General features: G+C 41.7%; 3 protein-coding genes and 2 pseudogenes across 4 annotated transcripts; 2 read left to right on the forward strand and 3 right to left on the reverse strand.

The window, feature by feature from the left end:
- Window positions 1-19956: 19956 nt before the first annotated feature.
- DPPA5 (developmental pluripotency associated 5) lies at window positions 19957-21138 on the reverse strand. Its single transcript, XM_032340470.1, has 3 exons — window positions 20939-21138; window positions 20670-20849; window positions 19957-20199 (listed from the first exon to the last, which is right to left on the reverse strand). The coding sequence occupies exons 1-3, from the start codon at window positions 21048-21050 to the stop codon at window positions 20141-20143; spliced, it is 351 nt and encodes a 116-aa protein (XP_032196361.1). The 5' UTR covers window positions 21051-21138; the 3' UTR covers window positions 19957-20140.
- A 4577-nt stretch (window positions 21139-25715) lies between these two features.
- On the reverse strand, window positions 25716-26696 carry LOC116588841 (annotated as a pseudogene).
- An 8381-nt stretch (window positions 26697-35077) lies between these two features.
- Window positions 35078-36320, forward strand: KHDC3L (KH domain containing 3 like, subcortical maternal complex member). The gene is made up of 3 exons (XM_032341354.1): window positions 35078-35246; window positions 35403-35582; window positions 35845-36320. Exons 1-3 carry the CDS (start codon window positions 35078-35080, stop codon window positions 36318-36320), a joined length of 825 nt encoding a protein of 274 aa, XP_032197245.1.
- Window positions 36321-45603: 9283 nt separating this feature from the next.
- LOC116588844 lies at window positions 45604-45930 on the forward strand (annotated as a pseudogene).
- A 3897-nt stretch (window positions 45931-49827) lies between these two features.
- Window positions 49828-51323, reverse strand: OOEP (oocyte expressed protein). Of its 2 annotated transcripts, none has more exons than XM_032340467.1 (3): window positions 51034-51323; window positions 50637-50816; window positions 49828-50288 (listed from the first exon to the last, which is right to left on the reverse strand). In XM_032340467.1, exons 1-3 carry the CDS (start codon window positions 51221-51223, stop codon window positions 50188-50190), a joined length of 471 nt encoding a protein of 156 aa, XP_032196358.1. In that variant the 5' UTR covers window positions 51224-51323; the 3' UTR covers window positions 49828-50187. The 2 variants fall into 2 exon arrangements, with proteins under 2 accessions (XP_032196358.1, XP_032196359.1); XM_032340468.1 differs by lacking the exon at window positions 49828-50288 and adding an exon at window positions 50330-50396.
- Between the last annotated feature and the right edge of the window lie 19814 nt (window positions 51324-71137).

The following is a 71137-nucleotide window of genomic DNA, read 5'->3' on the forward strand; positions in this document are numbered from 1 at the left end:
AACAAATATAATTTGTTAACTATATATGATACACTTAATAATAGTAGGAAATATTAACAGTAGAAACTGGGGGGTATATAGTAGAGAACTCAATTATCTGCTCAAGTTTTCTATACAGCTAAGACTTGCAAAAAATAAAATCTATTAATAAAAATTAAATGGGAAATATTTATAAAAATGTCTAGAACTTGCCTCAAAACTAGGGAATATGGTAAAACAAGATTATTGATAATTGCTGAAGCTAGATAATATACTGGGTTCATTATACTGTTCCCTCTTCCTCTGTTTATGTTTAAATTTTTCATAATAGAAAGTTTAAGAAGAAAGAATGACTTAAATCTATATGCCCAGATATGGGAAAGAAAAAAAAAAGTCTGAGTGGGTTATGAAGAAGAATGGGTTAGGAAAAAGAACTTATGTATCATCTTATATCCTTCCATACTATTTATGTTTGTACGTGTATATTAAAAAAATGCAACAGGGCGCCTGAGTGGCTCAGTGGGTTAAGCCTCTGCCTTCGGCTCAGGTCATGGTCTCAGGATCATGGGATTGAGCCCCGCATCAGGCCCTCTGCTCGGCAGGGAGCCTGCTTCCTCGTCCTTCTCTGCCTGCCTTTCTGCCTGCTTGTAATCTCTGTCTGTCAAATAAATAAATAAAATATTTTTAAAAATACAACATTAATCGGATAATTTGGCATACTTCCTACAGAAGAAAAGTCCATTCAAACGACAACAATTGCATTTTTAGTTGATTCTCCAATCTCAAGATGTCTTTTAAATCTTTTACAGGCTTCCTTGTAATGAGCAGACTATAAATCCCATGAATTTCTTGCCTGTGTTTTAGCAGTCCAGCTGGTTTACCTAGTACATGCCTGGAACAGTGTGTAATGCAGACTCACTGAAGAAAAAAAACCCATTACATCTTGTTTCAGAAAAATGTTTGTTTTAAATAAAATACATCATTTTTTGAGGTAAAGGGAAAATAAATCTTCCTACCTGCCAGCCTAGCATACGGCTTCATAAATTGGGATCCAGGAAGGTGGTAATGAAATCTTGGAAGACATTCTAATAGCTGAAAAAGCCCCACAAAGGTACGTTTGCTAGAATAAAGCTGCTCAAGATAATCAAAGTGCAGGAGTTTAGGGTGTTTTTTGTTGTTGGTAATTGATGTTGTTCTTCCTGATTTTACTTTTGTCTGGAATTATAGCAGATGCTGTGGTAACTGTTCCCCGTCAGCAGAGCCAAGGTTCTAAGCAGCTGTTTGTACCAGGAAGCTCTCAAACTAGCCAGACTCGGCAGGTTCAGACATCTAATTATTACTAAAAAATATCCTAAGCAGCAAAAAAAGGATCTTTACAAAAAAAAAAAATTTTTTTTGATAAATCTGTCTATAAAGTTCTCAATCTTACACTCACCGCTATTTTATTTAGAATATTTTAACTATTTAAGAGAGAGAGCTCACAGAGGCAGAGAGAGAAGCTGACTCATTCTCCCTCTGCCTCTGTGAGTTCTCTCGCTCTCTCTCTCGAATAAATAAATAAAACCTTAAATAAAAATAAATTTAAAAAATTTAAAAAGAAACTCTCGGGGCACCTGGGTGGCTTAGTCAGTTGACCATCCAACTCTTGGTTTCGGCTCAGGTTATAACCTCAGGGTCCCGGAACTGAGTCCCAGATGCGGATCCGCATTAAGCCACTCAGCGGGGAATCTACTTGGGGTTTCGCTCCTCTCCTCCATCTGCACAGCCCCTGTCCCCTGCACATGCTCTCTCTCTCAAATAAATAAATAAATCTTTAAAAGGAACAATCAGTTTAGGACTTGATAAAGAAAAGGAAGTGTTTTTTTTTTTCTTTTTTAAGATTTTATTTATTTACTTGACAGAGAGAAGAGAGCGGGCTCACAAGCAGGGAGAGGGAGAAGCAGGCTTTCCACCAAGCAGGGAGCCAGACACAGGACTCAATCCCAGGACCCTGGGATCATGACCCGAGCCAAAGGCAGCTGCCCAACCTACTGAGCCACCCAGGCAACCCGAAAAGAAAGTGTTCTTGATGTTTTGCTACAAAGTCACCTAAACCATCTTGTACCAATTGCAGGAGAAGGCTGACTGAACACAGAACTCCCCAGACTCTGAGCACAGTTGTGAGACTTGTCCACAAGCAGTGATAGTTACTTTGCAGAAACCTGACTGGTAGATGAACTTGAAAGCTCTTCCCTTTCTTCTTTATCCTTCAAGTAGTTGATAATCTGTGGGGAATTTTAGGAAGAAGATTGCATTGAAAAAGTGTCTTAAAAAATTGTAAGACAGGGCAGCTGGTCAGCTAAGTCAGTAGAGTGTAAGATTCTTGATCTCAGGGTTGTGATTTTGAGACTCACGTTGAGGGTAGAATATACTTAAAAAAATAATAATAATTTAGTAAAAGTTTAAAAATAAAATAATTTTTAATAGATTTTTTAATTTATTCATTTGACAGAGAGACAGAGACAGCACAAGCAGGGGGAGAGGCGGGGGGAGAGGAAGATGCAGACTCCCTGCTGAGCAGGGAGCCCAATGTGGGGCTTGATCCCAGAACCCTGTAATCATGACCTGAGCAGAAGGCAGATGTTTAATCATCTGAGCCACCCAGGTGCCTCAAAATAATTTTAAAAATTGTAAGGCAGGGTGCTTGGGTGGCTCAGTGGGTTGAAGCCACTGCCTTCAGCTCAGGTCATGATCTCAGGGTCCTGGGATCGAGGCCCACATTGAGCTCTCTGCTCGGCAGGGAGCCTCCTTCCTCCTCTCTCTCTCTGCCTGCCTCTCTGCCTACTTGTGATCTCTGTCTGTCAAATAAATAAATAAAATCTAAAAAAAAAAATTGTAAGGCAAAGGCCACTTGACCCCTTAAATAGGACATTCAGAAGTAGGGTAAATAAGAATCTGCATAAGTAATATTCTAGCTCTATCTAGTGGCCAACAATGGGATTAACTCCTGAGACTAGAAATTTGGCAAATTCACAAAGATGAGAACATTATTTTTTTTTTTTTTAGATTTTATTTATTCATTTGAGAGAGAAAGCACAAGCAGGTGGAAGAGGCAGAGGGAGAGAGAGAAGCGGGCTTTCCACTGAGCAAGGAGCCCGATGTGGGACTTGATCCCAGGACCCTGGGATCATTACCCAACCTGAAGGCAGATGCTTAATTAACTGAGCCTGAGCCACTCAAGTGCCCCAGATGTGAACCTTCTTCAGAAAGGGTGGAATGTCCACATGTTAGAGGAAATGGGCAGTAGGTAAAACAGGAGTAGCCAAATGTTCAATATAGCAGTGCTCGTGCTTCAGCAATGCTCTTAAAAGATTGCCAAGAAGAGTTGACTGATTGTCCCCGTATTGTAGAATTGGTCCCCAACCAAATACAAAGAGAGAACTGGCTATTTGCAAGATAGAAGTATATTGACAGAAATGGTCCTTCACAGGAAACCCTTGCAAAGTAAAGGGTCTGGAATAGCAGAAAATCCTCCTAGCCAGGATTGCCAGATACAATACAAGATGCCCACTTTTCTTTAGATCATGATTTTTTATATAAGTATGTTTCAAATACCTAAAACTTAAAGGAGTTCTTTTCAAATGATAGGTTGCTAGATGGACATGGATAGGAGGTGGGAGAAATGGATGAGAGTGTCAAAAGCTACAAACCTCCAGTTACAAAATAAATAAGGTGGCACCTGGGTGCCTCAACTGACTTACTGTAAAGCTACAGTAATCAAGACAGGGATGGCATTGTCCAAAAATATGGACAAATAGATCAATAGATCAGAGAGTCCAGAAATAGACCCACAAGAAGTATAGTCAACTTATTTTTTTTTAAGATTTTATTTATTTATTTGACAGACAGAGATCACAAGTAGGCAGAGAGGCAGGCAAGGCGGGGGAGCAGGCTCCCTGCTGAGCAGAGAGCCCAATGCAGGGCTCGATCCCAGGACCCTGAGATCATGACCTGAGCCTAAGGCAGAGGCTTTAACCCACTGAGCCACCCAGGCACCCCTAGTCAACTTATTTTTGACAAAAAGGCAAAAGAAGGGGCACCTGTAGCTAACCCACTGAAGCTCAGTGGGTTAAAGCCTCTGCCTTAGGCTCAAGTCATGATCTCAGGGTCCTGGGATCGAGGCCCACATCAGGCTCTCTGTTCAGCAGGGAGCCTGCTTCCCCCTTTCTCTCTGCCTGCCTCTCTGCCTACTTGTGATCTCTGTCAAATGAATAAATAAAATCCTTTAAAAAAAAAAAGCAAAAGAAACACAATGAAGACCATTTTTTTTCAACAAATAGTAATGAAAGAACCAAATAACCACATACCAAAAAAAAAAAAAAAAAAAGCATCACAGAGCTAAATAAAATGCAAAACCATAAAACTCCCAGAAGATAACACAGAAAATTTAGATGACCATCAGTCTGTAATGAGTTTTTATTTATTGAAGTATAACTGACGTATAACATTATATTTGTTGCAGGTATACAACATGATTCAGTATCTGTATACATAGAAAAATAGTTGTCACAATAAGTCTAGTTAACATCTCTTATCACATATAGCACAACAAAATTTTTCTTTTTTTTTTTTGTAATGAGAACTGTTAAGATCTACTTTCTTAGCCTTCTTAACTTTCAAACATGTAATAGTATTATTATTGATTGTAGTCACCATACCATACATTACATCCCCATAGTTTATTTATTTTATAACTAGAAGTTTGTACCTTTTGATACTGTCCACCCATTTTGTTCAACCTCACTCTTCACCTTTGGTGACCAGCAATCTGTTCTCTATATCTAGGAGGTGGGTTTCTGTTTGTTTTGTTTTGTTTTTTAGATTCCACATACAAGTGAAATGTAGAGTATTTGTCTTTCTCTGAATTATTCCACTTGGCATAATACCCTCAAGGTCCATCCATGTTGTCACAAGTGGCAAGATTTCATTCTTTTTTATGGCTGAATAGTATTCCATTGAATATACTGGTGGTGACTTTTTAGATGCGATGTCAGTGATACACAATCCATGAAAGAAATAGTTGATAAGCTAGACATCATTACAATTTAAAATTCTAAAAAAAAAATTTTTTTTAAACTTCTGCTCTGTGAAAGATTCTAGAAGAAAATATTCACCAAAGACATATCTGATAGAGTTATAACCAAAATATACAAAAACTTTTAAAATTCAACAGTAAGAAAATTAACAACCTGATTTTTAAATGGGCAAAACATCTAAACAGACACATCACCAAAGAAGATACACAGATGTCAAATAAGCATGTGAAAAGATGGTTCAGATCAGTGTCATAAAGGAGTTGATAATTAAAACAACAATGAGGCACCACTACACACCTATGAAGAAGGCCAAAATCAAAAACACTAAAAACCACATATGTTAGAAGGAATGCAGACAACAGAGGTGCCTGGGTGGCTCAGTTGGTTAAGCATCTGCCTTCAGCTCAGGGGTCCTCGGATCAAGCCCCACATTGGGTTCCCTGCTTGGCAGAGTGCCTGCTTCTCCCTCTCCCTCTGCTGCTCCCCCTGCTTATGCTTGCTTTCTCTGTCAAATGAATAAATAAAATCTTAAAAAAAAAAAAAGAATGTAGACAACAGGAATTTTCACTCATTGCTGATGGGAATGTAAAGTGGTACAGCCACTTTGACAGACAACTTGACAGTTTCTTACAAACGTGAACATACTCTTACCGTATGATCCAATAATCATGCTCCTTTTTATCTTCCCAAAGAAGCTGAAAACTTATGTCCACACAAAAGCCTACACATAGAGCAGCTCTATTCTTAACTGCCAAAACTTGAAAGCAACCAAGATGTCCTTCAGTGGGTAAATGGATAAACTGTGGTATGTCCAGGCAATAGAATATTACTCAGTGCTAAAAATAAATGAGCTATCAAGTCATGAAAAGACATGGAGGAAATTTAAATGCACATTACTACATTTAAGAAGCCAACCTGAAAAGGCTACATAGTGTGTGATTCCAAATATATGACATTCTGGAAAAGGTAAAACTATGAGGCAATAGAAAGGTAAGTGGTTGCCAAGAGTAAAGGAGAGGGGGGTTAATTGGCAGAACATAGATGTTTAGGGAAGTAAACTATTCTGTATGATACTATAATGGTGGATACATGTCATTATACTTTTGTCAAAACAACACCAGAGTGAACCCTAATTTAAACTCGGAGTTTCTCAGTGATGAAAGTGTGTCAGTGTAGGTTCATCAGTTGTTATCAACTGTACCTCTCTGGTAAGGGATGTTAATAGGGAAATTCTGTGTGTGTGTGTGTGTGTGCTCACATGTACACGTGCACACGTGCATGCATGTGGTAGGGGGTTTATGGGAATTCTCTGTACTTTCTTCTCAATTTCACTGTGAATCTAAAACTGCTCTAAAAAATAAGGACTTTTTAAAAAGGGGTAATAGGTGTGGCAGCTCTCAGCACATTTCCCACCTTGAGATTATAAAAGAAGCTTGATCACTGGCAGATATTTGATAGAGATAAGTGCTCCCAAAGATAGAGATAAATAACTCCAGAGCACCACTCTGAGAGGCCTGACCTGTAACCTTTAGAATTTGGTGATGAAGAGTGCGGTACCTGACTTGTATAGTCTTGAGGCATGACGCTGGCTGGTTACTCTAGGTCCTCTGGGCAAGAAGTGTCTTCAGAAAAAAAGGGCTGCACTTTCACAGAAAGAGAAGCAAAGGCATCTGTTTCCTATAGGTTTCTTGAAGCAGAATCATCCTTGGCTGTCTTAAAGAGACCAGCAAAGTGACTCAGACTAGTAGGGTGAATATGAGGAGCACAAGATAGGCAAGAAAAAAAAAAAAAAAGAGTTGAGTTCGAGACATAAATTAAGTGCTGTTGAGTGAAACTATATAATGTACCAGCCCCCAAAATGATTAGACATGGTTTCCATCTTTGTGCTTTTGAGCCAATAGAAAATAAGTATTCAAATAATTTCAATATAACATAATGCTGGGAAGTTTAGGTTTTATACTGTGGAACTGGATGCCACTGCTATTGAAGGGTTTAAGCTGTTGAAACAGGATCAGATTTGGTGGCAATGTGGTCAGATATGATGGAGCCAAACGTGGAGGCAGACAGAACAGGTAGATCACAGCACCAAAAGCAAGCTCAAAGTGAGTGTTGAGGGCCTGACCTCAGAAAGTGGAAGAAAGCAAAAGAAGAGGCGATTCAGGCAAAATCTGACAAAGGCAAAACCTGGCTAAGCTTTAAGACTGACTAGTTTTAGGAGATGAGGACAAGAAAAAGAAAACAAAACACAGTAAAATTCGTTGGTTTTTTGGTTTTGGGTGGGGTTTGTGGTCAAACAAGAAAGGAATTTATTTCAGAAAGCACCATAAGATTCTATTCACATCAGACTAGCTGGAAAAAAAAAAAGGAAAAACTCTGAGTATATCAAATTTTTGTGATAATGTGAAGAACTTGGAACTTATATGCACTTTTGATGGAAATTAAGACTGGTGTGACCATTCTGGTGTACAACCCAGCAACATTTAGTGAAGTTAAGTGTGAGAGTATGAACTGTAGGTTACTACAGCACAGGAAACACACTACCAGCTAATTGCCTGAGACATTTCCCCACATATCCACAAGGGGGCAGGTACAAAGATGTTCGTAACAGCATTGTTTGTAGAAGTAGGAACTAAAAGCAATCTAAATGTCCATCATTAGGGTAAAAGATGAGTGGTGAGTCATCTTACCTGACAAGCAGACACCTGACAAGCAGAAGTCAAAAGCAATTAACTAAAGATATGCCCAGACGATCTTAAGGACATGGTATTGGATTTTAAAAGTAAACAAGATTAAATCTATAGCATAGTACCACTGATATAAATTTTTATATCATTTATATATTTTTATATATGTTATATATATAATATATATTATATACAACACAAAGTCATGCAATATTTTTATAAGATCTTATATGAGGCACATTTGAGTAGGAACCTGGAATCAATGTGAAGATAGAGGATCGGGGAAAAAATATTCATATATATGAAACAAGAGAAGGGTCCTTTATATGGACCTATGGTGCCCACGTGTCCTCACTGAGAAGAATCATGGCCACAGCATTTTCTGTTGAGATTCGGGGGAAAAAATTAAACAACTGACAAAGCTACCTACACATTTGCAAGGAAGAGGACAACAACTATATAAACACACAAGGAAGGAGGAAAGAAGGGAGGGACGAAGGAGAAAAGGCACAAAGGAAGGAAATGCGTGCAGAAGATTAACTTCCCTAAGTACAAGCAAACATAATTCTAGGGGAAAAGCAACGGAAATGCTTGATAATGGCTTCAAGTGACAGAAAAAAAAATACTAATATGCTTTTTTTTCTAGTACTAGAAAAACTGAAACTGAAGTTCATACACAAGAACAACTAGGAAAATAGAAAAAAACTAGGAAAACAGTGCCGTGAAGAACTGAGTGGGGACAAGCCCCACCGGAGATTAAAATGTACTACATAACTTCATAATTTAAAAAGGGTGGTATCACAACCTGAATAGACGGTAAAACAGAAGAGACAGTCCAGAAGTAGATGTGACAACATACAGACATCTAGATTGTGATAAAATCAGATCACTGGGACAAAGATGGATTTTTCCTATCCATATATTAGGACAAGTGGAGGGGCGCCTGGGTGGCTTAGATGGTTAAGCGTCTGCCTTTGGCTCAGGTCATGATCCCGGGGTCCTGGAATCAAGTCCTGCACCAGGCTCCCTGCTCAGCGGGGAGCCTGCTTCTCCCTCTGCCTCTCTCTCTCATTCTCTCTCTCTGTCTCTCATGAATAAATAAATAAAGTCTTTAAAAAAAAAAAAAAAGAAGAAGAAGAAGAAGTGGATAACCATTTGCAAAGAGAAAAAACTAGATCCATTCAAATCACAAAACAAGAATAGACTGCAAATGGATAAACGATGTAAAAATTTTAAAAGGACACCTGGGTGGCTCTGTTGGTTAAGTGACAGACTCTTATTTTTGGCTCAGAGTTGTGAGACTGAGCCCCACATGGACCTCCGTGCTCAGCAGGGAGTCTGCTTGAGATTCTCTACCCTCTCCGTCTGCCCCTCCCCACCTTGTGTGTGCTCTCTCTCTCTCTCTGGCAAATCATAAAATCTTTTTTGAAAAAAGTAACTATGGGCGCCTGGGTGGCTCAGTGGGTTAAGCCGCTGCCTTCGGCTCAGGTCATGATCTCAGAGTCCTGGGATCGAGTCCCACATCGGGCTCTCTGCTCATCGGAGAGCCTGCTTCCCTCTCTCTCTCTCTCTCTGGCTGCCTCTCCGTCTACATGTGATTTCTCTCTGTCAAATTAATAAATAAAATCTTTAAAAAAAAAAAAAAAAAAAGTAACTATGTAAGTCCTAGAGGAAAACGTGAGGGAATTCCTCTTTAAGCTGTATATAGAGAAAAACTTCCTAAAACTAAAAATTCAGATACAGAAGAAAATATTGGTAACTTACATTTCATAAAAATAGGTAAAATTGAATATCAAAAAATACCATAACATCAAAAGAAAACAGCAAATTGGGAGAAAACATCTGCAATATATATCACAAAAGGTTGACATCCCTAATATATAAAGAACTTTTAAAATTCAAGGAAAAGGACCAAAAATCTGATAGAAAATGAGCAAAGGCACAATTTATAGGAAACAAATTAAAATAGCCTTTAAACTTATGAAAAGATGTTCAACTTTACTAAAAATAAATGCAAACTAAAAATACACTGAGAGGCCGTTTCTTTTTTTCTTTTTCAGGAGCCAGTATTTATTATCAAAGTCATATTCAATGTTAACAAGATGCCACAACTACAAAAAAATTATACACACTGCAATCTCAATGCAAACAGTCAAAAGGAACCCAAGTCATTAAAAAGTAATTCAAATTATTCCAAAAAGCAAGTGAACTTTTTAAACATCTTTATACATCCAGCCAACATATTAAAAAGGTTAACAAACAAAACTACAAATTCAATGGTCTGCTATCAATGTTTTCTGTTGTTGTTGTTTTGTTTTTAAAGATTTTATTTATTTATTTGAGACCGAGATAGGGAGAGCACCGAGGGAGAGTGTGGAGAAGCAGGCTCCCCACTGAGCAGGGAGCCCAATGTGGGACTTGATCCCAGGACCCTGGGATCATGACCTGAGCCAAAGGCAGACTGACCCATCCAGGCGCCCTGGTACCGGTTTTGTAAAAAGGCAACTGCTTAAGCATTTCTATTGATCTGAACATCAATCTCGGCTGGTCAGCTTCATCCCATTCACCATCCAGCAGGCTCTCTGAGCCACCTCTGGCCACTCAAACCTAACCATACCACATCCCTTGGATTTCCATTCTCCATCTTGATGTAAGCATACAGCATATGGCCACCACATTCCTTGAATTTATTTGTTAGTGTCTTCCATGTAAAACCACAATGGGAGATTTCTCACAAAGATCTGGCAGGCCTTCCTGGCCACCCAGGAGCATGTGAGAGTCAATTTCTTATCCCAAAATTTAAAAGTATGATAATACACTCAGAATGTAAGGCTTTAGGGAAACACTCTTATATACTGCTGTGGGGAGAGGGAAACAAAGTGGCACCACATTTACAGAAGAGACTTTGACAAATATCTAATAAAACTACATATGCATTGACTCTCTAACTCAGCAATCCCACTTCCAGAAATTTACTCTGAAGATATCACATCCAGGAATACAAATACACACATGCACGTGGGTATTTACTGCAGCATTATTTATTGCTGCACTATTTCTAAGCAACATAAATGCCCAAATAGAGGAGTGGTTTAGTAAACTAAGCTATTGGCACACAATGGGATATTATGCAACTATAACCAAAAAAGTGAGGAAGCTCTTATTATTTATTAAAGTGATTTCAAGCACACACACACCCCCCCATACACATCGACAGTGACAGGATTCAGAGCAGGCAGACCCAAAATATGCCACTTGGGCATACTGATTATTTTGCATCAGAGTTACTTAATCAGCCAGTGCAAGAAGGACACTTTCACCCTCCACTGTCTTCCTGAAAGCAGAAACGGCATCTCCTAATCGTACCCTCCCTGCACCAGGAAGGAAAGACATACCCTTAGCACCAGAGACAGGGAATTCAGGAACAAGAACACTGTATAAACCAACCCTGGGACTTTTTCACTAATTTACCGCCCTCCCCCACGCACAAACTTCTTTGTCTTATCAATTATCAATTCTTCACAAATTTATTGTTTCTTTGTCTAAGTAAGATATGTAAAACCTTCGTGTTTTGGTTAGTTGAGTCTCATATTTCATGTGTGTATGTAATCAAATGTTTTTCTCCTATTAATCTGTCTTATGTCAATTTAATTAGTAGAGAAGCCAAAGAACCCAGAAGGGAAGAAGGGAGAAGTTTTCCCGCCCTATAATAATAGCAAGTGCACACCCAGAACACAGAGCCTGGTTTCTAAAGAGTACTCCCAACTAAAAGGAAGCAGGAGTCCTTACAGAAATGACTGCTTCCAGGACTAGAACACAGAAGGTACAAAATATGCCTGAAACATCTTGTGCCAGAAAGTAAGCAAATACCTGGGGGAAAAGTGAAGGGCATATAGCTAAAAGAAACATAATCATTACCAGAAGGCTCATCTGGCTAAATCTGGGATAACTAGAATTTCAAAATAAATAAAAGTAGTAATGGATTATAAACTAAGGCATGTTACCAGATACCCCTATACAAGACACACAGCCGGCTCCCTGTACCCTCACTTGCTCTGTGACATTGATCCTTGACGTCAGTGCTGCTGCCTAGTTCACAGATGGTTGTTCTACCGTAGCTTCCAAAGGGTGATGTTAGTGTCAATCACTAACCCTTAAGCACATTAAATTAGGGTAAAGGAGCCTTGGCCCCATGGGGCAAAATTGAGGACATTACTCACAGCATGTATTAAGAAAAGAAAGGGGATAATATAGAACTTTGTAGATTACTTGTGTATTCTTTTACTAATAAAGCATTCTGTTAGCCCACTCTTCATTTACCTTAGACTATTCTTCTACCCTCTTATAAACCAAAGGGATATATGTTGGGTGCACTTCATTCTTCACCCTCTCCTATCGGGTTCTGGCTTTGCACTGGATATCATCATTCCACACCTATGTATCCACTCTCCTTCCTTCTCTGCCCCACTCTGTGTCCTAGAGGGCTGATCTGCATGAACGGATATAATATAATATAATATAATATATAATATACATTTCAAAGGACTGAATATACATATATATTTGGATAAGTCATCCCCTTATGAATCAATTAAAAAAAAGACAATACAACAGAAAAGAGCAAAAGACAAGTCATTTCAAAGAAAAGAAAAATAGCTCATAAACATGAAAAGATGGGGCCCCAGGGTGGCTCAGTGGGTTAAAGCCTCTGCCTTAGGCTCAGGTCATGATCTCAGGGTCCTGGGATCGAGTCCGCATTGGGCTCTCTGCTCAGCGGGGAGCCTGCTTCCCTCTCTCTTTCTGCCTGCCTCTCTGCCTAGTTGTGATCTCTGTCAAATAAATAAATAAAATCTTTGAAAAAAATAAAATAAACATGAAAAGATGATCAACTTTATTAGTAATCAAGGAAATGCAACTAAAACACAATGAAATTTCACTTCTTATTACCATAGTGGAAAAAATGTAAAATCTAACAAGATAAAATCGTGGCACAAACTAACTCTGAGACAGGACCTGAGGAAGTGCAAATTGGTGTAACTCTTCTGAACATTTCCCAACTCATTTTAACAAGCCTCTATTACCCTGTCACTAAAACCAAATGATAGTATCTAAATATAGGTGCTAAAATTCTCAAAAAAGCTATAACCATATCAAACCAGCGTGTTATAAAAGGAATAAAGTATCACAGTTAAGAATAATCATCCTAGCAAGGCAAGGCAGGTTCAACATTCAAAAAGCAATCAATGTTGATTGAGTTCCAGTCCAAGATGGTTACAAAGAAAGATGGTGACCTCACCTCCTCCACAGATACACAGCCAATCTATACCAATTTATAAAGCAATTCCTCCTGAAGAACTAAGGGCTGATTAAATAGCTTTTGCACAACAAAAGAACCATAAAGAATGCAAGAGAGATGGTAACAAAGGGAACCCCCACCCTCCCCAACACTGAGAACTACATTGGGGAGGGTTAGTACTGAGGGACTGTGAGTGGATGTCTTCCTCCTGAGGCACAGGGCGGGGAAAGGTCTGCAGGTTAAAAGAGCATCCGTAACACAAGGAAACCAGCCCTAGAACCTTGCCAAATGTCTGGGGAGCTACTGGACATCCCTTGTGTAGACTGTGTGTATGTGGTACCTTTGGCTGGCTGGCAGGGGTTAGCACTCTGTCCTGGGCCTGCCCTGGTCGGATGGCTGGAGCTGAAATGAATGCAGGCCGGGGGGGGGGGGGCGGGGGGGTGTATCGCAGGGTGCTCCATGCAGGGGGCACCCTGGTGGGCAGCTGGAGTTGAGGCTGCCCAACTCCAGGTCACCTTGACAGTATAGACAGAAGCAGGGTCCTGGCACCATGGCCACCTGTCACCTCAGCAAGCCTTGGGCCCCCAACCCATACCAATGCCAACCATCCACTGAGGCAGCTCCAGCATGGATTGCACCAGAACATACCTAGTCAGTGCTCAGTGCAGCTCCAGCCATTCTGACGAGCTAACACAGGTACAAAGCACCCTGGAACACTCCAGGCCCATACCACTTCCCTCCAGATAACTTGCCAGGGCACTCCAGGAGGAAAATACCCCAGGCACCCAGCCCACACCTGCCTCAACTCCAGCTGCCCACCAGGGTGCCCCCTGCATGGAGCACCCTGCGATACACCCTCCCCCCCGCCCCCGCCCCCGGCCTGCATTCACTTCAGTTCCAGCCATCCGACCAGGGCAGGCCCAGGACAGAGTGCTAACCCCTGCCAGCCAGCCAAAGGTACCACATACACACAGTCTACACAAGGGATGACATGCACAAGATCATTCCTTCAAGTTTAGAAGAATTTTAGAAGTTCTGCCTAATACACAGAAACAAACACAGAAAGTCAAACAAAATGAAGAGACAGAGGAATATGTTCCAAACAAAAGCAAGACAAAATGGGGGGGGGGGGGGTATATCTAAATGAAACAGATAATCTACCTGATAAAGACTTCAAAGTAATGGAGAGAGAGAGTGAATGAATTCAGTAAGAACTTCAACAAAGAGGTAGAAAGCATAAAAAAGAACCAATCAGCATTAACGAATATAGTTACTAAAATAAAAAATGTACTAGAAGGAATCAACAGTAAATTAGAGGTTTAGTAATCTAGAAGACAGAGTAATGGAGAGCACCCGAGCTGAACGGCAAAAAGAAAAAAGAGTTTTAAAAAAAACAAGGGGTGCCTGGGTGGCTCAGTCTTTAGGCTCCCTGCTCAGTGAAAAGCCTGCTTCTCTCTCAGCCCCCTGTTTGTGTTCCTTATCTCGCAGTCTCTCTCTTTCTCTCTCTCTCTGTCAAATAAATAAAATCTTAAAAAAAAAAAGAAAAGAAAAGAAAGAGAAAGAAATGAGGAGAGGCACCAAACTGAACAGCAAAAAGAAAACAGAATTTTTTTTTTTAATGAGGAGGGGTACCTGGGTAGTTCAGTCAGTTAAGCTTCCAACTCTTGATCTCAAGGTCATTAGTTCCAGGTCCCTCAGCATGGAGCCTAATTTATTTTTTTAATTTTTTATAAAGATTTTATTTATTTATTTGACAGAGCAAGTGAGAGTAGGACACAAGCAGGGGTAGTGGGAGAGGGAGACGCAGGCCTCCCTTGGAGAAGAAAGCCAGATGTGGGGCTCAAACCCAGGACCTGGGATCATGACCTGAGCCAAAGGCAGATGCTTAACGACTGAGCCACCCAGGCACCCCATGGAGCCTAATTTTTAAAGTTTTTTAAATGAGGATAGGTTAAGGGATGCCTTGGACAACATCAAGTGAACAATCATTCGCATTATAGGGGTCCCAGAAGGAGAACAGAGAGACAAAGGAGCAGAAAACTTACTTAAAGAAACCATCAAAAACTTCCCTAACCTGGGGAAGGAAACCGACATCCAGGTTCAGGAAACAGAGCTCCAAAGAAGATGAACCCAGGGATGCCCAGGTGGCTCGGTCAGTGAAGCATCTGCCTTCAGCTCAGGACATGATCTCAGGGTCCTGGGGTCGAGCCCCACATCAGGCTCCCTGCTCATTGGCAGCCTGCTTCTCCCTCTGCCTGCCCCACCAGCCCCCCAACCTTGTGCTCACTCTCTCTCACTGACAAATAAAATCTTAAAAATTTTTGAAAAAAAAAGAATGATCCCAAAGAGGTCTACACCACAATATTTAATAATCAAAATATCAAAGGTGAAAGGTAGAAATTCTTACCTAGAACTATGAAATTAAAAGATCTGAGAGTAGGTATGAAAATCTGCATTAAATAAGCGCGACAAGTAACTTTATGCTTACCGAAGGTTTTGAAGAGGTAATGACAGATTTTAAATTCCTTAAGGTTGCTTAAGAATGACGTGTGTGTATGGTGGGTACCAATTTAGAATGACGTGTGTGTATGGTGGGGGCAGCAACGATGGATGGAGTAGGAAGAGCACTTAATTAAGGCTGACAGACCTAACAGTCTGGAAACTGGCCTCTTTTGAATTGCTGGGGAGGGGGGCGGGGTGTCACACACATTCATTTGTTGAATTGGGTCCAGGAACCCAAAATTAGAACTGAGAACCCTAACCAAAAAAAACAAAAAAAGAATTGAGAACCCTCATTCCCTCTCAACTGATCTAGAAATGGAGGTAGAGTCAGAGTAACCAAATTAATTACCAAATTAATTTATTTAAACCAATGACTCTCAAGTTTCGTGGCTTGTTAAACCACACGTTGCTAGGCCCCACACCAGATTCTGATTGAGTAGGCCTGCGGTGGACCTAAAAACGCATGTTTTTAACAAGTTCGCAGATAAAGCTGCTACTGCTCACCAGGGACCTCCTTCCTCTTGGATTTTCTCACTGACAAAGTGGGCAACAGTGATGTTCTGTGTATTAATGAAAATAAAGATATGGAAGTGCTTGTTCATTACATGCGTTACAACATATTATAATATTGTTGGAGTAAAGTCATTTATTGAGTCAATCTAGACAAGTTTTCTCCAGTGTTACAAAATCTATCACCCAGTGTGAAAAAGCCAAAAAGTCAATCCAAAGTAATCCTTTTGAAAAGTCAAGCTATGGGAGTGAGCAGGAACCATGCTGGGCAATTCATATCTTCTCACCACCCACATGTCCCCTGCTCCATGGGCCCATCCCACCCACAAAGCCACCATCCTGAACATAGGGAATGGCTCGGGGCACCAGCACTGGATTATTCCCACAGATGACCCTCGAACCCTCTGGCCCAAACTTTCCTAAAGCCTCAAGAAGAGAGGAATTATTCATCTGTTCTCCCTTTTAATTCCTTTCTTCAGACCCAAAGCCCTGCTTCACCCCACTCTAGTTCTTTGTTCTCGACCCTCACTAATGTCCCATGCCTGTGGCAGTTCAGGCTAGGAGTCCTTGAAGGCTAGACATTTCATTTTCCTTTTTCAGCAACTCAACTGAACACTACTTAACTTGTCATTTTAATGAAGTTAAATCCTAGATATCCCTAATGCAATGACAGTAACTATGCTTTCTATTAAAGTTGGGGGGAAAATCCCATGAAATTAGGTCCAGTTTTTGATGGCTGGAGTCAAATTAGGATAATCTGGTGTTTCCAAAACTGCTGCGTGATTCTAAAACACGGCTATAGGGCCTGCTAGAGCTGCCCCTCTTTGGACAAACTCTAATTCCCAAATTCCATGAGCCAGAGACAACCTCTTCTTCGATTAGTTAACCATACAATTTAATGTTTCAGATTTCATTCAGGTAAGTAACATTCCAGACGCTTAGTTTTCTGGAAAGACTTCCTGAAATCCCGAAAATGCCCCCTGGTCACATCTCTTTTTTGTTTTCTCTCTAGAGCAAGGTTCCTGGAAGGGGCAAAGCAGAGACCTTCAGTAAAGTTTCTAGATTAATGGGAGCTGTGGGGAGGCAAGGCAGAGGGAGTAGAGAGGAATCAGGATGTTAACTGAGACCCTAGCTCCAGGGGAGTCAGAACTACATTTCTGAGTGGTTCGGAGGGACTAGAGCTTTTTTTTTTTTTTTTTTTTAAAGATTTTTTATTTATTTATTTGACAGACGGAGATCACAAGCAGACAGAGAGGCAGGCAGAGAGAGAGGGGAGGAAGCAGGCTCCTGCTGAGCAGAGAGCCCGACATGGGGCTCGATCCCAGGACCCTGGGATCATGACCTGAGCCAAAGGCAGCGGCTTAACCCACTGAGCCACCCAGGCGCCCCGGGACTAGAGCTTCTTAGACAACTCACTACTGGCTTCAAAGGCCTGGGTGACTACTCCCCTCTTAGCATGGTCTATGAGGCCTTGGGAGGACCAGCCTTCCTCCCTTTCCAGCCCTGCCTTCAGTCTGCTCCCGCCCCAGCACCGGTTCCCAATTTCTCTCTATGGGGCTGCATATCTCTTCCAGTCCCCTCCATCTGGAAAAACTGACTGCTGACACCTAACTTGGCTCTCACCCAGAACTGACTTCCTTGGGGGTAATTTCCCTGACCTCTCCACCCCTCCCCCCGCACTCAGATCCAGTCTCAAGCACCCTTAGGCTCCTCCAAACACTTGGTGGTTGGGGGCCCCATTCCCCAAGACACAGGGGTTACCAGGTGTCCTGCCGTGCTTCCCTAGAAGCCCATGGTGGAGGCCTGCTTGGGCTATCTGCTCCAGGACAACCCAGGAGCTGTCTATACCCCTTCCCCACTCCATGCCTTTTCTTGTGACCATCAAAATTTATAAGCATATTTAAATGTGAAAATATGAATCATGAGGAAGGGGGTGTGATTGATAAGCCTTGGTTTTCCTAATCCGTAAAAAGGGGCAATATTTAAAGAATTAGGTGAGTCACTAAATGCAGAGCCTGGTGGAGTTCTTGGCAGGCCTGAGGCTCTCAGTCAGCATCTATGGTGAACCCCTTTGGGGCCAGAGGATTTTCTAGACTGGGTTTTGCTTTTGTTTATTGTTTTGTAAGCAATCCCGGCTTTCCTCAACTACGCCCTAGATTTACCTCCCCTCTAAATCTAGTCAGTGCTAATGTCCGCCCTTCTGTAGAGCAGAGGATATTTCCATTACAATGAAAGCTGCTTTGCTGCTCTTAATCCTATACTAACCATTGGTGGAAAACAAGCCAAAAGCTTAAAACTCAAGGGGGGAAAAAAATGGCAGCCACCCCAAGACAGTTTTTTTTAATCTTCAGATTCGAAAACCTTTCCTGTGAATTTTCTCAAAGTTCCGTGGTTTGTTTTTTTAAGGCTGAAAAATCTTCAGTCCAGGGCATATGCAGAATTTATGGCCTATGCTTAAATTTCCAAATTTTGCTACTTTGACACAGATTAACCTGGAGCTGTTTCCTACACTTGGAAGCACTGCCCTTAGGGCAGAAATTCCAGGCCTTCCGGGCAAGGAAGTTTTGTATTTCATTCTCACATCACAGAATTTGAATTCCCAACTCTCCAGTTTACATTTTTACACACGCTCATTGCCAACAGACTTAAGGGTGCACTAGCTCAGGGCAGTTTGAGGGAGCCCCAACTGTTGGTCCATAAAGCAGGCTCAAGCAAGGAGTGCTAACTCGGGAAGACTGAACCTAATAGTTTAGCAGAAAAAAAAAAAAAAAGTTTGCCACTCATCTCTGGGTGAGCTTGCGCAGAAACAGGCAATCTCATATATTGCTGCTGGGTGTAAAATTATTTCAACCCCTGTGAAAGAGGCAATTTGGTAGTATCTAGCAACATTATATATATATAATTTTCTCTCTGGAACAGCAAATTTTCCTCTATTTATGGAGCTACAGTTACATGCACACTTGCAAAACAGTGACCTTCATGGTATTCACCACAGCTATGGAAAGCCAAAGGCTGGGAACAACCCAAAAATCTTTTGGTTGGTGACCGATTAAATGGAATCATCGCCAACTGTAAGGGATGGAAAGAATCTACATTTATGATTGTAATCGTATTTTTATAAAACCTCTCAAAGAGCACCCGAGAAAATAAAGCTTTTTATTTCTGGAGAGTAGAAATAGGAGCATAAATGGATAATTACACAGATAATTTTTATAATCTTGTAAATAGACAGAAGAGAGACTTTTTTTTTTTTTTATCATTTTGGGATTCTGATCCATGAATGTACCTATTAAAAATTTGTAAGTAAATGTAAATATTAGTATTTAAGACAATGCTGTTTATTCCAATATAGCAACAAGTATTCTCCCCTTAGTCTACAGTTCTGCTATCTGCTAGTGGTCTTCTATTAAGCTTACAAGTATATAAAACTAGTACACTCAGAAGGTACTGGCATTTCTATGTTTTGGAGAATAATTTGCTTTCCATCTTACACATGTACCTATTAGTTATTTTTTTAAAAGTAATCCAAGTCAGGGATGCCTGGGTGGATCGGTCGGTTTAGTGTCTGCCTTCCGCTTACTCAGCAGGGAGCCTGATTCTCCCACTGCCTGCCCCTCTCCCTGCTCATGTGCTGACAAATATATAAATTCTTCTTCTTCTTCAAAAAAGAACAATCGAGGTCAGTTCCAGACAACATCACACTTCCCCTAAAACTGACTGGGTTTTGATTAAAGCTGCATCTCAGAACCCACTTCCTATACCTTTTAAACCCTAACCATGTGTATGTACTCTTGGACCTTTTTCTAGCTTTGATGGTTTTATTTAAGGGTGAAGCTCAAGGGCCACCTTGGCTGTGATGTTATCTCCAGTACTTCAATCATCAAGGAGCTACTTATTTAAAATTTTATTCTTTAATTAGCAAACCTGGGGGGAAAGCCACATTAGGACTGAGACAAAAACGGAGACCCAAAAATCAGCTGGTTTTTCCTTGTCAGACTGGAGCAGAATTTCAACCAGACCACATGCATTCCACCTCTGGAGGCAGAGTTTACTCTTTAAATCCTGAGTCCAGGTACGCGGGTTGCAAACTGGCTTCACTTCATCCAAGGACCTAGCTCTAGGGCTTTCATGGCATCCTCAAGTTTGAGCATCCCTGCACCAGAAAGAACAAGTGTGCGTGAGAGGGGAGGGTAAGGGCCTGGACAGTTCTCAGCCTCTTTCAAGGTTCCTTTCTGGGACTTCTCAGCCTGGCATTCGGCACCTGGGATTCTTGGGAACATCAGAAGGTGGGGCCGCTGAGCCTACTCCAGTATCCCCCCAATAAGCTAGGGGGAGTGTTGGGAGGGAGGGTAAGAACTGGGATCAGGTCTCGGGGAACACTTCCCTATGAGGCCAGGCCGCCTCTCATCCTGGTCTTCCTCCAGGGTCTCTAGAACCAACAGACGGAATTTCATCATCTCAGGGGAAGCCCAGACAGGGAGGGACGCCCCTGCTGAAGCCTGAGGTCCGGGTGGTGGTTGCGGGGCACTGGGGGATGGGGAGGAGGAGAGAAGGGCTACAGGAGAGGAAGTAAAACTACCCACACGTCCCCAGGCCAAAGCACCTAGTCGAGAGGCCTCTCACCTCGTTCCTGTCGCTGGCGGTGCCATTCAGCCATGGACTGGAGCATCCACCTGGCCCTGAGCTTGTGCAAGTAAGAGCCATAAACCACGACCTCCGTGAGGTCCGAGGATTCCAGAACCTTTAGCTCGAGCATGACTTTGCTCACTTGCTCGAAGTACGGGATTCGAGATCCCGCTGGGCCTGTATGGAGAAGAAAAAGAGCGCTCAGGCCCACGGAGACCAAGACGCCGGGTCAGGGCACCCAGGTCAGGACTGCTGGGCTCACTCACCAAACAGAGCCTCCAAGAGCTGCGTCTGGACCTGCAACACCTCGGGATCTTTCAGGTCTTCGGGGGCTTTCACCCACGGTGGAATATCTTTTCGTTCTGGTAGAGACCCCATCTGCAGCGCCTCAAAACTAAACTACGTACGCTCCAACCTGGGCTAGGCCTGAGTCGGCGGGGGGCCTCCGCGCCGGAGCGCACCCGGGCGGGCCCCGCCCACGAGAAGCTCCGCCCACGAGAATCCCCGCCCCTGCCTGGCGGCCAGTCTCCCACTCAACACGCTAGGCTGGCCCGCCTGCGCATTGGTGTTGCACGTGACCATCGCAGTCACTTTATCCTCTTCGCGGCACGGGTGGGCCCAGCTGTCTCCGAATTTATAAGGGTTTCCACCCGTGTTGACTCGTTTCTTCCACACCGGGATCTCTTGGCGCTGGGAGTACGTGGGGGCAAGGGCAACGTCAGCTCTTCACCTGGAAACAAGTGATTGGGCCTGAACCCCGGACAGACGAAAATCCAAGTCTTGACGGTGGGAGGACCACCGGGGAGCTGCCAAATCAAGTTCCTGCCTCCCACGTTCCAAAGGAAGGTCCCACTTCCCCTGTGCCAAACCCCGAAGCTTCACGTCACTGAGACCCCTACAACTTCCGGCGACTCAGGAGTAATTCCTGCCATTTAACAAAGAAGAAAAGGAAATTAAGAAATTACTTATCGGCAACGCACGGGATGGGGTCGCTAAAGTGCTCTTACTGGTCACCCTCCTTGAAGCCGCAAAGTCTGGAACTTTTCAATCTCTAATTTCAGAACTCATGAATGCCCCACCTGGACCCTTGGGCCCAAACTGTATAGGCCAGACTAATTCTTTCTTTCTTTTCTTTCTGTATTTATTTATTTGAAAGCCAGCAAGCATGGGTAGGGGCAGAGGGAGAAAGAGAATCCTCAAGCAGACTCCCTGAGGAGCATGGAGCTGATGCCCCGAGATCATGACCTGAGCAGAAATAGCTGCTTAACTTACTGAGCACCCAGGCACCCCTGTATAGGCCAGACTTCTGATTCTAAATAGTATTATTCATTTAAAAAACATGTTGCTTGAAGTGATGCACTAGATTCATGCAATGAGTGTGTGATTTCAGTGTTTTATAGCTTCATAGATGTGGAAATTAAGCTGACTTTTCCCAAGACCATGTTCTGGTAACCTCCAATCCCATCAGCTGACTATTATGACTATCTCTTGGGGCAGGCTTCTTCACATTCAGCGGAAAAACCATGGGTTTATGAGGCACCTGGGTGACACAATGAGTTGAGCATCCACCTCTTGATTTCAGCTCAGGTCATGATCTCAGGGTTATCAGTGCAAGCCCTGCATTGGATTGCATGAGTGTGGAGCCTACTTAAAAAAAACAAAAACAAAAACAAAAAACAATGACTGTATGTGAATCTACAATTATCCCAAAATAAAAAAGTTTCATTTAAAAAATGAAATCAGAATTGAAAATTTACAAAATCTGTCTGAATTTCGGTTGCCATCTTGGGACCCCTTTCTAGCAGCTATACACCACTGTGTTCTGTTGGCAAGAAAGCTGGATAGTTAAAAGACTTAAAGAGAACATTGTGGTACAAAATGGTCAACATTATGTTCTCACATAAAGACCTTTTCCTGCTTAATGCCATTCACATTAAAGTCTACTAGATATTATTTAAACACTATCACTCCAGCTTAGTTTCTTTCTTATTGTCTAATTCATTTGTTTTTCTTTTCTTGGAGAATGTTTGTGTCCTTTTGCATTGAGTGTCTCTATAAGTTGCAAATAATTGGATATTTTAATACACTCAGGTTTTATTTTGGCTGAAAACTTTTAAATCACCTGAGTGTGTTATTAGGCTAGGCTTTTCCACCATCTAAGCACTCCCTGCACCCCAACATTTGTCACTAGCTATAAAAGTAAATACTTTCTTGACTAAAGAAGGCAGGATGGGTGTGATGCAGGGGCTGGGAAGGTGACAGATATCTTCCAAAAAGCTGAGATTAGAGTTTTCTCGGAATTACCATTCCAGAGCACCTGGTGGCTCCTTTTACCTTGAAAAGAATTAATTTCAATTATTTACTTTTCAGACCTATAACATACTTATGGACACTGGAGCCAGATGCATCCGTATTGACAATTATTACTCGTATTATTTAAAGTGGGATGTGTGGATGATGATAAAAAGCTTTCTTTAGAGTGGACTTTGGTGTTTTTGAATCTCGACCATAAGAGGAGATACAAAGCAGGAGCAAAAAGACCTAAAATAGAACAAAAGATGCAATTAGAAATACTCCTTTTTGGGGTGCCCGTGTGGGTCTGTGGGTTAAGCCTCTGCCTTCAGCTCAGGTCATGATCTCGGGCACCTGGGATTGACCCCCACAGGTCATGATCTCAGGCTCCTGGGATGGAGCCCCACATCAGGTTCCCTGCTCAGCAGGGATCCTGCTCCCCTCTCCCCCGCCCCTACTCTCTCTGCCTACTTGAGATCTCTCTCTCTCTCTCTGTCAAATAAGTGAATAAAATCTTTTTAAAAAAAGTAATACTCTTTGTTGTTGTTTTTTAGTTAGTGTAGGCAAATTTTATTTCTATGGTAGTAGCATTTATTTGAGGTATGGAAAAATAACACTATTTCAAAGTCAAGGTAATGAAGCAGAAATAAATTTTTTCTCGTATGTCCATACTCAAATAGCACATATGATTTCAAGACATTCTTAAATTAACAAGGAACAAATGCAGAATCCAAGTAGTATCTGTCAACAGAAGAGTTGTATTAAAGCTACATTATCAGCCATAGAAATCAGAAAATTCAAAGTGATCCCTTGCAGTGATTCTCTACTTTACTGTGTATCAGAATCACCTGGATTATGGAAAAAGCACCTTCAGGGGACTAAAGGCAAATCACCAGGTTAAGCAAGCCCTTGGTCTCAGAATAAATACCAAAGGGGCTCAAGATACAAACGTGGTTCCTCAGAGTGGGGCAAAGACAAATTACAACATGATATGAGATCAGACCTTTACTTACTGTGTTACTTCTCTGCGCCTCAGTGCAGGAATAATAATGCTACTCTCAAAATTGTTCTATAAATTAGATCAGATAGTGTGTGATAAGTGCTTCCCTAATTCATTCATCAGCTACTATCATTATTTCATCATTATCATCATCATCATCATCATCATTATCAACATTATCTGATACAGAGGGCATGCTTCACCAGTCCCCATTCTGACCCCCACATAGTCGTTAATATATTTTTTTAAATAACCACTTGGTCACCTAGGTGGCCCAGTTGGTTAAGTGGCTGCCTTTGGCTGGGGTCATGATCCTGGGGGCCTGGGATCGAGCCCCATGTTGGGCTCCCTGCTCAGTGGGGAGCCTGCTTCTCCCTCTCCTCTGCTCTTGCTCTCTCTTGCTATCTCTGTCTCTGTCTCTCTCAAATAAAAAAATAAAATCTTTTAAAAAATAAATGAATCAAAATAAAAAATAACCACTCATTGGTTTCAAGTTCATGGACTGCTAGTACCATTTTTATATTGGTATCATTTTTACTAGCTTCAACCATTCACTTAATATAAGTGAATATTTGTGTATATATATATATACATATATATATGTATAAGTGAATATAAGATAATACAAGATTTCAGTCCGTGGTTGAAATGACAATTTTTCTATCTCAACTAAGTTGATGGGGGCGCCTGGGTGGCTCAGTGGGTGAAGCCACTGCCTTCGGCTCAGGTCATGATCTCAGGGTCCAGTGATTGTGCCCCGCATCAGGCTCTCTGCTCAGCAGGAAACCTACTTCCCCCTATCTCTCTATCTGTCTCTCTGACTACTTGTGATTGCTCTGTCAAATAAATAAAATCTTAAAAAAAAAAACTGATGATGAATTCAAAGAAAAAAGGGAACTAAATCTTAAAAAGTATGTGCTCTAGAAGCATCTAAAGCATCAATAACTAGATGAGTGAACTGTTTTTCAAAGTGACCCCTTTTAGACAATCTCTGATGTTCCTTGTATCATTTTCTCAGTCTCAGGTTATTTATAGATGGAAACATGGCAATAAAATACCTATAATCTCCATCACTTCCTATGTTCAATATACTATACAGTAATGTTACATGGTTGAAGCTTTTGGCCATTCATGTAACTACCTTAATATCTTAAATATCTGAGGTTTTTATATTCTGAAACTATAAACCTAAGCTCTAGAGGTACACAGGCTAGGAAAGGGTTTCTCAACCTCAGCAAAACTGACATTTTGTGTTGGACAATTCGTTTCTGTGGGGGCTGTCCTGTGCATGGCAGGATATAGGCAGGCATCTCTGGCCTCTACCCTACTACATACCAGTAGCAACCTTTTCTACTTTCCCATTTTGAAAACCAAGTGTCTCCAGATGTTGCCAAATGTCTTCTGGGGGTCAGAAATACCCCTCCTCCATAAAGAACTACCAAGCTAGAATTTTATATAGATATAATTGTAAACTGAGTACACAGATTATATAAGATTCTATGCAATTTTCCTAATTCAAAGAGTACAGCACAATAGTTTCTGCTGTACTATTTATGCTAGGGCACATAGTATTTATGTAATGTAGTATTTAAGTATACAGTTACCCACACATAGCTATCTTTTTCCTATTGAAAACACTGACATTAAACAGGAAAAAAAGACATAGCTAATCCTGCAACCATCTTATATTACCCAATATTAGAGAAAAACCTACGGTTTACAAACATTTTTTAAACAGAGACTGAGGTAAATCACTGCCAGTGTCTTTCCTTCTGAATTTGAAGTCTCTCTCTCCCTACTTGTAAGTTATTTTTCAACCTGCAGCTTCTCTGATTCAAATTTCAAGAACTATAACCTATCTTTTTCCAGTTGTAAGCTTCTCTCTCAAGTTTTAATTCTCTGGTTCTATGTCTTATGATTGAAGTATGGACTTTTGTCCCTGGCCAAGTTCATTTTCCAAAGAGGAGTTGTCAGAGTTGACGAACTGTAGCCTCAACTTCTCTCTTTCAATCTGCAGCCACTCCCTCCGATCCCGAAGGGTTCCTTCTCCACCTGCAGACTTTCAGCCCCGATATCCAGGCGTCGTCGTTTTTCCAACTGCAATTTCTGTTTCTCTGTGTTTACCAGCAAATGGGGACCTCATGCAGACCTCAATGGTGTTAAGTTCAGAGTAAAAAAACTCATCATATGGGGGAATCAGGAAGTTCATTTTCCCTCCTGGTATCTGATACAACTGATGACAACACTTCCTCCTCAATCTCAAAATCAGGGCTCTGGGGGTCTCTCTCTTCCTCTTGCACCTTAACCTCAATTAAGGATCCACCTGCAGCCCTGAAATCTGCCACATTTTGCCAGTCAAAATCTGTATCACTTTGGAATCCAATCTTTTCATCCATCTCTTCAGTGAGAGAGTCCTCTAAATCAGGTGCGGGAAGAAGACACCCTGAACCAGCCAGCTGATGTGCATGTTCACCTCATCCCCTTTCTCTTCATAGGTGCCCACCAGTCAAGGTCAGGTACCTTTTTTCCACTTCCCTCCTCATCCCTTATTCTTCTCCTACAGCACTAACACACTGTGCAATCTCCTCTCAAGCCAGCCGGTTCATCATGTCAATTGTTATACTAAGTTGCTTGGAAAAAAGGACTTCTTTTCTTTTTGAAATTTCTTTAAAAAGGGTCTGAGTTTCTTGAACATTAAAATTGCTTTTCCTTTTCTTTTTCAACTGCTTCATTTTCCTAACTTAAATGCAGAGTTTTTACAGTAAAGGAAGAGGTGAAAAGCTGAGAAATCCTACAAAGAGCAAAAAGTCAAAGGCAATCCCTTGTTGGCACTTTTTCTATATTAGAGTTTTAGGATGCCTGGGTGACTAGGTCAGTTAGGCATCTACCTTCAGCTCAGGTCATGATCTCATGGTTCTGGGATCAAGCCGTGCATCAGGCTCCTTGCTCAGAAGGAGCCTGCTTCTCCGTCTGCTTGCTGCTCCCCTTGCTTGTGCTCTCTCTCTCTCTGACAAATAAATAAAATCTTTTTGAAAAAATAAAAAAGAATTCAGAGTTTTCCACTCATCTAGTAGCACAGCCAGGTTGGATCATTCCTATGTTACAGCACACTTCAAAGAATTACGGAAGTGAAAACTTGGCTTTTTCTTTCCTCTAACATTTGCTCTGCCACTATGAGGACCTGGGAGATGGTAGCCCACTTGCTCCAAAGGTCATACGTTCAATACATAACACTGTGAGTAATCCTTGTGAAGAAGATGTATTATCTTCACCAATGACATATTACACCTGGGCAATTTTTTTCAAGGGCCAACACTAGAGAATGAAGTTCCCTTGACTCCGGTCGTACCTCTGTCAGATTGCCTCTAAGAGGGGTCAGAAATACCAAGAAAAGAACATAACTCCTGAAAATCAAGTTTGGGTAAGTTATTTAAGACCTGAAATTACCTTTTATCCTTTAGGCACCTTTATAGCACCTAGAGTGTGCTCCTGATATAGGCGTATACACCTGACTTTGACATCCCATTTTCTTCAACTTTCCCCAACTGTACACAAGAGCAAGGACTCAGTAGGGGCTGTACAAGTTTGATCATTCTTCTTGTATTTTTTTAAATTGATAAAGAATGTTTCGCTTGTATTTTAAGATGTAAACCAATGTAAATGTTATTTTTCATCATTAGTCACCACATAGTTTCACTTATTAAATATTTTCTTATTTAATAAGTGAAAGTATGTTTCATTTAATTCATTCATTAATTAGTAAATTCATTAATTATTCATTGATAAATAAATTAAATTCATTCTTTAATAATTTCATTCATTCATTAAATTATTCATTTAATGCTATCCACTTAATCACTTATCGGTACATTTTTGTGTATAATTAAACTTTTTCTAAGTTCTCTGCTCTTTCCCACAGCTGGAAATTTCTAGTTTGTTTTTTGTTTTTCCCACCAAAGTCACCACACAATTCAAGGTTCTGGCATTCTAAATATGAGGCCATTGTAGAAAGAACTATTGCTTTACAATGTGTTTTTAAACTTGGAGGCTTAAGTTTGTCTCACTTAGAATCTTTCTGCTTCTTTTCACTATACCTGGTATCATCTGGAAATACCTAGTCATTGCAGTTTCTTCTCTAGGACAATCACTGGTAATTGCACAGAAACTCTATTATCATCCTCTAGTTTCCACAGACTCACATCAAAACATACTTTTCCCATTAAAAACTACATATTCACATGACCACATGCGCGCATTTCTTCCCTGTGTGTGTGTGTGTGTGTGTGTGTGTTTGTGTGTGTCTGTCTGTCTCTCTCTCTCAGGAGAAGTCAAGCCTTTGACAGAACTGGGTACTTGGTAAGGACTAAATCCTAGCTCTCCCTAAATTTCCCTTATGCCCAAGTCCTCCCTTCCAAACTAAAAACCACCAGCCATACAGAAGAAATTAAAGCTATTCCTTCCCTCATCAAAAAGTCAGTAAGTACCTACAGTTTGACAGACCCTTTGCTAGATGCTGAATACACTCCTGAAAGACAATCTCTGTCCCCCAAAAGGAGAAGAAAAACAAAAGAAGCAGTTGTAATATTGTGTCACAAGTACTAGGATGGGGTAAGCATGAGGTATAGTTAGAGAACAAAAGAAAGTCATCAAGTCCTGTCAAGGAGTCTGTGAGTCGATGTTCACCAAAGAAACAGAACCAAACACACACACACATACACACACACATAAAGAGACTTATTTCAAAAAATTGGCTTATGGGATTGTGTAGCTGGCAAGTCCGAAATTTGTAGGGCAGGCTGGTAGGGATAAGAGTTTTGAGTGGTGATATTTACAGAATATTGTGAATACATTTGATGCCACTGAACTGTACGTGTTACAAATGGTTGAAAGACCAGGGCAGGAGCTGATGTGACCGAATTCCTTCTTCCCTAGAGAAACCTGCAGAAGTTTGTGATTCTCCACCCCCTTTAGGCTGGCCCTCTGGTAAGAGTTGGGAAAAGAACTTAAGGAGGAAGTGTGTTCTTCCAACCTCAAACAATAAGAGATACTAATCTATTAGAATAAAAATATTCAAGCCCAAGGGCTGGGGAAACAAAATGGAGAGGCGGATGGCACACTCTTGTGGCAGAAGCATTAAGATGAGGCAAGCTAGGTCCAAATGAGTCCCTCCATGCCCGCATCTCAGGGACCACCTGGGATTCTGCTCCTGGTCTGCGGTCTGCTCAACTCCAACTACAGGGGCAATATAGACTTGGGCATGTTGTTGGGGTTAGAGTGAGTGCTGGCAGCACCTCTTCCTGAGGGCCCACTATAGCACCTAGAAGGAAAGGAGAAAGGCACCCCAATTCTCTGCCATGTGTCCAGTAATCACCTAATGGGGCATAGAGTGTAGGATCCAAGGCAGCTGCCCAGAATCTGGAATCTATCACAGAAACCTAGCCAGGCCAATTTGGCCCTTTCTGGTGCAAGCTCAGAGGCTGGGGTGGGAGGTATTCAGGATGGCATGGGTCAATTCTTGCCTCACTCTCTCCCTTCACCTCACTACCTGTGGGAGCCATTCCTTCCCTTGTTCCCACTCTGTGCCATGAGCTGGCTGTTGAGGGCCTGCCATGTTAATGATCATGCATAGGTTGGCCTGTGGGGTGGTGGTAGGGGGCAGGGAAGCGGATGAGACTCCACTGGGGTTCTCAAGAAAAAGTTCTACTCATATCTCCCTCCGTGAGTGCTGGGTATAGACAAACATACATGCTCAGAGCTTCCAGTTAGTTTTTTACCAGACAAACAAAAACAGCATAGGGCAGATAAAAAAGAAAAGAAAAAGAATAGCAGTCCAGAAGGCTGACTTTTAGAAAGAAGTAAGAGGAAACACAAGGAAAATAATGTTTAATAAAATAATTGAATTAGATTAAGATCAGAATGGCCTAAACTTCTCAAAAGCATCACTGGAAGTTAACACACAATGAAGGAAAGCATGAAATTTTGAGGTAAGAATTATTTCATTCAAAAATTCTAAGACCTGGAGCACCTGGGTGGCTCAGTGGGTTAAAGCCTCTACCTTCGGCTCAGGTATGATCTCAGGGTCCTGGGATCAAACCCCACATCGGGCTCTCTGCTCAGTTGGGAGCTCTGCTCAGCGGGGAGCCTGCTTCTTGCACCCCCCCACCCCCCGCCCAGCCGCCTGCCTACTTGTGATCTCTGTCTGTCAAATAAATAAAATCTTTCAAAAAAATTTTAAAAAGTATTCTAAAACCTAATGTCCAATTTACTGTGTGGATAGAATAAAAATACTTTACAACATTCAAGGCCTCAAAATATTCATTCTTCCTCAGAAAACAATAGATTTGCTCTATCAAAACGAAAGGAAGTCTCTCTCTCTCTCTCTCTCTCTCTCTCTGAAGAGAAGTAAAATAGAGAAACCACTGCCTCAAATACCATGAACTTGGTGAGAGAACCTCTGGGTTCTCAGGCTGAATGTAGCCCAGGGTAAGGCCAGTGTAAACTACCACCAAGAGTTCAATTCTTTACCCCTTACCTGAAGTCCCTCATTACCTTCCCCAACCCCATTCACTCCCCAGACACAGAAACACTCCTAAGCATTTGTCTAAGGCAGGTAGTAAAGAGCAACGAAAAGGGTTATTAATCTTTTTACTACTGAAAATTCCTTTTTAAAGCTAATTTTTTAACCCAAACGAGACTCCAAAACTGAGGGGGCAATGAACAATAATGAAATAATGTGTATGTCATATTTGTAATTTTAAAGTCCGGTAGAATGAGGCGATCTGTCAAAACAATCAGACAGCCTCTAAAATCATAGAAACATTATAGCTAGAAAACAGACATCTATCAAGTTTCTAAGTGAAATTCTAAACTCTAAACCACCTTTCCCTGGTTCCATGGAAGAAAACATTTTATTTCAAAATTTCACTTAAAGCTTATTCTGTTGTTGTTGTTGTTGCTCTTAAGTTCCACCTGAAAAAATATGTTTCTCATTTTAATAAACTCAGCACATTAGGCATCAGCATCTATGGCCACAACTGCCTTCAGTGCTTCCTCTCATGTTTCAGTCTCCTCCCCAGCTTGAAAGTCTCTATTTCTTCGTCCAGCCTGGGCTAATTGTGCCCACAACTCTGCCTCCCCAATTATCTGCTTCCTTTCTGGAACTCAGCTACCTCATCCTCAGCTGGCAGCTAATCGGAAACCAGGTGGGAGAGATAAGTATAGTAAAAACCAGGAGGATCCTTTTGGAGATGATTATCTATCACCTTAGTAATTTTTGCCTGGATGCTCTTGCTACTGCTGTAAAATCTACTAAACGAACACAACAACAAAACCAAACATGCATACACACAAAAGGAAGTCTTGGGATTCAGAGAGCCGAAGATCCAAAACCAGGAAAGGCTGTAGTAATCCACAGGAGGGTGGGCCTGAACGCAGCTAACTTACATTGGAGCAGTTAAGACTGATTTAGCGGGGCACCTGGGTGGCTCAGTCAGCTGAGAATCTGCCTTCAGCTCAGGCCGTGATCCCGGGGGTTCTGGGATTAAGCCCCTCATCAAGCCCCAATCAGCAAGAAGCCTGTTTTCTCCCAACTCCCCCCGCTTGTGTTCCCTCTCTCACTGTGTCTGTCTCTCTGTCAAATAAATAAATAAAATCTTAAAAAAAAAAAAAAAGACTGTAGGAGCAATATTGTCATGGTGAAATGGTAAAGTGCCTCCTGTGCTTGAAAATACAGAGAAGAAAGTTACACAGTTGGGAGTATGAAGAAAAATAAAAATAAAATAAAGGAGTATGAAGAAAAATCAGCCTTTTAAAAGAAAAAGAGGGATGCCTGGGTGGCTCAGTCGGTTAAACTGCTGCCTTTGGCTCAGGTCATGATCCCACGGCCCTGGGATCAAGTCCCTGACGGCCCCCTGGGCTCCTTGCTCGGTGGGGAGCCTGTCTCCCCCTCTCTCTCTACCCCTCCCCACTGCTTCTGCTCATGCAGCGCTATCAAATAAATAAATAAAAGCTTAAAAAAAAAAAAGAAGCATTTGAACAAAAAAGTGGTTAATGACATCAGGTAAAACAAAACTTTATGCAAGAAATTGTAGTAAACTATTGCAGCTACAGATATTATTTACAAGGTCATAATAGTATAAACGTGAACACCCATCTAACAAAACCATATTACTGAACTGGGAGGCTCCCAGGTCTGATATATATAGGTAATCTAGGAGAAAAGGGTGAAAGGTACTGGTACTATTTATTAATTTATTTATTTGGAATGCTGGGGGTGATTTTTATGCACAGAAAGACTGTTTACAGATTTCTTAGGAAATTAATATTTTATTTCCTAAAATTGTAAAAACCAAACCTGTAGACCTTTCTTAAGCTTTCAAGCTTTACTTCCAAAACTTACTATCCTGGGGTGCTTGGGTGGCTCAGTGGGTTTAAGTTTCTGCCTTCGGCTCAGGTCATGATCCCAGAGTCCTGGGATCAAGCCCCACATCTGGCTGTCTGCTCAGTGGGGAGCCAGCTTCCTTCTCTCTCTCTGTCTGCCAGCCTCTCTGCCTATTTGTGATCTCTGTCAAATAAATAAATAAAACCTTAAAAAAAACACAACTTACTATTTTATTCATAAGCCTAGAATGTTTCTTCCCTTCTTTCTTTTTTTTCTTTTTTGAAGATTTTACCTTTTTGAGAGAGAGAGAGAGAAAGCAAGCATGAGCTGGAAGGGGGGAGAAGGAGAAGCAGACTCCCTGCTGAGCAAGGAGCTCCAGGAGGGGCCTCCATACCAAGACCCTGAGATCATGACCTGAGCTGAAGGCAGATGCTTAACAACTGAGCCAACCAGGCTTCCGAAGCCTAGAAATTTTATTTTTTAAGATTTATATATTTATTGCGGGGGAGAGGCAGAGGAAGAAGCAGACTCCACACTGAGCAGGAGCCCCATACAGACTCAATCTCATGACCCTGAGATCACTAGTTAAATGGAAACCAAAAATTCTGAGCTTAAATGATAGCACCACCCAGGGATCCCTCCTTTGTTTTTTAACCACTTTGAAGAATAAAGCACAATAAACGATTTACATTAAAGTTTATACAATTGGCCAGTTTTGATATCTAAACCACATCTGGTGAAACCATCACTGTAAAGATAATGCACATTTCCATCATCCCCAAATGCCTCTTTCCAATCCCTTCTTCCCTCCATTATCAGCCCCCAGGCAATTACTTCCTACTTTCTAGAATAGATTAGTCTGCACATTCTAGGATTTTATATGAATGACAGATCTCTTTTAAACAAAATTACTGACATTATGGATTTTTAAAAGATTTTATTCATTTATTTGATATAGAGAGATCACAAGTAGTCAGAGAGGCAGGCAGAGAGAGAGGGGTAAGCAGGCTCCCCACTGAGCAGAGAGCCGGCAGAGGCTCTATCCCAGGACCCCAAGATCATGAGCTGAGCCGAAGGCAGAGGCTCAACCCACTGAGCCACCCAGGTGCCCCAATACTACGGTTTTAATTCTCTTAAATATTTTTATACCCAATTCTAAAACTTCAGTGAAGTAAAAGATCTCCACACACATACACATAAATGACAATCACATGCATAGAACTGTAAGTATCCTCTTAGGGCAGCTAAGAAACCATGTATTATCCTCTATCATCAAAGAGATTTCAGACTAGAGATTTTCATGGAAATACCTCTTGGATTGGGTTCTTGTTGGCAACACTGAGGGGACCTTAAAATTCAATTTGTAGTTGCTATATTAGTGAGTCCATAATCTCCAGAGGGGGCATTTATGAAGCCCAGATCCTTGGGTGTCAGTTATACACACACTTAATCATTCTGCCTACTCAAGAAGTTTATAACTCCACCCTGTGATCCTTTGAATGGATTTTTCACTTCTTTTGCTCTCAATTCATATTTTCCTTGGTTCTCAAGACTTTGGATATTGTCAGACACCGACAAATTTCTCACTCTCTTCTTTGGCCTGCAGAACTCCCATAGAGGATACAAGGATGAGCTTGAGTTCTGGGGTTCTCTCACTGCTGGGTCTGGACATAACACCCCAAACTACTGATTCAAGAGCAATATAGCTTTATCTTCCTGAGTAGCAGTCAATGGGTAATGCTTTAAGCTGGTCTAAAAAACCAAGACACAGAAATATTGTGTTACTTAGAATTAGAAAGACAGGAGAATTAGAAAAAACTTTCAGTGTGGGCACCTGGGTGGATCAGTCAGTTAAGCATCTGCCTTCAGCTCAAGTCATGACTCAGGGGGAGCTCCTTTCTCAGTGGAGAACCTGCTTTTCCCTCTCCCTCTGTTGTTCCCCCTGCTTGTGCTCTCTCTCTCTGTAAGATAAATATACAAAACCTTTTTTAAAAAGGTCTCAATGGATTCAAAAAAGTTTCAATGGATGCCCCTATAGTGTCCAAACCGCATAGGCCATTTGCTACTGGGTGAGCTCAGTTGTCTGTGATAGGTTAAGAAAGAGGCTGGAAATGTGATGGCTTCTAGGGAGGGAACTCAGTGGTCAGGGTTCAGGAGGAAGTAGGATTTGCTTTTGCCCTTGAATACCTTTCTTACTCCTTAAGCTTTTACTTTTTCCATGTTTTTCATTAGGTTTTCCATGAAAAAGTCATGTCAACCCCTCAGGAATGCTGGTCCCATTAGAACTGTTGGGAAACACGTGTGTCTCCGCACATACCAGTTTGCTTGTCTTAAAGATACTGTCCTGATCCTGGATCTTCCCTACCTCTACGCGGCTGTATACACATACACACACACACACACCACCCCCCCACCCACCCACCCCACCCCACCCCACCCCACCCCCGCGGGAGACCAGCTTTAGGGACATAGCTCCCACCTGGCGCCCCACCTCCGGCTCCCAGCGCCTGGGGAAAAATGCGGGTCCCGAAAATAGCCCCTCCTAGACCACCCAGGTGCTCGACTCAGCAGCGGAGGTTTGGAGGCGAGGGCTGGAATCCAATGAAAAGGGGAGGGGCTTGCTAAAAGCCCTTGAAATCAGGCCCTGGCCGCGCGGCAACTGCGGCCGCTGGTCCCAACCTCCGCCTTCGGGTTGGCAGCCGCTCAGCTGCTACCAGCCAGGCCGGCTGCAGCATGGCCACTCCCAGACGGTTTCCGACGCTCGTGCAGCTGGAGCAGCGAGAAGGGGCGCTGTTCACGGTGCTCGGTAACCTCACCAAGCGGCCCTACTGGTTCCACTTGGAGTATCTGAAGAGTCCGAAGGCAGTTCGCCTCGAGGCGTGGCTGGTGGAAGCGATCTTCGGTGAGTGGGTCCCCGAGGGGTGGCCAATGCGCTCTTTCCCTCTCCTTTCCCCAGGGCAAGCTCTCCACTGACTTTAGCCACAATCCAGAGCTGCCTCCCCCCGCCGCCTTCTCTTCCCAAATCCCACCGCTCACAGCCTCTTTGCTTCCTGCGCAGGCCGGGGAGGAGAGCACATCCCGCACGTCGAGGGTGTGTCGCAGACTCTGCTTCACGTTAATCAGTGGGATCCCGAGGGCGAGGCTGAGATCTTGATATTTGGTCGGCCTTATTACCAGAAAGATGTATCCAAGATGATCATGAATTTGGCTGACTATCACCGCCAACTCCGGGCACAATGTACGGAACCGGATAAATAGGGGCACCCTGAGCAGGCCATGGGTTCCTTGGGGAGGATCCTGATGCTTCCTGGATGAAACCGGGCAGCGGTCTCATCCTCTCAGTCCGTCCAGGAGAGCGATTCCTTCTTGCAAAGGGATCTAGAAGGTCAAATTGACCTGGTACTCTCAAGTTCCGGACCCCAACCCCCAGCCCATACGGATGAATCCTTTTGTGGAAAGAGTATGGGGACATAGGTAAGGTCTCCACACTGTTCTTCCAGGCTCAGAGAAGGTCCCTGTCCAGGACGCAGCGACCCAGCGGTCCCCCGACACTGCCCGAGAAGCAGCGACCCAGAGCTCCCCGAAGGCTGCCCAGGAGGCGGCGACGCAGCGGTCCCCCGGCGCAGCCCGCGAGGCGGCGACGCAGCGGTCCCCGAGCGCAGCCCGCGAGGCGGCGACGCAGCGGTCCCCCGGCGCAGCCCGCGAGGCGGCGACGCAGCGGTCCCCCGGCGCAGCCCGCGAGGCGGCGACGCAGCGGTCCCCCGGCGCAGCCCGCGAGGCGGCGACGCAGCGGTCCCCCGGCGCAGCCCGCGAGGCGGCGACGCAGCGGTCCCCCGGCGCAGCCCGCGAGGCGGCGACGCAGCGGTCCCCCGGCGCAGCCCGCGAGGCGGCCACCCAGCGGTCCCCCGGCGCAGCCCGCGAGGCGGCCACCCAGCGGTCCCCGGACGCTACCCAGGGACCGGTTACCAGCTCATGAAAGCACTTCGGGCCCGGGAGCGGGAGCCAGGCAAGGATAGAGTGGAAGACCTCACTGCTGCTAAGTCCTGCTTCTTCTTGCAGAAGCTGGGGGAAGAATGGTGTGGGTAGTTTGCAAACACTCATCTAAAGAGTTCTAATAAAGAATCGAATTTCCCTAATAAAGAATTGAATTTCTCTAGCGCCTATTAATTGTCAGGTAAAAGGGGAGGGAGAGGCCTTTCCTCCAGCAGCCAGTATTTGCCCTAGGCTGCTCTTCACCTGGACGCAGGTGAGACCTTTTGGTTTTCCATCCGCAGGAGGCAGCGCTCTTTCCGGCCATCGGCTGGTCCTTCCCTCGTGCTCTTTTTTTTTTTTTTTTTTTAATTTATTTATTTGACAGAGAGATCACAAGTAGGCAGAGAGGCAGGCAGAGAGAGAGGAGGAAGCAGGCTCCCCGCCGAGCAGAGAGCCCAATGTGGGGCTCGATCCCTGGACCCTGAGATCATGACCCGAGCCGAAGGAGCGGCTTAACCCACTGAGCCACCCAGGCGCCCCCCCTCGTGCTCTTTAACCTCAAGAATCTGGTTTTGCCGGTTAAGAGGCTTTTCCACACCATGGAGTCCGTCCTCACTGGAAAATTTAAAAGCCTGTGGTGTTTCTGTTCTGATATGGGATGAGAAAACTTGGTTCCAATCCGATCCACGTGGCTGGATGTTTCGTGGCACTGGAAGCAGCCAGCGACTTCCCAGTTTGTACACGTGGGGGCCAGGAAGGGGGAAATTGGGTCAAAGAGCCAGGACTGCCCTGCTGTTGCACTCAAGTCTTGCGAGGGCCATCCGACCTTCAGCGAGGTTTGCTGCAAGTTAGACACTTCCCTTAGTAACCACAGTAGCAGGGAGTCCTGAAGCAGGATGATAGTCACCTCTTTGCCATGGTTTTTTTAATTGAAATATATTTGACATATAACATTGTGTAAATTTAAAGTGTACATGTTAATTTGATAGATTTACATATTATAATATGATTGCCTTTGTGGTGATAATGATCATCTCTATGATTTTGGCTTGCAGCTCTATCCTGGCAGCTGGGACTCCAGTGCGAGGCTAGCAGAAGGAAGCAAGCTGTTAACAGCTGGGTGCTAGGATAAAACCCAACACCAGAAATCTTTGTGTTATAAACTTTTCATGTAAAAAGTTCAAGGAAACTGGGGCACCTGGATGGCTCAGTTGGTTAATGGTGTGCCTTAGGCTGAGGTTATGTTCTTCAAGACCTTGGATCAAGCCTGGGCTCCCTGCCTTTCGGGGGGGGGGGGGGGGTGTTAGGGAGTGATCTGCTTTTCCCTCCCCCTCTGCCCCCTCATCTTGCATGCTCTCTCTTGCCCTTTCTCAAATAAAATCTTTTTCAAAAATTCAAGGAAATCTAACTTTAAAGACCAAGGGAGTGGAGGGGTGTATCTATCATATACCCTTTAGTCACCACTTATAGATGACCACCCCAAATTTTAAAAAGCACTTATAAGAGAAATAAAATGCAAAGCTGAATTTATAATAGTTTTTCAACTATTTTTAGAAGAAGCAAAAAAAAAAAGCCTAGGTGGAGTGAACTTCAAACATTTAAAACTCAAAAACAATGCAGACTGTTTTCGTTGAAGCCACATCAGAATAGTATAAAGACTTGAGGTTGACGCTTTTCCCCCTCTAAGTAGTACCCATATGATCACAACGTCAGATTTTCTCCTTTACAAGAAAGATTACCAGCAGCAGATACAAGCTACAGGAGTCTATGACTATTCTGAAACACACAGAAATGACCTATACATACACACAGACTAGTCTGAGATGGTTTTGTGAAAGAAGAAAATGGTAAGATGCAGTAACATCCTTGGTGGGAGATCAGAGCCAAGAAAAGAAGGGAGGTTGAACTTGAAATAAAAGCATTTAGATGTGATGACACATACATAATATTCTTTATGCATATCAAATGTTGGATTTTTTAAAAATCTATTATTTAATCCAGAAGGGGAATATCAGAGTAAATAAAAAACAAACGTTCAAATAAAAAAAAAAGACAACCAGGGTCCCTGGGTGGCTCAGTGGGTTAAAGCCTCTGCCTTCGGCTCAGGTCATGATCCCAAGGTCATGGGATCGAGAGCCCCACACTGGGCTCTCTGCTCAGCAGGGAGCCTGCTTTCTCCTCTCTCTCTCTGCCTGCCTCTCTGCCTACTTGTGATCTCTGTCAAATAAATAAAATCTTCAAAAAAAAAAAAAAAAGACAACCAATTAGACTCCTCTCAAAGCAGGGCATGAAGCAGTGCCACCTGAGTTTTCACCAAGCGCAGGGTCCCCAGAGCAACCCATCTGCTCTTTTCAACCTATTCTCTTACAGGAAATCATTTTTAACAGTTTCACATGTACTTTTACATAATTGCACATACTTTTATTTTTTCTTTCAGCAGCCTGATTTTCCTCAGTAAGTGTACACTTTAACCCTTCCCTTACTACTGGTTGATGAGTTTGTTTCCCAAATTTCTCAATTACAAACTGTTGCACTGAATTCCTACTTGTGTCTTGAGATCTAAGTTGAAATTTTATTTTATTTTATTTTTTAATTTATTTATTGGGGCGCCTGGGTGGCTCAGTGGGTTAAAGCCTCTGCCTTCGGCTCAGGTCATGATCCCAGAGTCCTGGGATTGAGCCGCATCGGGCTCTCTGCTCAGCAGGGAACCTGCTTCCTCCTCTCTCTCTGCCTGTCTCTCTGCCTACTTGTGATCTCTGTCTGTCAAATAAATAAATAAAATCTTTAAAAATATATTTATTCATTTGAGAGGTGAATGAGAATGAGCGAGCATGAGAGGCCGCAGGGTCAGAGGGAGAATCACACTCCCCACTGAGCAAGGAGCTCCATGCAGGACTTGATCTGGTACTCCAGGATCATGACCTGAGCTGAAGGCAGTTGCTTAACCAATTGAGCTACCCAGGTGCCCCGCTGTGTTGAAATATATTTTTTAAGATTTTATTTGAGGGGCGCCTGAGTGGCTCAGTGGGTTAAGCTGCTGCCTTCGGCTCAGGTCATGATCTCAGGGTCCTGGGATTGAGTCCCACATCAGGCTCTCTGCTCAGTAGGGAGCCTGGTTCCCTCTCTCTCTCCCTGCCTGCCTCTCTGCCTACTTGTGATCTCTCTCTGTCAAATAAATAAATAAAATCTTTAAAAAACAATTTTATTTGATAGTGAGAGAGAGAGTGAGAGCACAAGTTGGGGGGATGGAGGCAGAGAAAGAGAGAAGGAGAGGAGAAGCAGACTCCCAGCCCCATGTGAGACTTGATACCACTACCCTGAGATCATGACCTGAGCCAAAGGCAGTCACTTAACCGACTGAGTCACCCAGGCGCCCCTATGTTGGACTATTTCTATAGAAATCTTCCTAGAAATGGAATTGCTGGGTTAAAGAATGATCACCTTTAAAACTGTGGCTCATTCGGTTAAGTGTCTGATCTCAGACCTGGTCTTGATCTTGATCTTATTTATTTATAAATAAAATTAAATTGTTATATTGCCAAACTGCCCTACAAAATGGCCATATGGATTTATTTTCCCATTATAAGATATGAAAGTTATTTTCACTATACTTACTCAAATTCAATGTTAACAATCTATTTTATGTCCACATCGGTCACTTTTCTATTTTTTTCAATACCTATCTCACTCTTTAAACTATATAGCTTTATAGAATGTTTTAATATTTGAAAGGCCAAGCTTACTCTCACTGTTCAATTGGCAGTCTTGGTCATTTGTTTTCCAGATGAAGCTAGTTATTTATTTCTTAATTTCAGTTGATATATAGTGCAATGTTGGTTTTAGACAAATTCAGTGATTTATTACTTATATACAACATCCGGTGCTCATCACAAGTGCCCTCCTTAATACCCACCATCCATCCAGCCACTCCTCCATCCCCACCACCTCTCTGCATCAACCTTCAACCCTTAGTTTGTTCTCTATCATTAAGAGTCTCTTATGGTTTGCTTCCCTCTCTCTCTTTTTCCAACCCCCACATATGTTCATTCAGTTTTCCTTCTTAAATTCCACATGTCAGTGAGATAATATGTCAGTCAGCCTCTGTACTGCTGTTGTCTGCTTAGCATAACACACTCTAATTCCTTTCATGTTTCTGCAAACGGCAAGATTCCAATCTGTTTGATGGTTGTGTAATACTCCATTCTGTATATATATCCCATCTTCTTTATCCATTCATCTGTCAATGGACATTTGGGCCCTTTCCATATTTTGGCTATTGTTGGTAATGTTGCTATAAACACTGGGGTGCATACATTCCTTCAAATCTGTATTTTTGTATCCTCTGGGTAAATACCTAGTAGTGCAATTGCAGGATCATGGGGTAATTCTATTTTTAACTTTTTGGGGAACCTCCATACTGTTTTTCAGGGTGGCTACATTAGTTTGCATTCCCACCAACAGTGGAAGAGGGTTTGCCTTTCTCTGCATCCTCACCAACACCTGTTGTTTGTGTGTTGTTAATTTAGCCATTCTCACAGGTATGAGGCGGTATCTCATTGTGGTTTTGATTTGCATTTCCTTGATCATGAATGATGTTGAGCATCTTTTCATGTGTCTGTTAGCCATCTGGATATTTTCTTTGGAAAGCTGCCTATTCATGTCTTCTGTCCATTTCTTGACTAGATTATGTGTTTTTCAGGTATTGATTTTGAGAATGTCTTTATAAATTTTAGATACTAACCCTTTATCAGAAATGTCATTTGCAAATATCTTCTCCAATTTCATAGGCTGCCTTTTAGTTTTATTGACTGTTTCCTTCTCTGTGAAGCTTTTTATCCTGAAGTCCCAACAGTTCATATTTGCTTTTTATCTCCTTAGCCTCTGGCAACATGTTTAGTAAGAAGTTGCTATGGCCAAGGTCAAAGAGTTTGCTGCCTGTATTCTCCTCTGGGATTTTGATGGTTTCCTGTCTCACATTTAGGCCTTTCATTCATTTCAAATTTATTTTTGTGTATGGTATAAGACAGTGGGGTCCAGTTTCATCTGCATTTTGCTGTCCAGTTTTCCCAACACCATTTGTTGAAGAGACTGTCTTTTTTCCACCGGATGTTCTTTCCTACACATGAAATAACTTAATAAAAAACGTAGAAAATTGGTTGAGGGTAAAGGTGTGTACTTCTAAAACACTGGGTTTGTTTTATTAAGGTACACTAGAGTGTTCATCTCATTCTTTAAACTATATGTACATTATATTTGCATAAAAGAGTGTTTTTTAGGTGGTGAATTAGATGGGAAAACACTTTTTGAAAACGAGACCCAAGGCAGTCAGTGAAAAGGCTGTCAAGGAACAAAAACAAAACTGCGGAAGTCTGGAAACAATGGCATTTGTTTGTACATTTTGCAGGTAAACCTATTAAAGGCTAGTAAAGAGATCAGTCTACAATTTTTGAATAGGTTGACTAGAGGTATCGAAGAAAAGAGTTCATTTTTGATAGAATCTGTAGAAAACTTTTGAGGCTAGCTGTGGGTCACACACATGGTAGCTTATCTCAGGATCTTTCTGTAGCTCTGCTTTAGTTAAGCCGGCTTGGCACTACTTATCAGAATCTCTCAATTTCCCACCTTTTTAAGCAAAGATTTTATTTCTTTATTTATTTGACAGAGAAAGAGAGAGAGAGAGAGATATCACAAGCAGGCAGTCAGAGAAGAGAGGGGGAAGCAGACTCCCTGAGGGAGCGTGATATGGGCTTGACCCAGAACCCTGGGATCATGACCTGAGCCAAAGGCAGAGGCTTAACCCTCTGAGCCACCCAAGCACCCCTCAATTTCCCACTTTGGATCAAAACGAGGCTTTTTTAAACATCACTAAGAGTGGGAAAAACAAAACATGTGCCTCCTGACTTATCTAGTATTTTTGCTAAAAATGCATAATCTAGAGCTCACATGAAGAAACATCAAAACAAAAGCAGGATTTATAAGTGAAAGAGAAAACTGAAGATTGTCTGAGAGCAGTGAACCCTGCTCATACATTTTGGAGGCAGGATAAACTGGCTGACAGCAAATAGTTTAGCCTGGACAGTGTCTTTGAGTGAACTCACTAAAGGTATAAAAGAATACAATTTCAGTTGTTTATGGATTCTCTGGAAAACCTTGAGAATTTACCTGTGGAGTATATGTAACAGGCTGTCTCTGTTATGTCTGCCTATATACTTCCATTAGTAACTTAAACTTAGTTAATACATAGCTGCACTATTTACCTCATCAGAATTTTTCACTAGACAGCCAGGAAAAACCTTATTTATAGCCTTCCCAGGTCCTTCTGAAGCACCTATATAATCAGGCTTTAAAGAAGAACTCTAATGTTACAGTATCCCCCCCTAAAATAGTGGTTGTGACTCTACATTGTAACTATATTCATTTTTTAATTTTTTTTAAAAGATTTTTATTTATTTGAGAGCGAACATGTGATTGAGAGTGAGGGGGCAGGGGCAGAGAGAGAGAGAGAGAGAGAAGGAGAAGCAGACTCCCCACTGAGTAGGGAGTCTGATGTGGGACTCAATTCCAGGACCCTGAGATCATGACCTGAGCCAAAGGCAGACACTTGACTAATTGAGCCACCAGGTGCTCCTACATTAGGTTTTTAGATTAATCTAAGAACTGACCACATCTATCAACACTTGGACTTTGCTATCTGAGAAGGTTGTGTCTCTACGTATTCAGTTGTTATTCCTTCCTCCTTCCTTCCGACTCTTCCTTCAAGTGCCACTGATTTTAGGCTTTGTCTTTTTTGTTTTGCTTTGTTTAGTCATAGATATGCCAGTTAAAGGAATAAAGTTTCTAATTTTCTCAGAAATAAACTTTTCATTAATCTGAAGTAGAATAAATTAGGATTTTTTATAACTCCTAAGGTAACACTAAAAAATATTTTTTAAAAAAGTTATTTAAATGGCATAAAAAGTGTACTTATACAACACAAGATGGAGGGAAAAAAAACAAAGACATAGGAAACAAATACCAAAATGGCAGACATAAGCCAATCACATTGATAATTACATTAAATTGAAGTGGACTAAATCCTCCAATCAAAATTCAGAGATATTCCAACTAGAGAAGCCAGGCTCAAAAGGCTACATTTTATATTATTCTATTTATACCAAACATTCAAAGAAGGCAATTTTGTAGAAACAGAAAGCAGACTGGTTTGTTTGAGGTTAGAGACAGTGATAACTGACTACAAATGGGCACAAGGGAATTTTCTGGAGTGAAGGAAATGTTCAAAAACTGCTCTGTGGTGATAATGGTACAACTTATAAATTTACTAAAGAAAACTGAGTTGTTTACTCACAATTTTATAGTATGTAAATTGTGACCAATTAAGTAACTAAATTTTAAAAAATTGAGTGCAATAAATTCTCCAAATTCTCCAAAATGAAAATTTTGTCAGTTGACAAAGATGTAATTAGAAGTCTTATACATTGCTAAAAGGAATGTAAATTGGTTCGATCACCTTGGCAATTTGAACTTGTGCACATCCTATAATCCAGCAACTCCAAACCTAGATCTATAGTAAATAGAAATGCATAGATGCATGCACCAAGTCATGTACAAGAATTTTCAGAGTAGCACTTTCATTCTAAGTCCAAAAAGGAAACAACCAAAATGTACACTGACAGAATAGAAAACTAAATTATGGTTTACTCAAACAATACTCATAGCATAGATAATCTTACAGAAATTCCATTTATATTTAATCAAAATTATAGTTATCCTTGGGGAGGGTGCAAATGGAGGTTTCTGGAGTACTGGTAGTTTCTTCTCTGTGTGCTAGCTAAATGAATGTGTTCCCTTTATTTCATTTGATGGATCTTTTCACACTTTGAATGTATGTGTTTTTGTATGAATGCTATGCATCAATAAAATGTTTACTGAAATAATAGAAAAAATAAAATATTAGAAAAACATTTGGAGTAATGGAAAGCTACTTGAAGTTAACATATAGGCAGTGAAATTTTTGAGTAACTAATACTTTATATATTAGCTTATTTGTTTTTAAATATTGAGCATGTAAGTACATTTTTCATCAGAAAAGTCAATAATGGGACGCCTGGGTGGCTCAAGTGATTAAATGTCTGCTTTCAGCTCAGGCCATGATCCCAGAGCCCTGGGATGGAACCCCCCTGCATGAATCTGGCTCCTTGCTCAGTGGGGAGCCTGCTTCTCTTTCCGCCTGCTCTCTCTGTCTGAAAAAATAAAATCCAAGAAAGAAAAGAAAAGAAAGAAAAAAGAAAAAGAAAGAAAGAAAGAAAAGAAAAGGGAAGGGAAAGGAGAAGAAAAATTAGTAAATCTGAGATGATGTTCTGAACAAAAGATTCACAACAGCCATGTTCCAGTTTTGAAAAAGAACGGGAACTTTATTACAGAAACCTAATAGAAACAGGAGAGGAAAGGAATCTACACAGAGATGAAGGTCATAGTAGACAATAAGTGAAAATAAGGCAAAGTTACATCAGATCAAGTACTTTGAACATCCAGCCTCATCAGCCAGGGAACGCAATGGAAAAAGCCAGGTTGGAGTCCTGATAGAGAGGCCAGAGTCAAGGATCCTCCCCTTGGGTGAGACTTCCAACTGACCATCCCCATAAGGGCCATTATTATAGGGCAAATCACAGGGTTTGAAATGAAACATTTGTTCACCTACATGCAGTTTGGAGCACGGTGCATTTCTACATTATCATGTTTCTATGTTTTCAAGGAACCAGGGCTGTGTATCTGCCTCCCTTCCTGGATTCCATTCTGGGGGGCCAGCTGAGCCTGGAGCAGGAGGGGATGTGAGATAAGATTTGTAGCTCTGGGCACCTGGGTGGCTCAGTTGGTTAAGCAACTGCTTTCAGCTCAGGTCATGATCTTGGAATCCAGGGATCGAGTCCCACATCGGAGTCCCACATCAGGCTCCCTGCTCGATGTGGGGAGTCTGCTTCTGACCCTCTGACCTCTGACCCTCTCCCCTCTCATGCCTTCCCCCTCGCTCTTTCAAATAAATAAATAAAATCTTATTTAAAATTTTTTTTAAAAATAAAAGATTTGTAGCTCCTGGTATCCAGAACAGAAGGGCCAGTTCTGACATGGAGGCCAGATAATACAGTTTAAACAATCAGACTCCCAAGGTTATTCACACAGCACAAGTCCCCCAAACAACATTCCTTAGCCTGCCTGTGTATATGCATGTCCAGTTGGTCAGTTATGCGGGACAAATCACAACATTTATCCACGCAGAACAGATGGGCTTCATGGAGGCATACAAGCAGGTCCAAAAGGAGCCCCTAAAGCTGAAAAGCATGGCAGAGCTTGGCATGACCAAGCGGAGGAAGAAATAGATGGACAAAGGTAAAATTCCTGGAAACAATGGGAATGAGCAAAAGGGATGAAGGAAAAGGAGGAGAAGCAGCACGGCCTGGACAAGCAGACCCACCTTCAGGCAGCCTTTGAGAAGATGCAGGAGAAGCGGCAAGTGAAAAGGATCCTGAAGCATCCAAAACCCACAATCAGAGAGTGGAGACTTCAGCTGACCCCTGGACACTCTCATGGAGCACCCCGACATTCCCAAAATCAGCTGAAAGAAGCTGCCTCCCCATCCAGGGTATCACGGGGAAGCGGAAGGCAAAGTTGGGGTTATGTTTGTGCCTTTGGTTTTTTCTGCTGAGACAGTGCTTTCCAAAGCAGTGTTCCCTCTTTCTGGAACTGATTAAAATAAGATGGTCCTTCTGCTCTATTTTGGTTTCTGGATAGCACATAGAAGACAAAACTTTTTAGTTTGGACTGGAAATTCTTTAAAGTTTATCCAAAGATTAAGATTATTTCGGTATGTCAAAGAAAAGTGTTTTTACTCCCAAATTGCATCTACCTCCCACAGCCAGCCAGCTATCTTTCCCTGGATGAAATGGACCCCAGAGGATCAGAAGCTAATGCCAGCATGGCCTGCAACTTGCGGATCCCCATAGGGCCCTGAGTGAGCTATCCTTCCAAGTTCCCTCTAGCTTGGGGCTTATGCTGTTCTTTCCAGGGTGGAGGGAAGCTACCTGTACCTTCATGGCCTTCAGAATGCCTTCTCAGCTACCTAATTTGTGAGACAATACAGCCTGGGAGGCAGAACAACTGCAAAGGTAAGGATGGAATGTAAGCTTTGTCCCATGTCTGAGGCTGTGGTCCGCATGAGGCTTTTCCCCCAGGGTCCTTCATTCCAGATATGTCCAGAGGGTGTTCCCACGGATGAAGCACAGCAGTCTCTGTAATGGAACCCAGAAAGAGCCTACCTCATTTCCCTCAATCCTAGAGTCCAAGCAGCACTTTTATTTGTTCAGAGTTGGCATATAACATGTAGCCTGCTTGGCATTTCTGGCCTAAGACACCTCAGGGGTGATGGGACCAGGGCAGAACCCCAGCACAGACAGACATGGGTACAGTCAAAGGGGAGGACCCAGGTGCTGGTGCTGGAAAGCCATGATCTTTGAGAACCTAAAGGATGAGGAGCAAATTGCATACACCAGTGGGGAAAAGTTTCTGTAATATAATCAAAGAATAACGAAGTCAAGAGACAAAAGCCAAGTGTTGGGTTTGAGGCTGTCACATGTAAACAGAATAAAGCAAAAAACAGTTATTTAAAAAAGAAAAGTCAATAATGCTATTTTTATCTTGGATGTAGGACTAATAAATAGCTTTATTCTAGTGACTTGTTACAAAAAAAAGTCTTGTGCCTGAATAGAACAAATACTGTTCATTCTTTACAGTTAAGAGGTTTATTCCAATTCCTCTTAAAAAAATAAAAAGAAAAAGAAATAAAAACTATGAGAAATGAGTCTGAATTCGGGTATGGAGAAAAATAAGCCAGTGGGAAAGTATAAAGGGTTTGGATCCTGAAATCAATGTTTTGGTTCAAATCTCACCCATCCATCCTCACATCCCAGCTCTGTGACCTTAGCACGCTCATCATGTCCTATTTTGATGCTTGGCACAGGGCCTGGTATGTGATACAAACTGATAACTAGCTAACATTACCCTCAAATTCTGAAAAGTAGAATGACAGTGCTACTCTTTTTTTTAAAGAAGTTATGAGTGGCTCAGTTGGTTAAGCAACCTGAGCCTTTGGCTCAGGTCCTGATCTTAAGGTCCTGGGTGCAAGTCCTGCATTGGGCTCCCTGCTCAGTGGGCAGCCTGCTTCTCCTTCTGCCTGCTGCTCCCCCTGCTTGTGTGTTCACTCTCTCTCTCTGACAAATAAACACATAAAAACCCATTTTTTAAAAAGTTATGAAGGTAGTAAAAATGCTGTATCTGTTATGCCCCAATAATGGGTCCATGATTAAAGGAGCGAGACTGATACAAAGCGAAGGTCAAGCAAAGCTTTATTTCGCGCCAAGCATCAAGAATCTAACCGAACGTTCAGGGACGCACCTCTTACAAGAGAGGGCGACCCTTCCCTGTTTCACAGACTTTTAGCTTTTAAAGGCAAAGGTCATGTGGTTAGGCCTGGCCATGCACAGGTAACCAGTGAGATTGTAACACACACAGGAAATTCCACAGTGATGCTAGGTGACCAACTGAGTTACAATTTACCCTAGTAGACAGTAGAACCAGTACTAGCCTAGTAGGCTAGTAGAACCAGCCTATTACACCTTGATTGGGATTGATGCCCAAAAGGCTCCCAAAAGGTGGGACCCATATACTCCTTGGTAACCAGGGAGACAGTATGCATCCCGCCACTGATGGGATGTCTCCACCTGGCGTGACCCACCTTTGTATCTGGGCTTTGTTACCTGAAGCTGGTTTCTGGGACTTGTTTTTAAGTGAATCCCCTGTGGGAAGGGGAGCAGGGACAGTTTCTAAATAGGTCCTTACAGTATCAGCATATAGTGAAACAGAACACAGAAAAACTATACTAAATGTGAGTTTGCTAGGTCTGCCATAACAAAGTAACAGACTGGGAGGCTGAAACAACAGATATTTATTTTCTCAAAGATCTGGAGGCTGAAAATTCAAAAATCAAGGTGTCACCAGGGTTGATTTCTTTTGAGGCCTCTCTCCTTAGCTGGAAGATGGCTGCCATCCTGTTGTTTCCTCACATGGTCTTCTCTATGTACTCCCCTATCTGTGTACATATTTCTTCTATCCATAAAGACCCCAGTCATATTCAAGAAGGGCCCACCCTTAGGACTTCATTTCATTTTAATTATCTCTTTAAAGGCCTCTCCAAATACAGTCACATTCTGAGGTACTAGGGGCTAGGGTTTCAACATGTTACTTCACATAAAGGATGAAAATGTGTAGGATCACTTAGTAATTTAATTCTGGATAATTTTTAGAATTAGAATGTTTTAAGCATAACAGTAAAATAATGTTCAATGCCTTTGTAGATTCCCCACTAGAAATAACATGTAGAAATATTTTTAGCAAATTTCTGCAGGAGGAGAAAAAGCAAGAGTACCTAAACCTAAAAGTAACGGGTTGGGAGAAGGGGAAATCACACAGAAAATAATTAGTTTAACTGCACATGGTGAAAAATTTTCATATGCAAAATTTTGAGAAGGAAAGGGATGGAAAATACCAGTTATAATGGACTATTATTTGTTACAGAAGCTTGTACGTATGATAAAATCCATATCCTCAGAGTTTAAAGAATATAGGAGTGAATAAAGAAAAATGTAAAAGCATTTTATAAAAATGTGAAGCAAAGTAGGAAAACGTTCAATATCACTTATAATCAAAGCAGCACATTTTAAAAGACTTGTGCAAGGCACCTGGGTGGCTCAGTTGGTTAAGCCTCCTACTCTTGATTTCGGGTCGTTATATCAGGGTAGTGGGATCCAGCCCCACATCTGAGTAGTTCTAGTCTGCTTGCGATTCATTCTCTCTCTCTGCTCCCCCCTACTTTTGCACAGCTCTAAATAAATAAATAAGTAAAATAAATAAGTAAAATCTTTAAAATTAAAAGACTTGTTTTTGTGTGTTTAAACCCTTGTAAACAGCTAGAATCCATCATGCATAAGGATGAAGAAACTTCATGAGTTAAATCAATTCCAACTCTGTGCTGAAGCCACAGAGCTCTTGAAAATCTCTCTCCCAAGAATCCTGTTTCCTGAAAGTGAAGGCAGCAAGAGGTTGAGTTGTCTTGCACAAATTGGTCATAGCATGGTAATGGGTAAGGGAGAAACAGCCCAGTTCATGCAGGGCACCTGTGCAGGCCTCAGAAGAAAATGAGACAGCTGGCTTGGTGGCAGGATGCCTTCCAACAGCCAAGATGCCAAGGACCTTGGCTGTTCTCTGGTGAATCACAACGCTGAAAGAAGAAAAAACCGATTGCCTCAGCTTTCATGTTGCAGCACCCACCCATGTGCAGGGAGGAAGCCTCCACTCCAAGAAGAAAATGCACACTAGGTGCTATCCAGAGGCCAAGCCACCAACTTGAAAGTGAGAGCCTCAGAGGAGAAGCATTGGTATTACCTATGAGCTTATTAGAAATGCAAATTCACGGGCCTGTTCTTGAGGGCCTGACTCTGGCCATAAAATCATAAAAGGGTTAATAGATTCAAAATGATAGAGACAAAGGAAAGAACAAAAATAAAACCACTACCTATCAGCCTATTACCCACCCCACATATCAAGACATGAATGAACAGAATTAATCTTTCATATATTTGCTTAACTTTATGTGAGCAAAGATCGTTATGTCAATGGACAAAAAGGAAATTCATTTCTTTACTAGAATGGCACTACAAACTCACTTTTGCATCAAAATAAAGCAAGACACAGGAAAAAAAGAATGTTGAGATGTATGGATACGTGCTTCCCTTGAACTTTAGTAGCAGAAGCAGGACCGTTTCTCACAATGCTCCTGAAAATACTTGTGCAACAGGATGCTCTGGTGTCTGGGGCTCTGATGCACGTGCCTTCAAGAATTCCTCAAGTTGTTTCATCTTTTCAGCTGAATAAGGAAAAATGCTTACTGTTCCAGACTACTTCATCACTGAGGAGAGTATAGGGGAGGAGGGGAGGTCCTAGCAGCATCACTTCTCAGGTGGAGGTTCTGAATCTGAGGTATGGAAATAGTGGTGAAACCAGGCTGCGTCGGCAGTGACAGGCCTGAATGTGTTAGATCTCAGTTTACTTTCCCAGGGTCCCACTTGGGACTCTTCTCACAAAGGGACGCCCAGGGGCTGCACACAGAACACTAGCGTTAGGAAACTGCAAAAAGTTTTGGTAAGGTAATAAAGGAAGAAAGCCTGGTACAGCCAGGTGGTTCACCCACATGTAGGACTTTAGAGACCCTCACCTCGGGCACGAAGTTTCTGGTGCCAGGATGCCAGGCTCAGGAGCACACTCTTTACAAGATTTTGTACACGGGGCCGTCCGAAGATGGTAATTTCAACTAAGTCCCCAGAGTTAACTATGTCCACCGTCAGCAGGACTTGGCTCATCCACTCCATTTCTGGAATTACAGCTCGGTCTGGGCCTACACAGAAAAAAAGAGACTCTGAGGGGAAGCATGGTCCAAGGTGAGTAGGAGCTAAATTTGAATGTTGGCCAGAGGAGGGAACAGCTGGAAGGTGGGCATCGTGGCGTCCAAGCTGCTCTGCCAATCCGGCAGAGACTGCTGAGAGTGGCTCTGCGGGGTCCCTCTCCTCTTGGACTGGAGGGGTCATACCACCAGCACCAGGGGGGTGGCTCACCGAAGATCGAGTCAGCCAGCCACGCCTCCAAGTAAAACACCAGTGGGTCTCTCAGTTCCTGCACAGGAAACCACCACGGCCGGGTGCGAACCCGCGGTGCTGGAAGTGGTGACCTGAGCAGTCTGTTCAGGGACTGGGCGGGCGTCCATTCGTCCCCCTGGGCCTTAGCAGCACCTGCGTCGTCGACCATGCTAGGTCCAGCAGCCCAAGCAGAGGAAGGGCCAGGAAGCGCCGACGGAAGTCCAGGGAGGCGCGAAGGCTGTGCCCCCTTTTACGGTTTCCGGCCAGCTCCGCCTCTTCCTGCGGCTCCTCGTCATGGGTTCCGGGTGAGCCGACCCAATGGACCCCGGGAGACTTTTCTTGGTGGTGCGGGGAGCCAGCCCCCGGGCTTCGACCCAGACCCTGAACCAGAGTTCATTTGCGTTTCGGCCCGCTCTCAGAAGCTCTCCGTGATCGTTTCCGCCGCGTCAGGTATCACTTAGCCTCAAAGGTCCCTGCCCAGGCGCACAGCTGATTGGCAGCGTGGTCTGAGTGGCGGCCTCGTTGACCCGGACTCACTTCCCCTGCCTGCGTTAAGGTTTCTGCGGTTCTGTCCAGAGGTAGGTAGGTGGATCCGGCCGAGGGCAGGCTCCTCGAATCCACAGCTTTCGCCCTTCTGCCCCCTGACGTCTCCCCACTCTCCTCCGCTCGGTTACTACTTCAAAATCCTCCAACCAAGTGTGTCGTGTTTTAAAATCTAGACATCGGAGGTGGTCACTATAGAACACGTAGGGACTATAGACGAATCCCCTTTATTTCCAACACCCTGAAACAACTAGTGTTGATGCATATTTCTTCCCAATGTTCTTAATTTTAGCAAAAAATATAAATTATGAAAGATGTCACACCTTCAAAAAGTTATGTAACCAGTATCTATGTAACAACCCCCACCACGGCGCCATTTAACAAGATGTTAACATTTTCCCACGTTTGCCTCACCTCTCTCTTCTTTAAAATAGATAACGCTTAAAGCATCTTTCCTTTCCCTCCCCACAGGAAATCATTGCCCTGAAGCTGGTGTGTATTATCCCATACTTTTTCTAGCGCATTTCTAGAAATCTTGTTTGGTACTTGTTCTAGAATAGATAAAATATGCTGTGAAAATTTTTGTTCTTACTATTAGCTATGTCTGTTTTAAAAATCCTTTCAATGGAAAATTTTGATCATTTACAAAAGGCTGATAGTATTAATGTCCTGAATTCTCTCATTCACATCAGCTGGGCTTCAAAGATTATCAGATAATCTCTATGAGTGGAGATATTGACTCTAACTTCAGTGGATATTTTTATTTCTTCCATTTAATTTTAAAAATTAATATATGTGCATTGTAAAAGAAAAGTTCTCCAGGATATAAAGTAATATATGAAAGTTCTCCCTTTCAGGTATTCTCCCTCACTCTCTTACTAATCTTACTAATCTTTTTCCAGTTGTATGTATTGTGAATGTCTTCAAGTTTAATTTTTTTTTCACATTAAGGTGTCTTTTGATAAGTGAGATTTGTAATTTCAATATAGTCAAACTTGTAAGTCTTTTTAGTAAGTGCATTCTTCCTTAAGAAATCCTTCTCTGCCCTGAGGTCTAAAGATACTCACTATACTTTTTACTAAAAATGTTTACTAAGTTTTCTAAATATGTAAATCCTTGAATCATCTGGGGTTAATTTTTTTGAACTTGGGCATAAGAGATATAATTTCATCATTTCATAAATTAATAATTTTTTCCTTCAGTCATTCTCTAAAGGATGCATCCGAGCTGAAGCCACTTCAAATGATCTTGAAATTTTTCAGGCTCCTACTTATAGCATGAGTTAGCCACAAGGCTGGTTTGTAGTAATTAATTAGCAATACTAATTAATTAGTATTACTTAGGTAGTAATTAGATTAAGACATACTTGAGAAAGGCAAGACCTAAACATGTTCCTTTGCCATTCCCATCTAGATAGCAAAATTTATTTCTGATGTAGTTTTACTTTGGAAGTATAGCCATTAGGGGTAATGCAGAAACTCCATATTAAGTTTCCTACATCTAGCAAGCCTTGAGTTTTATTTCCTGACCTCATGGCAGCTTCAAACAGAATTTTTTGGCATTTAGCAGAATCTGCCAAGAAGAATCACTCTATCTTCTTAATTTAATTTTGACAGGGAGGGGGCATGATTTGAATAGTGCTCCAACATTTTCTAGCTCTGTGGCTGAGTGCAAGTTACTTAAGCTCTCTGCACTCCATAAAGAAAAAAATATCACCCAGAAGATGTCAGCAGACCACATGATTTCATTTTCTTTGCTTAGCCCTGGAAGAACTAGTCTGAGGAACTTTGGGTTCAGACAATAAAGTATGTGAGTGAACTGATTCTCAATGAAAAGCTTTGTTCTTCTTAACTTCATTTCTTGTCATTTTCAACTCTTAAGAAATCTCTGTACAATAAAAAATGTTACAAATAACAACATCAAAATATATAGATAGGAAAAATGGTTAAAATGGAGAAAATAAACTAGTAAAGAGATATTTAACAGATCACAATCAAGGACAATCATGCAGAAAAAGAATACAATAAAACCCTAATAGTTCTGAATATAGGACATTTTCCTAATGTTTAGGAGCATTACAAACAGTAATTATATACTGGTTCCCTCAGATGGTTGGACAGATAGATGGATGGATGGATAGATAAGGACACTTTATATCACACTCCTAAATAGTCAAATAAAGTAAGAAACGAAAATCATGATTGATAGTCTGTTTAGAACATAAGAATAATTTACAAAGTCCATTTCAAAAACATTATGGAAAATGTATATTCAGAAAAATCTAGTTTTCAATCCCTTCTTGTTTATCCTGTCTTCTTCCCAATATAGTTAACTATTATCCATTTTTGGATTATCCTTCCATTGCACCAAATGTAGATACAAGTATCTGGGAATTTTTACTTTTACTTCTTTGTAATATTACATGTATTTTATTGTATTCCTTTCCCACCAATTTTTTATTTTGAAAAAAGTATGGGAAATGTATGAGAAAATTATAAATTTAAAATTATAAGAATTATAATTTTAAAATTATAAGAAAATTATAATTATATAAAATTTATATATTTATATAATTATATATAATTATATAATTATAAGAAAATTATAAGAATATTAAATTTACATTCTGTACTTTTCAGTTTTACCAGTTAACATTTCTTTCATTTATTTTATCTCTACCTTCATATAGTTTTTCATGAACTGTTTATAAGTTGCAAACATCATGACACTCTATTCCAAGTATTTCAACATTATCTCCTAAGAACAAAGATATTCTCCTACATAACCATTTAAAATTCATCCAAAAAATATAACATTGATTCAACACTCTAATATATTGTCCAATTTCAATTCCCCAATTTTTCCAATAATGTACTTTATAGCTAATTTTTAAAAATCTACAGTCCAATCAAGGAGCATGCACTGCATTTACTTATGTCTCTATTCTCCTTTAATCTAGATTAAATCTAGATTAAATCTCCTTTAATCTAGATTCACTCTCTGTTGTTTAATTTAATCTTTAATGACACTGACAGTTTAAAAATATTTTAAATTTTGTATTGTGGAAAATTCTAAACATACAGAAAATGTATCTGGCCATTGTTCACTTATATATTCAGTCTCTCAGTTCCCACTTTTGGCCATTCTCTCATTTCTGAGGTGTTGACAAGGTCAGGGAAAATGAGAGATCCAGATCTTCACTTTTTGGAGACTTTCTTTTGTCTTCATAATCAATTATATTGCAAGATCTTGCTGCCTTCTTTGTTCATGGATCATCTTGGAGATCATCTAGTGAGAGTGTGACTGTGTAGAAGCACAGGACTCTGGATAGAAGGTGTCAAAAGAAAATTCAGAAAACTTTACATGAGACAAATATTTTGAGTGGGAGACAAACTGTTGGGAAATAGGAAGACTTCCAAACCAAAAGTGACTTGAAGCTCAGTTTATAAAGCATAAATGAAAGCACCTTGTTTTGTGTTGTGATTGGCTCCTAGAAATACATTCCTTTTAGGATAGTAGTACCACGTAAGCTTACCTGTTTGTACCTGATTAGCTAGGAAGCTACAAGGTTATGTTGACATGAAAAAAGCTTAGGTTTTGTTTCAGGTCAGAGTCAGAATTTTAGGGAAATCAGAGTAGCTTTAAGTTTTGGTGACTCAACGATGAGTGTTTGATGCAGAGGTGTATTGAAACTGTGGCCTACTTTAACACATACAATAGAACAACATGAGGCTATTATGACAAAAACAAGAACAATAGGGTGCCTGGGTGGCTCAGTGGGTTAAGCCTCTGTCTTTGGCTCAGGTCATTATCTCAGGGTCTTGGGATCAAGCCCCGCATAGGGCTCTCTGTTCAGCAGGGAGCCTGCTTTGCCCTCTCTGCCTGCTTGTGATCTCTGTCAAATAAATATATAAAATCTTTTTTTAAAAAAAGAACAATTAATCCCTGTAAAATACTTTGGAATCAGGAATCTTAACTGTCCCACCCAGGCCAAGAGAATGAATTCTGGAGACCATGAGCTTGTTTGGCTCACTCATGCAAAATTTCATGAAATGACTTTTTGCAGTTAGTGGTAACCTGGGGAATGAGGCTGTCAGGATCTCAGCTCAGCAGGGAGCGAGAACTGAGCGCCCAGCTGTTGGAGTAGCCAGTTAAAGCTACAAGCCAAAAAGGAAAGAGTTAAACCTTTAATCACTTATTGCAGTTGTATAAGCAAGAGGCAAAAAGCAGGGGAAGCGCTGCCTCTGTTCCATTTCCCTCACGGAATGTGGTCAGGTCCATAAACCTGGACATAGGTGTCTCGCAGTTGAGGGAAAACAAAAAGCTCTGGCGGTTTTATGGATCCTGCGGTGGGTGGGGGCAGAGGAGGAAAGAAAGAAGGAGGGGCTCAGAGTGGGAAAGTAGTAGCTACTGAGTTAGAGTGATGAAAAATTTCTTCATGGTTTCCTCCTCCTTCCTCTCACTTCCCCTTCAACTCCTACAGAAAAAGACCTCTGACTGGGAATGTAAATATTCAAAAGAGCTTGATGGGTCTCGATGGGCTGGGAGTCCCTGACTACAGCCCTGCAGAGACTGCGATGCACTGGCTGCACATTCTCAGGAAGGAATCTTATCAGTTGACTTCTTTTGGTGGAATATATTCTCCTCTTCCTGGAAGGTAAATGTGTTGACAGTTCAGATGCCCAAAAATGTTTTTAAATTCTCCATCTGTCCATAGTTTGGTTGGGTTATATTCTGAATTTTCAATAATTTTCCTTTAAATATTTAAGGGAATTCTTTATTGTCTTCTGGCCTCTAACGTTGCAAGAGTACTGAGATGCCATTCTGATTTTCATTCCTTTTTTTTAGGACTATCTTTTAGAACAGGTTTAGGTCCACAGCAAAATTGAGCTGTGAGGGGCACCTGGGTGGCTCAGTGGGTTAAGCCGCTGCCTTCAGCTCGGGTCATGATCTCGGGGTCCTGGGATCGAGTCCCGCGTTGGGCTCTCTGCTCAGCGGGAAGCCTGCTTCCTCCTCTCTCTCTGCCTGCCTCTCTGCCTGCTTGTGATCTCTCTCTGTCAAAGAAAGGAAGGAAGGAAGGAAGGAAGGAGGGAGGGAGGGAGGGAAGGAAGGAAGGAAGGAAGGAAGAAGGAAAGCTGTGAGTTCCCATATACCACCTTCCACCTTCACACAACACAGCCTCTCCACGAGCAACATTTTACCATTACAATATTACACAGAATAGGTTCCCATTTTTTTTGCATGTTATTTTCTTGTTCTGTCTCTGTCCATAGTGTTTTGGACCTTTTTTTTTTTTTTTTTTTTTTTTTTTAGTCCTTTAGCGTTCTGATGAAGTGTAATTTTTTCGGTGTAATTTTCTTTTATCCATTGTGTTTACCAGTCAGTGTGCCTTCAATGTGTCTTCTCTCAGTTCTGGGAAAGTCTTTGAACTACTTTGAACTATTTTTTTTTTAAAGATTTTATTTATTTGAGAGAGAGAAAGAGATCATGAACAGGGGAGGGGCAGAAGAGGGGCAAAAATAGACTCCTCACTCAGCATGGAGTGTAGTGCGTGTGGATGCCAGGACCCTGACATCTTCACCTGAGCCAGAGTCAGACACCTAGTGGACTGAGCCACGCAGGTGCCCCTTTTTGAACTATTTCTTTGACAGTTTCCTCCTCAACATTTTCTCTTATTTTCTGAAATCTTTGTTAATTGATTGCAGCATTCCATAGTGGATCTATTAAACTCTTCCCATATTTTTCTTATACTTACTTTCCTACTTGATAACCCTCTTTTAGTCTTTGAATATTCCTTTTATAATGTTCTTATTTCATGAATTTAATGACTTTCAGATGATATTAATGCCTTTGCAAGTTTTCTTCTGTTTACTACATTGTTTCTGTTTTCAGATTTCTTTTTATCTTTTGTCTCTTAAGTTAGAGATTTTCTTGAAACATTGCTCATTATACATGGCTGTTCCTGTGTAAGAGTCAATCTCTTAAAAAAAACCTGTTTGGCAGCTTTGTAACTAGGGGTTTACTCAAGGGCTTTATTGTAAATTAAACTGTCTCAATAGTTTGTAAACTTTAGCTACAACAAAATCACCTGGAGGGCAAGTTATAAAACACATTACTGCCCCACCACTAACTCCCAATCTCCAGAGTGGGGAACTGTTCCTAAGGATTGCTCATCACTTAGGAAACTCAGTAGGCAAGTCTTTCCTTCTCAGTTTCAGGGTTTTGTGTTTGTGTTTTCTTGAACTAATCAGTTTCACCAGGGGAATTATCCACTTTTCTGCCTGGAAAGTGTAACCCTGTGTCACAGGATCAGTTGAGCCAAATAGGGATGGAAGAGTTGTATTAATCTCATTTGCTCTTGCACCTCTTTACCCTTATAGCATCTGTTGGCCCATAGTGTAGAACCGTTCTGGATCTAGACCAATCTCAAACAGACCTTCAGTCAGTGCCAGGAACAGAATGGTAGGAGGAGGGGCAGTCCTTCTGCCTCTTGTATAAACTTTGAATAGTTCTTCTACCCTCATCCTCACTTTGAGAGGTACTTTGTGCCTCTCATTTCTGAGGCAGACTGAGATTCTACAGAAAGATACACAACCTTTTTCAAGGCTTAGTTTATGGCTTTCTCGGGTCTTAACCAAATACCACACTTTGATCTGCTTTCTAACTTCCAGTAAAAATTTTTTTTCTTCCTTCATCCTGCCCATTCTTTATATTCTTATGCCTTTATGTCTTTTAATAATCTATTTACTGTCATTTTAGAGTGATTTTGGCAGAGTGCATGATGAATGCTGTGTGTTTCAATCTGTCATTATTTTAGGTCTTTCACACTTAGTATTTTTAATCTTCCTTCATCTTTCTTTTTTTTTTTTTTTAAGAGAGAGAATCTTAAACAGGCTCCATGCCCACCACGAGGACTGACTCAGGACTCAGTCTCACATCCCTGAGATCATGACCTGAACCAAAATCAAGACTCAGACGCTTAACTGACTGAGCCACCCAGGTGCTGCATAAACTTCCCTCATACTTGTTGAATAGTCTGGGTATAGATATAGGATTTAAGTTTTAAATAATATCTAAAGTATATTTTACATATGAAGCTAATGATACATGTCCAGATTTGCACTCTAGAGTCCTATGTTAAATGCTTTCAGTCTTTAAAAATGAGAGGAAATAAATGAACCTTGAAGTGAACACATGCCTTTAGAAAAAGAATAACCCTCCAACTCCAAAACAAAGTAAAATAGGGCATTAATAACATGTGTAAATGAAATGTTAAATGGTTGAAATTTTTATTACATCAAGAGGAGAAGTAATATGAAGTGAATATTGGGCATAAGAATTAAACATGAGATAGGAAAAGCCCCCAAAAGTGATACGCATATCACAAAGTCCTTAAGACTCCCCTAGGACAGGGCTACCAGAGGGCCTGTGTCAATTCTCTGCCTCATGCTTATTAGTTCTACTTAATCCCAGCTCTCCCTACTTTACATCTCTTCCCTTTCCTTCCAGCTGTCTGCCCTGAAGTTTTCCAGTTCCAGCATCCATGCAAAGATAACTGCCTTACAAAGACTATTTAACCAGCTTCCATAATGATGTCAGGTCAGATCCTGACAACAAAGGGGAAAATCTGTCATTACTAGCAGATGATATGATTGTTGAGAGAAATAAATAAATAAAACTACTGGAACTAATGAAAGAGTGTAGCAAGTTTATCAAATACAAGAACTACATACCAAAATCAAACGTGTACTGGTATACCAGCAGACAGTGATAAACAGAAAATATAACAACTTATATTCAAGAAAATTTCAAATAATCGGGGCGCCTGGGTGGCTCAGTGGGTTGGGCCGCTGCCTTCAGCTCAGGTCATGATCTCAGGGTCCTGGGATCGAGTCCCGCATCGGGCTCTCTGCTCGGCGGGGAGCCTGCTTCCTCCTCTCTCTCTGCTTGCCTCTCTGCCTACTTGTGATCTCTCTCTGTCAAATAAATAAATAAATAAAATCTTTAAAAAAAAAAAAAGAAAAAAAGAAAATTTCAAATAATCAAAAATAAAGCACCTAGTAATAAATCTAGACCTATATGAATAAAATGATAAAAGTTTACTTCAAGATATAAAAAAAGGACCTAAACAGAAAAAGAACTATATCATTTGAACATAATGACTGTCCAAAACCAGTCAAATTCTCCCAAATTCCAACAGATTTAGTCACTCTGAAAGCTGACATGGCATTACCGTATTATGCTGAAAACTGACATAGAAAGGGGAAGAACCAAGTATGTACATCACCTTTCTTGTAGAAGCTCTATTTCAGGATAATCAAGATAAGGAAAGTACTTTGTTTAGAACTCAAGCCAATAATAGTGAATAAAAGGATAAAAGGTGGAATTAAATTATTATCATTCTGCAGTCCCTGATGAGATAACAGACCAAAGCAATGATCATCAATGAATACAAAAACCATTAGATGAAAGACTGATGGAAAAATTCTTAATAGGTGAATCAGTATGGTAACACTTGAACTCACTAATTAATTTTTATATTAGAAGTCTACAGACAACACATGCATCCTGATTTGCAACAGGAAGTAAAGAGCACTACATATAAAGTCTTCCTTTCAAAAATAAAATTGAAGCTAAAGCTATTCAAGCTTCTTGTTCTAACTACCAGTTTTTAGGAAACCTGGAGATGGAAGAAACAAGAATACAATCAGCCAATGAACATGGGAGAATAACCTGGTTTTCTAGGTCATACACATGTTCTAAATTTTATTTTATTTTATTTTTTAAAAAGATTTTATTTATTTATTTGACAGGCAGCAAGAGAGAAGCAAATGGAGTGGGAGAGGGAGAAGCAGGCGTCCTGCTGAGCAGGGCACCCCATGCAGGGCCCGATCCCAGGATCCTGGGATCATTACCTGAGCCAAAGGCAGACACTTAACTTGACTGATCAACCCAGGTGCCCAGTATGTCTAAATTTTAAAAAGACTGAAAGAGATCAGTCAAATGTGATAGGTGGATCTTTAACATCTGGATTCAAATAAATTAACTGTACACATTTGGTATGATATATTAATGAACTGCTGTTAATTTTATTAAACATGATAATGGCATTAAAGTTATGGATTATCCTCTACTCTATTACCAGTCTTGACTTTTCCATGACCCTCCCTTTAAAACGTAGTGTCCTGAAGATCCCATCCTCTGGTTTTCTTCTTTCTCTTCCCACTTGGCTCCTAAGAATTCTTTTTTTTTTTTTTTTTTTATAAACATATAATGTATTTTTATCCCCAGGGGTACAGGTCTGTGAATCGCCAGGTTTACACACTTCACAGCACTCACCATAGTACATACCCTCCCCAATGTCCATAGCCCCACCCCCCTCTCCCAAACCCCTCCCCCCAGCAGCCTGTTTGTTTTGTGAGATTAAGAGTCACTTATGCTTTGTCTCCCTCCCAATCCCATCTTGTTTCATTTATTCTTCTCCTACACCCCAAACCCCCATGTTGCATCTCCACTTCCTCATATCAGGGAGATCATGTGACAGTTGTCTTTCTCTGATTGACTTATTTCACTAAGCATGATACCTTCTAGTTCCATCCATGTTGTTGCAAATAGCAAGATTTAATTTCTTTTGATGGCTGCATAGTATTCCATTGTGTATATATACCACATCTTCTTTATCCGTTCATCTGTTGATGGACATCTAGGTTCTTTCCATAGTTTGGCTATTGTAGACATTGCTGCTATAAACATTTGGGTGCGCGTGCCCCTTCGGATCACTATGTTTGAATCTTTAGGCTAAATACCCAGTAGTGCAATTGCTGGGTCATAGGGTAATTCTGTTTACAACCTTTTGAGGAACCTCCATGCTGTTTTCCGGAGTGGCTGCACCAGCTTGCATTCCCACCAACAGTGTAGGAGGGTTCCCCTTTCTCTGCATCCTCGCCAACATCTGTCATTTCCTGACTTGTTAATTTTAGCCATTCTGACTGGTGTGAGGTGATAGCTCATTGTGGTTTTGATTTGTATTTCCCTGATGCCGAGTGATGTGGAGCACTTTTTCATGTGTCTGTTGGCCATCTGGATGTCTTCTTTGCAGAAATGTCTGTTCATGTCTTCAGCCCATTTCTTGATTGGATTATTTGTTCTTTGGGTGTTGAGTTTGTAAGTTCTTTATAGATTTTGGACACTAGCCCTTTTTCTGATAGGTCGTTTGCAAATATCTTTTCCCATTCTGTCAGTTGTCTTTTGGTTTTGTTAACTGTTTCCTTTGCTGTGCAAAAGCTTTTGATATTGATGAAATCCCAATAGTTCCTTTTTGCCCTTGCTTCCCTTGCCTTTGGCAATGTTCCTAGGAAGATGTTGCTGTGGCTGAGATCGAAGAGGTTGCTGCCTGTGTTCTCCTCAAGGATTTTGATGGATTCCTTTCTCACATTGAGGTCCTTCATCCATTTTGAGTCTATTTTCATGTGTGGTGTAAGGAAATGGTCCAATTTTATTTTTCTGCATGTGGCTGTCCAATTTTCCCAACATCATTTATTGAAGAGGCTGTCTTTTTTCCATTGGACATTCTTTCCTGCTTTGTCGAAGATTAGTTGACCGTAGAGTTGAGGGTGTATTTCTGGGCTCTCTATTTTGTTCCATTGGTGTATATGTCTGTTTTTGTGCCAGTACCATGCTGTCTTGATGATGCCAGCTTTGTAATACAGGTTGAAGTCCGAAATTGTGATGCCACCAACTTCAGCTTTCTTTTTCAATATTCCTTTGGCTGTTCGAGGTCTTTTCTGGTTCCATATAAATTTTAGGATTATTTGTTCCATTTCTTTGGAAAAAATGGGTGGGATTTTGATAGGGATTTCATTAAATGTGTAGATTGCTTTAGGTAGCATAGACATTTTCACAATATTTGTTCTTCCAATCCAGGAGCATGGAACATTTTTCCATTTCTTTGTGTCTTCCTCAATTTCTTTCATGAGTACTTTATAGTTTTCTGGGTATAGATTCTTAGCCTCTTTAGTTAGGTTTATTCCTAGGTATCTTATAGTTTTGGGAGCAATTGTAAATGGGATTGACTCCTTAATTTCTCTTTTTTCTGTCTTGTTGGTGTAGAGAAATGCAACTGATTTCTGTGCATTGATTTTATGTCCTGACACTTTACTAAATTCCTGTACAACTTCTAGCAGTTTTGGAGTGGAGTCTTTTGGGTTTTCCACATACAGTATCATATCACCTGTGAAGAGTGATAGTTTGACTTCTTCTTTGCCGATTTGGATGCCTTTAATTTCTTTTTATTGTCTGATTGCTGAGGCTAGGACTTCTAGTACTATGTTGAATAGCAGTGGTGATAATGGACATCCCTGCTGTGTTCCTGACCTTAGAAGAAAAGCTTTCAGTTTTTCTCCATTGAGAATGATATTTGTGGTGGGTTTTTCATACATGACTTTGATAATATTGGGGTATGTGCCCTCTATCCCTACACGTTGAAGAGTTTTGATCAGGAAGGGATGCTGTATTTTGTCAAATGCTTTTTCAGCATCTATTTAGAGTATGATATGGTTCTTGTTCTTTCTTTTATTAATGTATTGTATCACATTGATTAATTTGTGGATGCTGAACCAACCTTGCAGCCCTTGAATAAATCCCATTTGGTCATGGTGAATATTCCTTTTAATGTTCTTTTGGATCATATTGACTAGTATTTTTTTTTAAAGATTTATTTATTTATTTGACAGGCAGAGATCACAAGTAGGCAGAGAGGCAGCCAGAGGGCGGGGGAAGCAGGCTTCCCGCTGAGCAGAGAGCCAGATGTGGGGCTTGATCCCAGGACCCTGGGATCATGAGCTGAGCCGAAGGCAGAGGCTTTAACCCACTGAGCCACTCAGGTGCCCCTATTGACTAGTATTTTGGTGAGAATTTTTGCATCTGTGTTCATCAAGGATATTGGTCTGTAATTTTCTCTTTTGATGGGGTCTTTGTTTGGTTTTGGGATCAAGGTAATGCTGGCCTCATAAAATGAGTTTGGAAGTTTTTCTTCCATTTCTATTTTTTGTAACAGTTTCAGGAGAATAGGAATTAGTTCTTCTTTAAATGTTTGGTGGAATTCCCCTGGGAAGTCGTCTGGCCCAGGGCTTTTGTTTGTTTGGAGATTTTTAATGACTGTTTCAATCTCCTTACTGGTTATGGGTCTGCTCAGGTTTTCTATTTCTTCCTGGTTCAGTTGTGGTAGTTTTTATGTCTCTAGGAATGCATCCATTTCTTCCAGATTGTCAGATTTGTTGGCGTAGAGTTGCTCATAGTATGTTCTTATAATTGTTTGTATTTCTTTGGTGTTAGTTGTGATCTCTCCTCTTTCATTCATGATTTTATTTATTTGGGTCCTTTCTCTTTTCTTTCTGATAAGTCTGGCCAGGGGTTTATCAATCTTATTAATTCTTTCAAAGAACCAGCTCCTAGTTTCATTGATATGTTCTATTGTTTTTTTGGTTTCTCTTTCATTGATTTCTGCTCTGATCTTTATGATTTTTCTTCTCCTGCTGGATTTAGGCTTTCTTTCTTGTTCTTTCTCCAGCTCCTTTAGGTGTAGGGTTAGGTTGTGTATTTGAGACTTTTCTTGTTTCTTGAGAAAGGCTTGTACTGCTATATATTTGCCTCTCAGGACTGCCTTTGCTGTGTCCCACAGATTTTGGACAATTGTGTTTTCATTATCATTTGTTCGCATGAGTTTTTTCAATTCTTCAATTGCCTGGTTGACCCATTCATTCTTTAGAAGGATGCTGTTTAGTCTACATGTTTTTGTGTTCTTTCCAAATTTCCTCTTGTGATTAATTTCACTTCAGAGCATTGTGGTCTGGAAATATGCAGGGAATGATCCCAATCTTTTGATACCAGTTGAGACCTGATTTATGACCCAGGATGTGGTCTATTCTGGAGAATGTTCCATGTGCACTAGAGAAGAATGTGTATTCTGTTGCTTTGGGATGGAATGTTCTGAATATATCTGTGATGTCCATCCGGTCCAGTGTGTCATTCAAGGCCTTTATTTCCTTGTTGATCTTTTGCTTGGATGATCTGTCCATTACAGTGAGGAGAGTGTTAAAGTCCCCTCCTATTATTGTATTATTGTTGATGTATTTCTTTGATTTTGTTATTAATTGGTTTATATAGTTGGCTACTCCCACGTTAGGGGCATAGATATTTAAAATTGTTAGATCTTATTGTTGGATAGACCCTTTGAATATGATATAATGTCCTTCCTCATCTCTAATTATAGTCTTTGGCTTAAAATCTAATTGCTCTGATATAAGGATTGCCACCCCAGCTTTCTTCTGATGTCCATTAGCATGATAAATTATTTTCCACCCCCTAACTTTAAATCTGGAGGTGTCTTCGGGTCTAAAATGAGTTTCTTGTAGGCAACATATTGATTTTTTTTTTTTTTATCCATTCGGATTCCCTGTGTCTTTTGATTGGGGCATTTAGCCCATTAACATTCAGGGTAACTATTGAGGATATGAATTTAGTGCCATTGTATTGCCTGTAAGGTGACTGCTACTGTATATTGTCTCTATTCCTTTCTGATCTACTACTTTTAGGCTCTCTCTTTGCTTAGAGGACCCCTTTCAATATTTCCTGTAGAGCTGGTTTGGTGTTTGCAAATTCTTTCAGCTTTTGTTTGTCCTGGAAGCTTTTTATTTCTCCTTCTATTTTCAATGATAGCCTAGCTGGATATAGTATTCTTGGCTGCATGTTTTTCTCATTTAGTGCTCTGAATATATCATGCCAGTTCTTTCTGACCTGCCAGGTCTCTGTGGATAAGTCTGCTGCCAATCTAATATTTTTACCATTGTCTGTTATAGACTTCTTTTCCCGGGCTGCTTTCAGGTTTTTCTCTTTGTCACTAAGACATAAATTTTACTCTTAGGTGACAGGGTGTGGACCTATTCTTATTGATTTTGAGGGGGGTTCTCTGTACCTCCTGGATTTTGATACTTGTTCCCTTTGCCATATTAGGTAAATTCTCTCCAATAATTCTCTCCAATATACCTTCTGCTCCCCTCTCTCTTTCTTCTTCTTCTGGAATCCCAATTATTTTAATGTTGTTTTGTCTTATGGTGTCACTTATCTCTCAAATTCTCCCCTCGTGGTCCAATAGCTGTTTGTCCTTCCTTTGCTCAGCTTCTTTATTCTCTGTCATTTGGTCTTCTATATCACTAATTCTTTCTTCTGCCTCATTTACCCTAGCAGTAAGAGCCTCCATTTTTTTATTGCACCTCATTAATAGCTTTTTTATTTTAACTTGGTTAGATTTTAGTTCTTTTATTTCTCCAAAAAGGGCTTTTATCTCTCCAAAGAGGATTTCTCTAATATCTTCCATGCCTTTTTCGAGCCCAGCTAGAACCTTGAGAATCGTCATTCTGAACTCTAGATCTGACATATTACCATTGTCTGTATTTATTAGGTCCCTAGCCTTTGGTACTGCCCCATGTTCTTTTTTTTTGTGGTGAGTTTTTCTGCCTTGTCATTTTGTCCAGATAAGAGTATATGAAGGAGCAAATAAAATACTAAAAGGGTGGCAAAGACCCCAGGAAAATGCGCTTTAACCAAATCAGAAGAGACCCCAAATTTGGGGTGGGGGGAGAAAGTGGATACAAAGAAGTTCAGAAAAAAAAATTTTTTTAAAGAAAACAAGTAAAAAATATTAAAATATTAAATATATATATATATATTAGATAAACTAGTTAAAAAACGTTAAAAAAGAAAAGGGTAAAAGTTAAAAAAAATTAGCAGAAGAAAAAACATTTAAAAAAATTAAATTAACCGCAAGACTAAAGAATCATGGGGAGAAAGCCATGAGTTCCATGCTTTGCTTTCTCCTCCTCTGGAATTCTGCTGCTCTCTTTGGTAAGTGAACTTGGTCTTCGCTGGATTTCTTGTTGATCTTCTGGGAGAGGGGCCTATTGTAGTGATTCTCAAGTGTCTTTGCCTGAGGCAGAATTGTAGTGCCCTTCCCAGGGGCCAGACTAAGTAATCCTCTCCGGTTCACTCTCAGGAGCTCACTCTCAGGAGCTTTTGTCCCCTGAATGCTTTCCGGAGAGTTCTGGAGGACTGGCATGAAAATGGCGGCCTCCCAGTCTCTGGCCCAGAGGAGCCAAGAGCTGGGGGCCCCACTTCTCAGTGCACCCTCAGAGAAACGAGACCAATCACTCCCATCTCCCTGGCCTCTGGCCGCACTCTGAGCTCACCTAGCCTGTGACCAGTTCAAGGTAACCCCGAGCTGAGAGCTCACTCCTCGGCTCTGTCTCTGCAGCCGGCTTCCCCACTCTAATACCTGCGAGCTCTGCAACACTCAGACACCCCCGATCCTTCCGTGACCCCGTGGGACCTGGGGCCATGCTGACCCCACGTGGGCTTCACCCTGGTTTAGTCTCTGGAGCAATGTCCCTCAGTGGAGCCGACTTTTAAAAGTCCTGATTTTGTGCTCCGTTGCTCCGCCACTTGCCGGGAGCTGGCCCCTCCCCCCGCAGTCTATCTTCCCGTCGCTTTGGATTCACTTCTCTGCTGGTCCTACCTTTCAAAAAGTGGTCAATTTTCTGTTTCTAGAATTGCTGTTCTTCTTGTCTTCAATCTCCCGTTGGATTTGTAGGTGTTTGCAATGGTTTGATAAGCTATCTAGCTGACCTCCTGCTACCTGATGTAGTCTCAGCCTGCTACTTCTCCTCCATCTTGACTCTTCCCTCGTCTCCTAAGAATTCTTACTGATTTCCAAATTTGACCAGGTTTCTAAACCTTGATCTCCACCCAGAACCTTTCTCCTGATGCTATCAGATCCACCAACTATGAAGTCCACAAGATATTGGAAATTCTAGTTGCCTGTGTCAACTCGGCATCTCATTCCTTCCCTCTTAACTTGCTTTCCAGAACAGATGACCAAAATAATAACGCTGAGACATCTTCATCAACTTGCTTTTACCAATCCCACCTACCTGGTTAAATCTTGAAGCACCTGATGTACTTCTGTGGAAGGGTGCTCTTCACCAACTTCGAATAAAAGGGATATACTTTTTAAAAGGATAATTGGACAGTCACCTACGAAAATGTGATTTGTAGCCTTTATGATTTAGTAGTTCAATGTCTAGGATTCCCTCTTACAAAAACTCACAAATAAATAAAACAACATGAATAGTTTTTCATTCCAGCATTATTTGCCATAGTGTCAAAGTTTTGAACAATTATCCAAAAAGAGAATGATGAAAATTTGAGAACCAATTATCTGAACCGCATACACATAATGCAATACACTGCAGACGTTAAAAATAAGACAATAGATCAAATGAACAGAATATATTTGATGTGATACTCAGTAAAAAGATCAAGTTATAGATTTCAACAGCGTGACCTCAATTTTGTATCAAGCGCTCAATAGCCATGACACCGGATGGCGAGAGCAGCTGAGACTGGAGACACCGGAGTTCCACGGGTACAATGGGGCCAAAGCCTAGAGTGCGAGTGTGAGCCAAGTTGGTCCCAGCAAGAAACAGTCAGCAGGAGCCGCGCAGGACTGGCATTGTGGGTGCGAAGTCCAAGGGATGAGGCGCCTTGTGACCCGGCCACGTCACCTACCGCTGCCCCAGGGCCCCACAAGCAATGGCACCTGCGCAAAGGACCGGGGCTCCTGGTAGCCATTTCTGCGCTTTCAGAGACCGACCCACCCGGGTCTACTTAGGACTGAAGTAAAGGACACAATCAGAAGAGGAAAAAAGAAAGGGAAAATCGCTCCCGTCTGGGCGGACCGGTCTCTTGGACACCGGCTGACTGCGGAGTGCGTAGGGGAGCAGCCGGCTGCATGATCTCCGGCTGCCCAGAACACCTGGCCCTGGCCCCACCTGGCCAGCACTTAAGGCTAATGAGACCTGGGGGACTCTGCTCGCGGTGACCTTGGAAATTGGGCCGCCAGCTGTTTTCTGCGGGTGGCTGTGCTCACCCTAGGTGAGCCGGGCTTTGGTTCCTCCTTGCGGTCTGGTAACGTCTGACTTTAATTCATGCCTGTACTAGACCCGACCGTGGAAACTTAGGGAATAGGGTGGTGATCTCTTCCATTTGGAAGCAGGGGAGGCTAAAACGGGTTTTGGTCAGTGAATACAGCGGTGATGCCTCGCTGCTCCCTGGCCCAGCCAGCGCCGGGGACCCCAGTCTGAGATGTGCTCCCTCCGGGATCTCCCTCAACTACCCTGCAGATTGTTCGTATTCCCCCCTTGCACCTCTGTTCTTCCCTCACACAGGCTTCAACCTTGAGCCAAACCTAATAGAGAAAGTGGCCAGAGCTCGGTGGGGCTTGTAAACTCCAGCTGAAAGCTGAAGGAGGGGGATCGCTGTAGCACTGTGAGGAGGCTGGACTGGTGATCCAGATCCTGGATGGGTGGAGTTGCTTCCTTTCTACCTCAGGCTGAATCCTGGCCAGGGAGGGTAGAATGATTAGCCCAGGGCCCACTTCTCCAGTAGGCTCAGTAGGCACAGTGCCTGCGACCCATGAAAATATTTTAATTAAAAAATATTTTAGGGGTGCCTGGGTGGCTCAGTCAGTTAAGCTTCTACCTTCCGCTAGGGTCATGATCCCAGGGTCCTGCTGGGCAGGAGCCTATTTCTTTCTCTCCTTGCCACTTGTGTTCTCTCTCGCTATCTCTGTCACTGTCTCTCTCTCTCAAGTAAATAAATAAAATCTTTAAAAATATATATATTTTAATCAGAAAAAAGTGAGCATTATAATAATGAACCCTGTCTGATACTCGTTTTTATGGCAACACTGTGGTAAAATACAATGTTTATTTACTTGGTTGTTTTTAATGGAGTTAGTACCCAGGGCCCATGAAAATAATAACGCCTTTATCTGGTGATGTGGAACCACAGAGAACAAAGGACAGTGACTAGAGCCCTTTTGGGGACTCAACTCAGGTGTGCGTCTAGTGCTCCACTTCATGAGGCACAAAGATGGTCAGGAGCAAAACTCAAAGCTAACCAGAATCCTTCAAACTACAAAGGTTAGTGGTTGCTGAAGTGTCAGGGGAGGCTCAGATTAGAGGCCTGGTCTGGATCCTGAAACTGGACAAACATATTTGCATTTTTCCACCTTACCTTACCCCCCATGTTTCCCTTGTGATTATAGTTTGGAGTTTTGTTGTGTATTTTTTTTTTAATTTGTTAGAGAGAGTGAGCGAGCACACAGGCAGGCAGAGTGGCAGGCAGAGGCGGAGAAGTAGGCTCCCCACTGAGCAAGGAGCCCCATGCGGGACTCAATCCCAGGACCCTGGGATCGTGATCTGAGCCAAAGGCAGCTGCCTAACCAACTGAGCTACCTAGGCATCCCTAGTCTGGAGATTTTATTGAAACTATCAAAAATGCATTTCTTAAACTCTGGATTGATTGATGGGGGAGGAGAAACTTATCTTGGACTTAAATCTTTTTAAAATTAGATTTTCCTTGCAGACATACTGACTTGAAGTGGCCCTGGCGCAATAAAGATAAAGCTAAGCTCTCTCACCATTCCTAGAGTCCCTTTCAAGCCATCTCTTTGCTGACAGAATTAACCTTTTCCTAGGTAACAGAGAAGAGGAAGAAGGAGGGGGAGGAGGAAGAGAAGGAGGAAGGGGGGAGACAGGGAGGAAAAGGAAGAGGGAGGAGGGGGGAGGAAAAAAAGGAGAAGAAAAGTCTCTGCGAGGACAGGCACTGATACAGCTAGCTGCCAAGTTAACAACAGTGTTTCTCCCAAAGACATGCTGTGTACATAAATTCATAACCTGTCATCATCTCTCCTCCCTCCTTTTAATGACTACTGCATTCTTATTCAATCAGAAACTTCATTTTCTGAGATCTTAGACCATCAGAAACTTGGACACTGGAAATGCTATCAGTAACAATGAGACATCCCACTCATGCCTGGAGAAACGACATCACTTTGACAGAGAAGTGGCCTTGATTTACAACTCAGGTGCAGAGTTTCAATTAAGGGGTTACTGGATGTAACATTCTAGGTGTATCTCAATTTTGTAGTTTCCAAGGAAATAGAACTCCACAGTGAAGATCTGATGTGGACCTTACACTCACAATCCAAAGCAGTAGTTTTATTTAAAGTTCAGCTACACTTCATTCTTCCCCAAAATCCTACAAAAAGAAAAAAAAAAGTGTTTTTTGTTGGTGAGATGCACCATGGTTTTCTGTCATGCACTGTTCTTCACTGGAATGAGCCAAAAAACTGTTTTTGTCAGACTAAAGTTTGTCCCCAGTGGCCTTATACTGACTAGTATTTGGAGTAGGACAACTGGGAGGAGGTTCTGTTGAGGCCTCACTGCCACAGACTGGAACCTTCCCCTCCACCCCGTAATAAGACCAAGGCCCTCATGTTTCATTTGCTGAGGACTCTGTCCCCAATTGTATGTTTGTTGTTTCTTCCTGATTCCAGACTCTTTCTTGTCTGTTTAGCACTTTGATATCAAATTTATTTCATGAGATTTGGAGCATCCTCTGATGAAGTATGGCTTTCAGCTTT

Source organism: Mustela erminea, chromosome 4 (assembly GCF_009829155.1).
Source record: "Mustela erminea isolate mMusErm1 chromosome 4, mMusErm1.Pri, whole genome shotgun sequence".
NCBI lineage: Eukaryota > Metazoa > Chordata > Mammalia > Carnivora > Mustelidae > Mustela > Mustela erminea.

Excerpts from the sequence above, each read along its gene's own strand:
- DPPA5 (XM_032340470.1), bottom strand. The coding sequence starts at position 21,050 with ATGGGGTCTCTACCAGAACGAAAAGATATTCCACCGTGGGTGAAAGCC. Across the intron at positions 20,850-20,938 it reads GCTCTTGGAGGCTCTGTTTG|GCCCAGCGGGATCTCGAATC; the intron begins GTGAGTGAGCCC and ends TTCTCCATACAG. Across the intron at positions 20,200-20,669 it reads CCGCCAGCGACAGGAACGAG|GGATGCTCAAACTTGAGGAT; the intron begins GTGAGAGGCCTC and ends TTTCTGGTGCAG.
- KHDC3L (XM_032341354.1), top strand. The coding sequence starts at position 35,078 with ATGGCCACTCCCAGACGGTTTCCGACGCTCGTGCAGCTGGAGCAGCGA. Across the intron at positions 35,247-35,402 it reads GCTGGTGGAAGCGATCTTCG|GCCGGGGAGGAGAGCACATC; the intron begins GTGAGTGGGTCC and ends CTTCCTGCGCAG. Across the intron at positions 35,583-35,844 it reads CCGCCAACTCCGGGCACAAT|GCTCAGAGAAGGTCCCTGTC; the intron begins GTACGGAACCGG and ends CTGTTCTTCCAG.
- OOEP (XM_032340467.1), bottom strand. The coding sequence starts at position 51,223 with ATGGTCGACGACGCAGGTGCTGCTAAGGCCCAGGGGGACGAATGGACG. Across the intron at positions 50,817-51,033 it reads GCTGGCTGACTCGATCTTCG|GCCCAGACCGAGCTGTAATT; the intron begins GTGAGCCACCCC and ends TTTTCTGTGTAG. Across the intron at positions 50,289-50,636 it reads CCAGAAACTTCGTGCCCGAG|CTGAAAAGATGAAACAACTT; the intron begins GTGAGGGTCTCT and ends TTCCTTATTCAG.